Below are 60,948 nucleotides of genomic sequence, written 5' to 3'. Positions count from 1 at the left end.
GTGTTTTATCTAACGTATTTTATTAGTCTTCGCCATTTTGTAGCCAATATTTTGTATGGAAGCTTAAAGTGCCACCGAGATGTTGAGATAATTATCTTTGGAAGTCGACATCATGATAGCAAAAGATCAGATGACAAGATCCTGGATCTCATCATGTCCACTTCTTTCAGAAGAGATGATCAGATGACATGATCCCAGATCTCATCATGTCGACATCTTTTAGAAGAGATGATCAGATGACAAGATCCTGGATCTCGTCATGTTGACATCTTGTAGAAGAGATGATGAGATGACAAGATCTAGGATCTCGTCATGTCGAAAAAAAACGCTATAAAGGCGTAGGTCCAGAGTTGTACTTTTACGGGGTGTTGATTTTTGGCGCGATACAGCTGTTATTGTCTTCAATCAATGCGCTGTAAATGTAGTTTTTTTTATGTATCACTTCATATAAAACGAATTTCGTATTTTCTCTTCCCTTTTCTCCTCCTTTCTTTTTTAAGGAAACGCATTACATAATTAATAAATAAAAGAATATACATTTAAAATGCATAAAATTTGTATGATTATTCTTTTTACTTGAATGAAGTAATTTCATTCTCTCCGTTTTTCTTCCCCCCCGAGCATAATATTTCCTTTCTTTCATTCTTTTTTTTTCTTGATTTAGGGATAAGTAATCTGCAGGTGCGGATCCAGAATTTCGGTGCCGGGTAAAAATGGCAGAGGTAAAAATGGCAAAGGTAAAAATGGCAGAGGTAAAAATGGCAAATTGTAAAAATGGCAGAGGTAAAAATGGCAGAGGTAAAAATGGCAAAGGTAAAAATGGCAGAGGTAAAAATGGCAGAGGTAAAAATGGCAGAGGTAAAAATGGCAGAGGTAATAATGGCAGAGGCAAAAATGACAGAGGTAATGATCATGACATGTTAGATCTGCAAGGAAAAAAATATAGCCTTTCCAGTTAATATCAGTCATAATAATTATTGACCTTGAATGGACTCCTATCGACAAAATGAGTATTATGAACTGATGAGATATTATTTGGATTTTTTTCATCATATAAGGTCTATACTTTATCGTTGATTTGATTAAACTCAAACATTTTCATGCCAAAATGTTTTCAATTATAGTGAGTGAAAGGATTTATCTTGGCCAGTTCATATAGTAGAACAGCATTTCATCACACATAGTATAGCAAACGAATTGTAATGTAAACACCAATGTGCGCTACCATTAACACACTGATATAGACGAGTTCTGGATTTCTTTGAACCACTTGCAGAACTTTGATAAAAGAAAAATAACAAAAACGTTCTGTAATAAAACTAATTTTTCATATTTCAACAGCATTATGGATCCGAATAGATATTGATATGATAAGTATATCATGTATATAGTTTAATGTAAATTATTAAATAATAGCAACTAGCGCTCATTTTTCCAGAGTATACCTCATTGCACAGGACAATGGACAGCTAGTCCAAGTGGATATCAGGTTCCTTAACTAGTTTCTATGGTAACGGGTACCGCATGAATTTTTAAATGTGTAGCGAATCAGAGATTTGAATTTATATAGGAGTTTCTTATAGGTACCATTCTATCGACCTGTTTTGAAGGGGAAATTCACCCTGACAAATGGTTCAGTGTAAAAATAGCAGAAAAAATATATTTGTGAAGGTTTGCGGAAAAACCATCAAAGATTAAGAAAGTTATTAGAAGTTTAAGTTTTTGATCTGTAACGTCGTATATTAGTAGCTACATGTACCCCGTATTTTATGCACCAAAATGTCTACTTTTAAATTTTTTTAATCGGTGGTTCATGATTGCAAAAAACATCTTTCAAGAGCGGATGTGAAATTATTTGTATGTTAATTTTTTTTAGAAAATGACATTTCATTGATATTTTTTATTACACCATATATGGGAAAAACTGCTCGCAGATGACGTCTCCAATCCATTAACATGTATAATTCTAGTAGCTTTATAAAATCTTTGATGGATTCCCCATTTTTACCTCTGCCATTTTTACCTTTGCCATTTTTACCTCTGCCATTTTTACCTCTGCCATTTTTACCTCTGCCATTTTTACCTCTGCCATTTTTACCTCTGCCATTTTACCTCTGCCATTTTTACCTCTGCCATTTTTACCTTTGCCATTTTTACTTCTGCCATTTTTACCTCTGCCATTTTTACCTCTGCCATTTTTACCTTTGCCATTTTTACCTCTGCCATTTTTACCTCTGCCATTTTTACACCGAGCCAGAGTTTCGTGGGGGGGGATTTGAAGTCACAAGAGCAAATTTTGATGGAGTACATAGTAGCATAGTAGAGCTGCCTAGAACAACGCGTAAAGAATACCCACATGTGCTGATCTAGCTTTTGCTAAGACGGGGGGGGGGGGGGGGTGAAAAAAAATCCACAACAATCATTCTTATTTATTTCCTGGCCGGCAGATCGGAAATGTTGTTTTTGTGTAATGGGAAGTCATAGCACATCTTACGTTTTTCTTGGCTACAAGCAAGATACCTAATAAATAAACGCCTAATAATTTGAACGCAAAACAATGAAATATTCTTGAAGCCCCGTTTGTCATCAATCAATTTTTTTTATATGAAGAGCTCACTTGCAAAAGGGGTTAGGTCAATTTTTCATCAAATTTGATTTTTATGCCTAAATGTATAGATTTTTAGTAGCTCTATAAGATCATGGACCTGATACCAGAGAAAGTTGAAATTCCTATTAAAACTTGAGCTAAAATGGCAAAGAAAATTTTTTTTTTTTTAAAGGGGTTAGGTCCATTTCAGTTTAGTTGCAAAAGGGGCTAGGTCCACACAGATTTTTTGAAAAGAATATCTTGAAAAATATGAAGACAGGTAGATATCTCTTATACCCAATTTTATGTTCTCATGTTAAAGTATCATGAAAATTCAGTTTCGCATAAGAAAATTGCGTTATGGGAGAATTAAAAAAATGATTTTTCTTGGAGTGGACCTAACCCCTTTTGCAAGTAAACTCTTCTGAAGAACTCAATTGTCAAAAGGGGTTAGATCCATTTTTCATAAATTTAATTGTTTCTTTTATCTCTAAACCTCTAAATTTTTAGTGACTCCGATAATACCAAAGACAATTTGAAATTCAAATAAAAACGTGAATGAAAGTGGCAGAGAAAAATCACTTTTTTAATTAAAAGAGATGTCATTCATTTCAGTTTACTTGCAAAAGTGGTTAGGTCCACAAGGATAAATTTTTAAAAAATATATAGAAAAAATTGAAGACAGGTAAATTTATTTTATACCCAATTTTATGTTCACACGATAGGGTAGTACATCATGACAATATAGTTTATCATAAGAATATTGCAATAAACTGATAAATGAAAATAAAAAACACGTTTTTTCCCGGAATGGTCCAAAGTGGACCTAACCCCTTTTGCAACTAAACTATTCATATACTGACCTGAAAAGGAGGCATTTAAAACATTTTGTAATAAAGAAAACGACATTTTTCAAGCAAAATCTAATGCGAGGTGAAATTTTTGATATTCCAACATAAAACTGAAAATTCTAACCACATTTTGTAACCATGATCATGATTTCAAACTAAGCAATTGAGGCGTGCGCGAAGCGCGAGCAGAAATCCCTGAAAACTGGACATTTTCACCACTTTTTCGTTGCCTGAGAAGCATAGTGACGTTAACTAATTTCACAAGCGCAAAACAATTTCGAGAAAAATCGCACTTAAAGGTTTTTGGACAACGTTTGAAGATGGATTTCGCAAAATTTAATCGTGATTAATTTCCTTTAATTTTTCACACACGAAAAGTTAAAGATGCCTTTAAACTCATATCAAGGAATTACAAGAAAATATGAGCATTTCCATATCATACAGTCGATGGAAAAGTTAGCGCCTTCATGCTTCTTGAATCTTTGTGGCTCGGTAGGCGCGCGTGGGGGCGTAAACTACTTACATATGCTTTTCGTCAACTATTCCCTTCATGAGAAATTAAAGAGCGGAAACCCATACAGCGCATGCGCATTTTGAATTGAGTGTTGTATTCCACATGATGAAATGATTATGATTGTTCCATTCTCCCTTTATTATTTTTTTCAGAACCTTTTTACAGGTCAATTGTATTTTTCTGCTTTCTTTCTAATCTTCATCTCCCTCTTTTAATCTTTCTTTCTTAATTTCTTGTTGTTATTCTTCATTATTTCTTACATGTCTGTCTTCTTTTCTCTCTCTCTAATTACTGGTAAACGCTTTTTTTTCTTTTACTTTTTCTCCATTCTTCCCTTCTTAATGTGGCTTCGTCATTTTCCCATTTATATAATTCCCTCTCAAACTTGTTTTGCTTTCATTTTCATTCTCCGATTTATAACCTTATTCATATTTTCTATATGTATTCTTGTTATACTCTCTTTCATTTTCCTCCTCTTTCCTTTTTTTGCTCTCTTTCATACTTAATATATTCTCCCTCTCTCTCTCGTTATAGTCAGTTTCTTGCACTTTTTACATTCCTTTTTTTATTTCAACATCGTTTCTCCTACGTTCCCCCATTTATGAAACATTTCTTCAAAATAATCTTTCTATTTTTATTGATAACATCTCTTATATGATGCACATATTTCAATGAAATCATTTTTCAAAAGGAACTATCTATAATTTGAAGTATGTGGCCATTTGGTCTCTTTTTGTCCCAACGCTATCAAATGCACTTGAACCAATTTACAAAATTCAAACGTTTTGCAGTACAATAACGGCTTGGAAACCTCATACTTCAAACATTTTGTCAATATGTTGAGCAGGTTGAATATCATCTTTTGATCATGTCCTGATTTTCTTCAACGAAAAATGGAACGAAATTCAATCACTTACTCATAGTTTAAGATGTTTGGTAACTTCTCCTTTTTTAACCGCCTTTCATTTCACGTGGAATAAAGAAGGCACCATAAGGATCTTTCTTCTGTACAAATCTATACACGCCAAGGTCTCATGCAGCGCCGCGCCGGTATGAACATGATAGAGGTGAACAAAAGTGCCACCGAGATGTTGAGATAATTATCTTGGGAAGTCGACATCATGATAGCAAAAGATCAGATGACAAGATCCCGGATCTCGTCATGTCGACATCTTGTAGAAGAGATGATCTGATGACAAGATCCCGGATCTCGTCATGTCGACATCTTGTAGAAGAGATGATCAGATGACAAGATCCCGGATCTCGTCATGTCGACTTCTTGTAGAAGAGATGATCAGATGACAAGACCCCGGATCTCGTCATGTCGACATCTTGTAGAAGAGATGATCAGATGACAAGATCCCGGTTGTCGTCATGTCGACATCTTGTAGAAGAGATGATCAGATGACAAGACGCCGGATCTCGTCATGTCGACATCTTTAGAAGAGATGATCAGATGACAAGATCTCGGATCTCGTCATATACAGTTTATGGATGCGCCATTTTCTTGCGGATGTCACCTTACAAGTCCAGGTCGGGGAGGAAATACTGCGGCCTATATTTATTTATTCTACTTTTCCTTTCCCAGGCAAGGCTAGATTTTTACTGTAGACATTCTTGTTCCTTCCCTCTTTTTACTCTAATTCTGTTTGCTTTGTAATTTGATCTTTGTTGAAATACCGAATAGAATAATAATACCAACCTGAAATGAATTAAATTTAACCGAATCAAACAGAATATTGATTTATTTGAATATTCATTTTTGGCATGCATTCACTCTAAAAAATATAAATGTACTCAATATTGAGCAGAAAATGAACAAGTATATTTGCTGCTTAATTTTTTCTCATTATTGGGTAAAATGCAAGTTCAAAGGGTGAATTTCAACATTGCATAAAATGTACATAGTAATTAGTATCATTTTAACCAGAAAGCATGTTCCCATTTTACCCAATATTGGGTAAAATGTTTTAAGAGTGTTTTAAAGACTAATAACTCAAATGCCTGCAAAATTTAATATGTATAAAAACTTAAAGAATATGTTTTATTGGTAGTGAGAAATACCTAGATTTTAGGTTCATATGTTTTTTTTAATTACCATATTAATCTTTCAATCTGTGTCACTCTGTTGTAACTTTTGATATTTTTAAAGTGTTTCCTTATGGACTGTCAAACGTCGTTCTGTATTCTATCATGATAATTTCGCATATTGCTCATACCTGCCTCCCATGCGAGTATGGCTTTTCCTTGGCAAGCCCATACGTTCTTTTTCATTATACTAGCCACAGTGACTTTAGTTTGCCTCAGATCCTTTATATTTTAATTAATATGCGTTACAACGCCTGGCATAGTGCTTTGCGATATTTGATTTGCTATGTGTTATCCATCAGGTAGGTATGCTAAAAAAAAATCTTGTCATTTTTTTCCAGACCAAAATCGCTTTTATTTTGATGTGAAAACCTCCTTTTTTGCTTGTCTAATTTTTCATCAAAACCAGCACCCCATATATTAAAAATCGTTTCCAATGCCCTGGCTATCATGGTCTATTTGGAGTAGGATAATTGGTCAACCTGCAATATATTGCGATGCTGAAAATAATCATGATAATGATCTGTGTCTCCTCAACATACAGTCATTTTGTGATTCATCACCAAATACATATAGGCATTGAATTACTCGATCTCCTTTTAACGATGGATGATGTGTACTCAACTTGATCATACTCTATTTTCACAGATGATGTACACCTAAAATTATAACAATAAAACATGACAAAATACTCGAAATCATTGATATGGATATTAAAATACCTCCACTTTCTCTAATTTCCTTCACTGGAACATATGATAATGCATAAATACCCAAAATTAACATAGTACATACCATTTCTTTGAAGAAGAAACCCCAAGGAGAAATCTTCGAATTTCAGACTCACATTTAGCTGGATTTCAAAGATTTTAAAAACGACTGAGATGAAGCCCCGTGCGAGTGGTGTGCATCATGATGAATGTGTCGATCTGACCAGGGAGTTGGGCTTCCCTCGTGTGGTACTTAATTTCTTGATCTGACAAGAAAGATACGGAGCGAGTGAAATATCAACTGCTTTTTATAATGACTGCTTGTCTCCTTGAATTGACTGAAAAGGATGACGCCAAGCGACCAATGAAGATGCTCACACGATATACATCAGAGGATGGTGTCTTCATGTAGTGGAGACAGGAAGGGAGAGAGAATCATGATAGATAGAGAGAGAGAGAGGGGGGGGGGGCGACATTCATGTAGGAAATGTCACGGGGCAGGGGCCAGGGGGCGTCCCCCCATGATTATTAAAGAAGAGAAATGTGCGTCCCACTAAAAACGAAACCAAGATTTAGCGATGATTTGTCAAAAGAAAATCACATGCCAAAAAATAAAATATCTGCTCTTTTATTCTATACCTTAATCACATAAAATGGTCAAGAAGAATTTGTGTTCCCTCGAAACAGTGGTTATTTTCCATAATTCCATATATTATACGTGTTTTTAACCGGGTTCCACAGAAGCTATCGCACAAAATGCACGGCTGAAAACGGGGTGTCAAGTGAGTTTGAACGCTCGATGGCCTGTAAAACCTCTTCATTTTTTATGAAATTATAGAAATTAAAGCCTTATTTCTAATAACCCGAACTTTGTTACTTTTCGACCATTTTCTGTAATTTAGATATCAAATTAAAGAGCAGATATTGAAATTTTTGAAAATGTGGTTTTCGTTTTTGAAACCCAGATACAGCCCGCCAAGTTACTTTTTGGTATCCCCTCTTCAAATTGTTTTGCTCACTCATGCGTGAATGAGAAATCATCTCAGTAATTTCAAATGAAAGAGGAGATTCTTAGCTTTATAATGGTAGGTCATTTGTCTATTGTATTTGTGCCTAGGTTATGATAATATATATATATATATATACATATATATATATATATATATATATATACATATATTATATATACAAGAAAACAAACAAATAACTAAGAAATATATATTGTATATTTCTTATTTATTCATTTCCTTATTTAATACTGCATGGTAGGCCTGTTCAGTTATGCAAAACTGCTTTCCAAAGGCGCCATGCACTTTAACGAATAACTACATCATAGCAATTCAATGTATGTAACATAAATTATAATTAGGTAAAACAGAATACATTATTATTGATTAAATCAGCAAATTTCAGCATCATGGAATCATAACATCAAGTTATTCAGTGTAATTACATGTATTACAGACAGAATTTTAATAATTTACAGTGTTTTTTAATGCATGGTGAGTGTGCATTTTTGTATATCACAAGGGAGCGAATTAAATAAGACGGCATCAACGTCATATTCAGAAGATTTTCTTTTATAATCCGTCCTTGGGCAGGGTATTTGAAGGGGACATTGTTCAGAATATCGTGTTTTATAAGTTACATTGCGTTTGCAGATAAGTGGTTCTAAATAGGCTGGTGCTAAATTGTTTTGTATTTTGATTTGCCATTTGAGTGTAGACAACAATTCATATTGGGGAGTAAGATAGTCCTTTTTCAAAATTATTCGGGAATACTTATTTTGCAGTTTTTGTATCTTATTTTTTGCACAGCTTGATTCCCCCAGGATGTACAACAATCAATGTAAGGTAAATCATGGCAAAATATAAGAATCCTCCAGACGGAAGGAGTTGTTTGACTCTATTTATATGGCAGCCTATCGTACGAGATATTTTAACAATCTAATGATACTATCTATCTATCTATTATATAAGGTCTATTAAACAGGGAGAGTGAACATAAGCACGCGGGTACCTAGAAATCCAATATGTCGTCCAAAATGGCTGCCATAGCCTAATTCACAATTTATATAGGCCTATTACCTATTCACTGGTGGTTGTAAGGGTCGAGTAGTAAATTGGGGCAAGTTACGAGGAGCTTCAGCGATCCATTATGTCCAAAAATCCAGGATGGCTTTCAAAATCCAACCTAAAATGTTAAGAATACCTCCCCTCTTCGATATATATATATATGTCGAAGAGGGGAGGTATTCTTAACCAAAGATGAAAGGCCTCAATAAATGATGCAAGCGCGAAGCGCGAGCTGAAAACTTTTGATTTTCCAACCTAAATACTGGACATTCATAGCACTTTAAAAAGAATATGAACAGGATATGAATCTAAACAATTAATGCGAGCACGAAGCGTGAGCTTAAATTTTTTGATTTTCCAACCTAAAAAATCGAAATTCTCAGCACTTGATAATGAACGGAATAGGAATCTAAACAATAAATGCGAGCGCGAAGCGCGACCTGATTTTTTTTATTTTCCAACCTAAAAACTGGACATTCTTCGCATGGATATTCATAGCACCTTAAAAAGAATATGAACAGGATATGAATCTAATCGATTAATGCGAGCGCGAAGCGCGAGCAAAAATATTTTGATTTTCCAACCTAAATAATTGACATTAGATTAGTACTTTAAAAAAATTATGAACAGGATAGGAATCTAAACAATTAATGCGAGCACGAAGCAAGACGTGAAAGTTTTTGATTTTCTACCCTAAATACTAGACATTCTTAGTACTTAAAACAAAGTTATGAATATGATAGGAATCTAAATAATTAATGCGGGCGCGAAGCGTGAGCTGAAAGTTTATATTTTCCAACCTAAAAACTGGACAATCGTAACATTTTTCAAATCAAGAACAGGATATATATAAATTTTACTAAACAATATTAGATTTGAGCGCGAAGTGTGTGCTTAAGATTTAAATTCAAGGACAGTGTAGCTATCTAACTAAATTGTAATTAATGTGAGTGCGAAGCGTGTCCTGATATTTTTTATTTTCCGACCAAAAAGTCATATTCTTTTCACCTTAGAGCAATAAACAGGATAATAATAATAATAATCCGCTTTTTATATAGCGCTTAATCGGAACGACGTGTCTAAGCGCTTCACAGATATATTATTACCCCGGTCATCGGATTCAATTAGTCATTCCCGCACACAATGTGTGTACATCATCCACTCCCTGGGGAGTATTCCAGTCAGTCGCCGGTGAGGCGCACACAGTACTGGACAAGCTACAATGACTTCCACATCCTACCGGGTACCCATTTAGCACCTGGGTCGAGAGTGGCAAAGTGATTAACGCCTTGCCAAAGGACGCCAGACCGCGGTGGGATTCGAACACACGACCCTTATTTTACAAGGCGAGAGTCAGAACCACTACACCACGGCTCCTCCACCAGGATAGTATCTGACTCAATGCATATTACTGATGAGAGCGGGAAATGATTTGATTCTTTGTTTAGATCTAAAAACTGGATCTTTCAAGCACTTTAGAAATAATGAACAAGCAGTCAAAAAGAAATGCGAGCGCAAAGCGCGATGTATTTTTTTTAGATTTAAACCTACGAATTATAAAAAGATGGATATCTTTCTAAATAAAATGATTTGGTTTTATATATTTCGAGCTAAAAAGTGAAAAAAAATTAAGCACGTTTTGAAATAAAGAGATGGTTGTGTATTAACGCAAAGCGCGAGCGATTTTTTTTATTTTTATACTATGACCTGAACGTTTTTTTTCCAGTTATTCCCCTCCCCTTCTATCATTTAATTTTCTTCCTCTTCCGATCTTTCTTCTTATTTGTCTCCTCACCTTCCTATTATGCGCCGCCAATAGGGAGCGGGCCACCGCTTCGCCCCCTTGATCTACCAATGATGACCCCTCACACGGCAGGAATTTTGTGTAAAAACTGAATGGAATATAAAAGTCTCGTTAATATAGTATCTAAAAACAAATTTTGGGGGACTAAACAGTTAAAATTCACTGCGAAGGATTAATCATAACTCACGAAAACAATTCTTTTTATTGAGTATGCGAACAATGAAAATATTCTTATATTCCAAGTAAATTTGGAATAAAGGGAAAATGAATTGGTTTAATAAAGGTATGGTTTTACGGGGTATGGAACATTCCCGGGGGAACATTCTCGTCTACTATCTATGGAATATTATGTCCTCCCTTTCTAAAATGGTAGGGGGACGCGCCCCCCAGTGATTTACGCCCATGGTCAAGTAGTACGTTGGGACTGCATGTTACAAGGACAGTCAGAGGTCCAAAATCCAAGATGGTTTGCCAAAATGGAGTCTCAAATGTCTGTCGTTAAGTTAAAACCGACACAGTTTGTTTCATATCCGCCTGGGGTATATGATTTTGGTATTTTAATCCATGGTTTAAAGGGTCAAGTAATGACAAGTTGCACGGGCAATCAGTGGTCCACCATGTCCAAAAATTAAAAATGGTTTCCAAAAAATGGAGTATGGTTGTTGTTACCTAAAAAACTTACATAGATTCTGCCTGGGGTGACTTTATAGACGACAGGTATCACTTTAGGACTTTTTTTTTTATAAAAGTGGAGACAATGGCAGAGTGGAGATTCGAACTCACAACCTTTCGATTATGATCTAACCACTGGACCACACGAGCCATATTATTTGACCCTTGAAATCATGGGAACGATACAATATGTCTTAGAGGGCATATGTACTTTGCATCCATGTTTTAAGAAACAGCAACCATTTTTGAAGCCATCATGCATTTTTTGACAAACTGCTCCACTGACAAATCTTGAAACTTTTCCAATGTCCGGGGGGGGGGGGGGGGACACAAGTGGATACCATGCGCGACCCCCAAAACATGTAAAAAGTATTTTTTTTAAGATAGGGCACGTTACGTAACGTTATAAGGGTGTAAAAACACTAAAATACTGAAAAAAGGATATCTATTTCGCCTAGGAAAGCAATACGTGTTTAGGGTCAAATTTGCGGGGTATAAAAATTAAGATTAAAATATTTATAGAGGATGTACTTTTTGCAACAACACTTTGTGTTTTTATAGAGTCTGATGATCGCGCGATGGGCAGATGTAATAAGCCCAATTTAGGTAAAGGACCGACGTCCGTGATACAACAATAATTGAAATATCACTTTACTTGTTTAGGGGGTCAATTCAGTGAATACTTGCCAAGGGTATACCGATTTGATTCCATTTAAGGGTAGGGTTTCACACGCCAATACTTGTTATAAGGGGTGCATTTTCAGAATGTGGAAAATACGTGTTAAGGGTGCTTTTAATTTTCGAGATCCCATGGTCGCGCATGGTATCCACTCGCCAATGGAATTTTTTCCCTGAAACAATTTCTTTTCTTTTTGGTAGAGTGCTCATACAAATGCTTCGTTTTATAGTAATAAACTATTAAAGCAAGAAGATATTTACTTCTTACAGTTAGGCTCAATCATGTATGATTTTGAAAATCATACTCTCCCGAGTGTGTTGGCACAAATTTTTACTTAGAAAGAATAATGAGTTTCATAGTTATTACGAGACAGGCAACTGCACTTCACATTCCACGTGTCAGAACTACCTTTGCCTTGAACACATTAACTTGTACTGGTCCCAAGTATTGGAATTCACTTCCTATTAATGGAACTTCTTCTGTCAGTATTGGAATTCACTTCCTATTAAGTATTGGAATTCACTTCCTATTAAGTATTGGAATTCACTTCCTATTAATGTAACTTCTTCTGTCAGTATCTCTGTTTTTAACGCAAACTTAAATTACATTTATTGAGTAACTATGCTCAAAATATTTAATCATGCCTATGTTCCCCTCTTTCTTTCACAGGCTGGCCCTTAACAATAATTTCTGAACCAACTTGCACTCTTGTTTTGATTTGTTTCTTCTTTTGTGTTTCTTTTTCTCCAACATTCTTTCCCTATCCTTGAAACCGGCCTCTTCATTCACATGTTTTCTTTTTGCATGCCCCCCACACACACTTACTGTTTCCTTCTCCATCTTGTATATATTTCCTCTTTCCAGCTTTCAACTCTATCCTTTTTGTAGATATTTTTATTTTAACCTTAATGTAAATATACGTTAGCTTATTTTGTTTAGATGTCTTAAAGTAAGTAAACATTTAAGTATATATTATTTTCTCTTTGGGGACCTTGCGTTTACAAGCCCAGTTTCTTTAAGGTCTCCTCCTTTCTTTCATGACTTTAATATTAGTAACAGGTTATGAACTTTACTTTGTAACACTTAATTTGTTAATGACAAGATGTGTCATCTATACTGACTTATTTTTTTTCTTTAATAATCATGGTATTTTGTTATTATTTCCTTTGTAAAAATTTACCATGTTACTCAATTAATGTCCTGTTTGTACCAATGTATATATGTGAAGAAAGGAAATCGATAAACTTGAAACTTAAAACTTAGAGTCCCAAAATTATGTTTACCAGGTGGATATTCATCAATTTGGATTATTTTAAAGTTACAATGTCCTTTATTGACGCCATTTTGGTAGATAATCCTGGATTCTCTGACACAAAATAGGTTCATGCACTCACTGACTATCTTGTAAACATGTCCAGGGGAGCGTCATATCTGACATCTTTCAATGATTTTGATTGGCTGTGAGGCACTGTTCCTATGGTAACTGTCGGATAAAATGGGATTTGTCGGATAAAAAGTCTGACAAGTCCTCTCATGAAACACCCCCCTGATGCATTTTTGAACTAACACCCCGATCCCAACAGGCTCTTATTTATTTTTGCCTTTGATGCGCCTCACCCCATCAAGAACCCGTCAGGTCATGGATAGGTCATTTTTAAAACGGGAAGGCAATTAATGCAGTGAGCAAATACAAATGTGAGTTCAGGAGGATGCTACAATTAATTATTAGAGTTTAATTTCCTCCATTTCCTTTCTCTGATACCGGGCTCTGATAGCAATTTTGCAACAAGACTATGGTAACCGGCAACCCAAGACGACTATCCGCAGGCCGCAGTGATCATTATCTGACGCAAAACAGCTGACTGTGACGTAGGCAAGTAAACAAAGTCAGCAGTGCAGTTTTTTTTTTGCATGCTGTGCAATATCGACAATGGGAAATACGGACTCTGAATGTGGAACTAGACACACGTGCAAGTTGAATTAAAGATACCTTCATTTATTGATGTACAGAGAAGACAAAGGCTTTTTTGAAATAGTACTCTGGTAAGAATGAGAGTATTTGTAATATGATTGTGTATGTGTTTGTAATGTATATAGGCACACAGGCATGTACGGTATGCATATTTTTATGTGCATGTGTGAGAATCTTTTGTCGACAAAATGAGTCAAGTGGCTATTGGCATTGCCACTTGGAGCCCGGGAGTAGGCCTAGGCTATAATATATAGCGCTTGCAATTAAAATGCATCGATCTATATCTGTGCGAGTGGAGATAATTTATCACGATTCTGTGAATACAGCTCATTCGAATTTTAGTGCAGTTACAGTTAGGAATTAGACAGCTGGCAGCCGCCTGTTTCGAGGAGTTTTTAAACCTTTTTTTAAAAAATTTCTCCTCGTACACAGACGGCTCGCTAGTCATGCTAGTGAAGCCAACAGAGTTAAGCATGTTCAGCTGAACAACCAACAATACTAGAGCCTGAAGCTTTTGGTCTAGTTAAGTTAGGATTAGGAATAGGAGCTAAATCCCAGGCCTGGTAGGTCTAGATCTATTTATCATGTTTATAGTGTTAATACCGTAGTTTAATTTTTGAAACTAATACTAATATTCACTAATAGTAAGACTAAGTACATGAAGTAAGGACAGGAATTATCATCATCATGAGACATGACCTGGAGGGGGGGGGTTGGCACTCGGAATGCATAATGGGTATGTTCCATGGACGTGGAGGGCCCCCATTTTTGCACTCAAATTTCCATTCCAAGGTATAGCATTTTTGTCTTATTGAGAAAACGAACAAAGAAAGCCGCTCCAAAGCATAGCATTTTTTTCTTATCGAGAAATCCACCGCTCCAAAGCATAGCATTTTTTTCTTATCGAGAAATCCACCACTCCAAGGCTTCGCATACTAAGTAAGTATTTTTCGTTACACCGTTTCGGTCGCATTGATTCATCTGCTACAATGAGCTGCACTTTTGGAGAAAAGTGGCTGCAGAGCGCTGTCCGACCATCGCCTCTGCGCGAGCACACCCGGCAGAGGCCACGCTAGCTGCATCATGCACGCATGTCCGTTCCATAGAGATGCATACGAACTCACACACTGGCGATCCGTTCCAACTTCCAAGGACCCCTGTTTTCACAAACATTTGTAGTTCCGAAGCCCGTTCTGAGGACCCTCCTTTTTACAATACGGTAAGCCTGCTCCAAGGCCCCCATTTTTTGTCTCGCTTGCGGCACACCCCTACCATTTTTTTGGTGACATCTTTATATATCATGATATCATAATCACCATCATGATCATCATCATCACCACCATCATCACATCAGCATCATCAACATCATAATGACGGATCTAGATATTTATATCATTATCATGCATTCATTGTTAAAGGTCAAGTCCACCTCAGAAAATTCTTGATTTGAATCAATAGAGAAAAATCAGACAAGCACAATGCTGAAAATTTCATCAAAATCGGATGTAAAATAAAAAATTTACGACATTTCAAAGTTTCGCTTATTTTCAACAAAATAGTTATATGAACGAGCCAGTTGAGAGAGTCGATGATGTCACTCACTATTTCTTTTTTTTATTGTTTGAATTATACAATATTTCCATTTTTACGAATTTCATGATTGGGACCTCCTTGCCTGAAGCACAAAATGTTAAAATAATGGAATTCCACGTGTTCAGGGAGGAATGAAACTTCATTTCACATGACAATGACGAGAAAATAAAATTATTTCATATTTCATATAATAAAATACAAAAGAAATAGTGAGTGAGTGATGTCATCAACTCTCTCATTTGGATGTAACTGGCTCGTTCACATAACTATTTTGTTGAAAATAAGCGAAGCTTTAAAATGCCATAACTTTCTTATTTTAAATCCTATTTTGATGAAATTTTCAATGTTTGTTGAATTTTTATCTTTTTATTCAAATCAAGTTTTTGTTGGGGTGGACTTTTCCTTTAATGTCATCAACGACATCATCATCTTCATTATTGTTTTATTATTATTTACTAGACTTCTAAGAGTCTATTATTTATTAAAATATTGATTATTTGATTGTCTTTCATGTATGTATTTAATGAACAGGTGCAGGTATTTAGATCTACTCATAAACTGAAGGTCGGAATCAATCAAGCCATGGACAATCTGGAGCGAGGTAGTGCGGCTATTGATTGGTGTGAGAATAATTACGCCATAGTTCCTGGTATTGCAGAATTTTATAACACTGTAAGTATTGTACCATATAGTATTCTTACTCAGACTCACATTAAAATTCCTATAAAAGCTAAAGCACTAATTGGGCTCAATAGACCAAATCTATTGTTCGGAGGCCAGAACTTGTAGAAAGATTTTTGTTTCACCTGCGAAGCAAAGTGAGACTATAGGCGCCGCTTTTCCGACGGCGGCGGCGGCGTCAACATCAAATCTTAACCTGAGGTTAAGTTTTTGAAATGACGTCATAACTTATAAAGTATATGGACCTAGTTAATAAAACTTGGCCATAAGGTTAATCAAGTATTACTGAACATCCTATCAGAGTTTCATGTCACATGACCAAGGTCAAAGGTCATTTAGGGTCAATGAACGTAGACCATGTTGGAGGAATCAACATCGAAATCTTAACCTGAGGTTAAGTTTTTGAAATGTCATCATAAGTTAGAAAATATATGGACCTAGTTCATGAAACTTGGACATAAGGTTAATCAAGTATCACTGAACATCCTACATGAGTTTCACGTCACATGACCAAGGTCAAAGGTCATTTAGGGTCAATGAACTTTGGCCGAATCGGGGATATCTGTTGAATTCCCATCATAACTTTGAAAGTTTATGGATCTGATTCATGAAACTTGGACATAATAGTAATCAAGCATCACTGAAAATTTTGTGCAAGTTTCAGGTCTCATGATTAAGGTCAAAGGTCATTTAGGGTCAATGAACTTTGGCCGAATCGGGGGTATCTGTTGAATTACCATCATAACTTTAAAAGTTTATTGGTCTAGTTCATTAAACTTGGACATTAGAGTAATCAAGTATCACTGAACATCATGTACGCGTTTCACGTCACATGACCAAGGTCAAAGGTCAATGAACTTTGGCCGAATTGGGTGTTTCTGTTGAATTACCATCATAACTTTGAAAGTTTATGGATCTGATTCATGAAACTTGTACATAAGAGTAATCAAGTATCACTGAACATCCTGTTCGAGTTTCAGGTCACATGATCAAGGTCAAAGGTCATGTAAGGTCAATGAACTTTGGCCATGTTGGGGTTTTTTGTTGAATAACCATCATATCTCTGTAAGTTTATTGGTCTAGTTCATAAAAAGTGGACATAAGAGTAACCATGTATCACTGAACATCTTGTGCGAGTTAGAGTAGTATTCTAAGTCAGCACTGCTGCTATATTGAACCGCGTGATGCAGGTGAGACGGCCAGAGGCATTCCACTTGTTTATTGAATGCATCTGAAATCAATCGAAAGTCCTGAATATGTGCATATGTTCGGCACAAAACCAAGTTGCATTTGATTGCAATTATTTCTGTAACACAGTCCCCTTGCCCTGGTACTGGTGTGAGTGTAAAAGTGAGGCAAGCAAGCTGGGATACTCTGTCCTTTGTCTGTTGCAAGTAATAGTTGCTTCAAACATGCTCAGTTTTTGTATTTTCAACAATTTCTATTTGGTTTTCTTTTTCGGATAAATTGGAAGGTCGTGGGAGGGGGGGTTAAACCAAATTGACAGGTACATGAGATATTTCCCGACTGAATGTATCAAATTTGATTCTTTGCCAATTTCAAATTAATCATTGAATTGGCTGTTGTCATTAATGTGTGCAATTTGAAAGAATTCACTGATCAAAGATCCTATTTCCAATGGCTCTCCTTTTTTCTCCTTAATCTCATTAAGTAGTACACGTAGAACTACTTTATTATAGAAATTTTTATCCTTTCTGAAAAGAAGAAAATAGCCTTTGTTGCTATAGCTGTCGCTTCAGTATGATACATTCAAAGAATTTTAACTGTGAGTACTTCAGATTAAAAACATCTGTATGTTAGATATACTTAGCATATGTAGATGATAACCTACATGTATACCAGATGCTTGCATGACATCTGATACTAGGATAGGGGTATATTAAGGACTTAAAAAAGTATATGTGTGAAGGATGTCTAAATTGTATTGAATTGCGAAATTTGAGCTTATTCAAAGGACAATTTCTGATTGCAGGAAAGATGAAAATAGTAAATTTAAGCTTTGAAGTTCTTTTTCAAATCAATGCAATTGTCTATTTCAATCATGTCATTTTCAAATAATCAATGTGATAAATATTTTAGAAAACTATACTACGAATGATTACTTTTCTCTGTGGTCCACAGATCATATAAAAGAATACTCCGTCATGAAAATAAAGTATAAAAATGCTTGGGCAAAATAATGGTAATTACCTTTGATCATGACCCTTTAATGTTTAATTATGTATGAAAAGCACTGAATGAGAGGAATTTAAAAAATGACACTTTACTACTTCTTCCTTGGCTCAAAGTTTGGTATTTTTTCCAAGATTTTTTATATTTTGCTCCATACATTCTAATGCTTACACCTCGTGTCATTTTAAGTGCATTTTGGGAATCCTCAGTTAATTTCATTTCAGAAAATGTATACTCTTATGTAATGTACAATGGGTGAAGTATGTCAAAGTTACCGAGATTTAAATGAAAAAAGAACGCAATTTTCATGTGGCGAACACATGCCACACAAAACCAGCCAAACTCAAAACACATGGCCTTGTGCATGAATTATAAACAGCTATGAGAAGGCCCCTCGGACGCATTTAAGAGGGTGCAAATCCTGCTGATCTTCTCTTGTAGCCTTGAAAAAAACCTTCAAAGGCCATTTGTATAAAATTCATCATGTATCCTCTCTCTGATTCTGTTTTAATAATAATAACGGTATATATAGCAAGGGTAGTCACTTAAGTTCAGAAAACTGTTCTACCAGCAGGCCCTGCTATTATTATTACCCAGCTAAGCTAGGCTACCTTTTTAGGTGCACACAGCGTTTTGAGGAACTATTCCTGCTGGTACCCATTTACCTCACCTGGGTCGAGTGCAGCACCATGTGGATGAATTCCTTGCTGAAGGAAATTACACCACGGCTGGGATTTGAACCCACGACCCTCTGTTTCGAAGTCCCGAGACCAATCCACTGGGCCACGACTCTCCATTTTTTCAATCCTCCCTTCCCTCTCCAGGTCAGCAACATCCTGTTCTTCATCATCCCTCCCCTCCTGCTCTACCTCTTCCGACAATACGCGGTGTGGTACAACTGGCACGTCAACATCATGTGGATCCTTCTGATGGTGGTCGGGATCTTCTCGTGCTACTTCCACGCAACTCTCAGCATGTTTGGACAGCTCCTGGACGAGGTGGCCATCATCTGGGTGGTCCTTTGCGGCGTGGCCCTCTGGTATCCACGGCGGTACTACCCAGCTAAGATCCATGGTAGCAGGTAGGTTGACTAGCATGAAAATTTACCTCGATACACACGGTGGCCCTTTTTCTGGAGTCAGTTCGATTCAAACTCTCGGACTAAAGTTGAGGTATTACTATGTAATATAGCTAATTGTGACATAAAGTTCTAACAGTAGTGGTTCAATACCAGCTCATTCGAGTCTCAAATCATTCTTAACTCTATGAAGGATTGATAAAGTTGTATTCATCATTAAAAGTGTTGATTATTTCCCTCCTAAAAGTATTAAAAGGGAGGGAAATAATCAACAAACGGATTAAGAGGAGGAAGCAGGGCTTGTATTCCTTGTAAACATTTGGCCAATGGTAGAGAGGGAAAAGAGTACTAGGAAAAAGTTGGCATATAAAGTGAAACGTAGATGAATTATGCACCATATACATTATATTTTGTATGTGCAAATACAACATCACATGTATAAACTGGAATTAAGTATTACACAGAGCTGCAAAGTATTTGACTTTCCATAGTTTTAGCACAGGGTTAGACCATGGTCTAAATTTAACCTGACTTCAGAATACGGGCTAATAGGTCAGCCAAAATAAGTTTTGAGATGAATCTTTTTTCATTATGAAATCCATGCTCATCAGTATTAATCACTGAGCTAAAAAAGAAGCCAGAATGCATATACACATAGTATGTGAAAGCCCCAATATGTTCTGTATAATAGAAAGCCTGAATAAGCATAAATTAGGAAGTATCAGGGCCTAAAATCTGGAGAAAAAGGCTGAAGACTAACATCTTTAATTAGACGTAGCAGACCCTGATCCTCAAAATGATGTATGACCATTAGGTTGATTTTAGGATTACACTACCAGTCACAATTCTTCCAATCACTATTACCTGTCAAAACCAGAGAACAATAGAGTCGGTCCAGCGAATCTATTCTCTCGTGTTTGTGATTCATAGAATTGTGACTGGTCGTGTATATCCATTGAACAAATAGAGAACCAAGTTTGGAGTTTCATATTCTTTCAAGCATGAGGAATTTATTTTGATACTGACTGTACTAGACCAATTGTAGCCTGAAAATTGTCTAATGAAAAATGCAGGTATCTTGGCTAAGGTTTGATTTTATGATTTCATGTTTGGACAGTAAGCCACTCTTCTTGCTGGATGAACCAATTTATTTTTGAAGCCTACATGTATATCTGTTCTGACTCATGCTGTACAGCCTTCCCACAAGACTTTATCGTGGGTTTTGAGGTGGTTGGTCACAAATAGTCTCATGATGAGAACTTTTTTAGTTCTACAAGCAAGTTTGATATCCTTGCTATTGCTTGCTCCGAAAGCAGTAGCAGTAGTTTGTGTATACAGAGCAACTTTATTTCTCATATTTAATTTCAATTTCCATTTGAATCTTTATTTCCAATTTCAAACATACATTTTGCATTAAAAAATGTATGAAATAGTAACAGTAGCATATACATCTAGAGCATAAGAAAAAAAAAATAGACTGAGCAGCATTAAAATTAGAAAAAGGAGAGCAGGATTTAAAGTCAGGGTTGAGGCCTATTTTTGCCCACCTCAACGGTAATAAAGTACATTGATTATTTTGCTGTGATCATAAATTCATATGATTGTATTAAACTTTAATATTCACATTATTTAAATACTTAATTGTGTATTAAAATGAAATAAACACGGGTGTTCTATTATTTTCTCTTGTCTGCTTACCAAATGATTCATAGGGCTCTATGTCTATGATGATACAGTGAGTCTGTCTGAAGACTACCTACAGAGATAAAAAATTCTTTATGAGCAGATGATGACCTTTATGGGTAGGTTCTTCCAAACACATGTTTCAATAGAGACTTGTACATGTATATCTAAGGACACTTTACATTTGTTGTCATTATAGACAGAAGTTCTCCTCTACTACAGGTTATTGATAGAAAAATAATGACAGACAGTACTATTTATGTTTTCCCTCTGTATAGGAAGAAATTCAAGCAGATTATGTTGGTATTCACTGTTGCCAGTACCGGCCTTGCCATGGTCAGGCCGGCAGTCAACTCTTTCGTCATGATGTCGTTTATCGGACCCTGTATATGCATGATGATCTTAGAATTACGGAGGTAAGACGTCGTTTGTTTTTATCACTTATGTTCTTACTGATTCCTTTTGATATCCTACAGGCCAAAAGAAGTTTACAAAGAAGTTTATATACGTGTGTGCTAACTTCCTCCAAATGTGATACCAAATTTGCCATGCTCCGAGGATGCCAAAAGTTGTATTGTAGTACTCCCTTTGAAGAGAAGTACCCCCAATCTGGGATTCTGCCCCCATTTTTAAGTGAGAATTCGAGAATTCGAGGTAATGCCCTCATTTTCTGCTTGCCTTCAAGATTATTTTTATGAACCCTATGGCCCATATTCTGAAGTCGGGTTTAACTTAAACTTGCTACATAAATCACTAACAGTACATACATATATAACATTTCAGCTCATTTAGCTCTTAAATAATTCGTAATTGTCTAGGAAGTATAAGTAGATAATTGTCTTTACCATCGATGAATCAGGAAAGAGCACAGTAAACATTAGAAACGTACAACTTATAAAAATTTTGACACTTTTGGCTTCCCATTATTTTAGCACAGAGTTAGACCATGGCCTGAGTTTAATAAACCCGACTTCAGAATACAGGCCTATATGTCACTTTGTCTTATCCTCTCTCTTTAAATCTTTACCCTCTCATCATCTATCTTGCTCTTGTCATTTCATTGCTGGTATTTCTACTGGTCACAAGATTCTCTATTCTCCTTTCCTTCCTCTTTCTAGAATATCTACCACCTCCTCTTCCCCTCCCCTTTCTGTGTGAATGTGTTACTTGTCTCACCTCTCAAATTCACTTCTACATGTACCTTTTTCTCAGGGCACAGTGTCCACGTGTCGTCAAGCTGGGCAAGACCTGTGCGTTCCTGTGGGTAGTATCGGTCACCTGCTGGCTCAGCGATCGATTCCTCTGCGACTTCTGGCAGTCGCTCTCTCTCCCGTACCTTCACTGCGCCTGGCACATCATGGTCTTCATCTCGGCGTACACAGGCTGCGTCCTCTTCGCTTACTTCGACGCGATGAACGAGTGTCCGGAGATGGGTCCTGTTCTAAGGTATTGGCCCAAGGACTCGTGGGTGAATGCAGGAATCCCTTACGTAACCCTTCAGTGTGCTGGTAACAAACCAGGATGGGACTAAAAGTCTTTATGAAGTGTTATAAGCTACTGGAAATCCTCGCATCTGATTGGCTGAGAGCAGCAGATTTGTCAGTGAAAATCACTCACAAATGTCTTCATGAAATGCTCCCCCTTTCCCCTCTGCAGAACGGATCAACTTGAACTCAATCAAAATATTTCAGACCTGGGGCCCATAACACAAAACTAACAATGATCGTAGAACATTTCTCTACAATTGATTGCATTGACTACAATGTACAATCAATCTGAAAATCAAGCGTGCGATCAATCGCTAGACCCTTGTGTGAACGGAACCTTGGGCCTGTAACATAAAGCTTGGCAATCTATCATAGAAACAAAATTATGATTGATTGCATAAAAGATAATGCACATTCAGTTGTGAAAACCAATCATTTGGTCGGCTGGGACCATGGTCTGATTAGCTCTGCAAAGAAATCGGTGGATCTACCATGTTGTGGTCAGCCAACCTTAATCAGGGTTGCTCAGCTAATCCACACAAATATTTTTAATGTGTCAAAAATATTTGTATTCTAGGAGGAAGCAAGAGCATCATGGAAAGACCTGCTCAAGATGAAATTTGACCAGCCACCCCAAAAGCAACAATAAGCCACCCAAAATAAAAATTGAGTTATATATATATCGTCGCACGAACTGTCCTCTCTGCGCACTTCGATGAGAAAATTAAGCGCACTGTATCTATTCCACGAACCGTCCTCTCTGTTACGTTGCCCACTGTGGCGTAAATAATTAACTTCAAGAAAATATAAAGATACGAGATGAAACTTTGGAACCTGAACTTTTTAACGAAGACACTGGTAAATAATTTGCTCTCCTAGTAGGTGCACTTATTGCTGGTTTAAAAAAAACTTTTCTTTAAATGCGTTTTCTGCAAAAGTAACTTTCACATAGAAGTGCGCAGAGAGGACAGTTCGTGGTGCGTGCGACGATATCTTGTCAAAGTTGATCAACAATAACCCACCCAATACTCCATTGAATGCAGAAGAAATTCAGTGAGAGAAAACAAGGTTTGATGTTTGGGGGTTCACTCAAGCATGAAATGAGGACACTGTGTAATGTTGGTGAAACTTCCAAGCAGTCCACAAATATCAATGGTGTCAAAGGAAATCTTGTAATATGTTGCCTTTTCTTCAACTTTACAACTTCAAATTTTGACAGTATAAAGGATAAGAATTACTCTTTCAAATAGACAATTTTCAAAGTTTTGCTTTTGAATACCAAATTATTATTTTGTCTATCGGAGTAGAAGAAATAATCAGTTGTCTCACGATGATCAAACGTTATTCGAATGCAACATCTCGTCCACAATCTGCTAGAATTCGTCAGGCAATGAGCATAGACGCTGCTGCGCACGTGTAATATAGCGTCGGCGAGGGGCCAGTGCGCCCGGCTGAACGTTATTGTTTAGCTCCACTCAGGCGTGAGCCTCGCTGTGATTGGCTATTTACAGAGAAACTTTGATTTTGACTTATTGTTGCTTTTTTGGGGTAGCTGGTCACAATTGACCCTGATTAAAACACTGAGCAAGATTTATCAGAGCCTTGTTACACAAAGCTTTGAGATTAATTGTGGGATCGATTTCTAAGATGGATTGCATCGATTATTGTGTATGGTCAGTCATAAAAATCATCCCCACGATCAATTTGCTAAGTTTTATGTTACAGGGCCCAGGGATCTACAACAAAAAGCTATTAAGCAATTTATCAAAGAACAAATTATTATGATAGACTGCACCGACCGCAATGCACAATCTATTCCAGAAAGTAAGCCATGGGATCAATTGCTTGGCTTTATGTAACAGGGTCCCAGGTGTGAATATGATTTATCAGGTCCAATGGAGTGGTGAGCTTTATAGCTGCTGGAACCTACCATTATCTCCTCATTCACTTATTGAACATTTCCTTTCTTATGCACTTGTTCTTTCTATTCCATGTTCACACGTTGTTTCTCTAGTGTGTGTATCTGAAATTACTCCTTTACTTTGTGCACAGGTGGCACCTAGTAGTGTGTGTGTGTTAATCTAAAAATATGACAAATGTCTCGAGGCTGACATTAACTTCTTCAGAAATTTTTAAAACCTTTATTTGGGTGTAGTTTTCATGCTGTATTTATTAATAAAATGATTTCTTAATGGAAGCTTACATATTTTCATAGGAATTACTGTATTTCTTGAAAAGAGTACTGAAAAAAGTGTATTATGTTTTTCATTTTGTCTTCCCTGTCAAGATAAGACATTAATTTCTTATATTTGATATGAATTCAAACCTATAAACTTCCAATAATGATGTGCATCAGTTACAATTCAGGATCTGTCTTGTTTAAAACTCTCAGGCACGTATTCTGAACTTGGGTTTAATGTACGACCTCTGGTTTGTAGTTGGGGTTTTATTATGGAAAGCCAATGGTGAAACAAATTTCTTAATAGTAGAGGTTCAATTCATCCCACATGTGATGCTCAATTACTCTTTAGGAGTAACTGAAGTAAACAGGAACCATTTAATGTAAACAGATTGTCATTTTAGCGTCCAATAATTTTGAGCACAGAGTTAGACCATGGCCTAGGTTAAACTGGACTCTAATAAGGATGCAGGCCTCAAATTCTGCACCACATTCACTCGATCAATCTTTCCATAATTTTCTTGCTACTATGCTTTCGCTCTCTCTTTCTTTCCCTCTTTACCTATCCCCATCTCCCCAAGATCTCTCTCTCCGTTTTATTCTGTATTGGTGAGTGGAAAAGAGAAAAATAGCAGTGCAACACATATGCTGCCATACTTAAACAACTCTGGGAAATTCTTAAGACTAGTAGAGATATTTGGCAGTAATGTTAAATTGTGTGCTGGAAAATGCTACGTGTAGCTTTAATAGCAATTTGTTACTGTATTAGATTTTTCTTTTGCTTTGGCTGATTTACTTGAATGAATTTTATTTTTAGTTTAATTTTTCAATGTTCTTTTACATGGTTGTCTAGAACTCAATGGTTAAACAGGAAAGGAGTGTGCTTATAGGGTATTATAAGAGCTGCTAAACGAACATCAAAGTGAAATGACTTGAATCTTGCCAGAATAGACAAAATTAATGTTCTTCAAATCACCATTTCCTTTTTCCCATGGTAATTTTACAGAATGTTCATTAAAAGTTTGAGATATTTGTGCATGCTTGTTTAAGTTTGAAATACACTGTATCATTTATTTCTTTATGAGCTTATTTCTTTATTGGTGGGATGTGTTAGATGAAAATATTAATATCTCATTCTTGAAAGGCTTTAAAACTGTATGGGTGCTGGGAGAAGTTTTGTAGATAGCTAAACTGGAAAGATAAAATGATTTTGTTGCTTTAGATTGCCAAAAATATGATTTTTGTGTTTGTTCTTTGATGAATTTCTATGCCAAATACATCCCATTTAGATTTTTTTACCTCGAAAGGAACTTCAAAAGCCAAATGGATGTTTTTATTTTAGTTGAAATTAAAAAAATGTGAATGAACTTTCAAGATGATAAATGTGTGACTTTTAAAGAGTTCACTTTGAATCATTTCCTATTGTTTTACATTTTATAGTAGCAAATTTCAAGTTACATTGTAATTGTGAAATGTACAGTAATTAAAATACAAGGCCAGTCAAATATTATGAATTATTCAATTCCATTTGGGTAATATGAATGTTATTATTAATTGTACTCAATTCATTAATCAAAATCTTTATTTTCCTTCTAATGTTATTGCGCACTGCAACAAATTTATCAATCTTGTTTTAATTTGACTAGAAAATAGCTTTGCTTTTGCAGGTTTGCCTATTTCAAGGGAGTTATTTTATGTTTGTTTAATTTTTGATTTACCCATCTTCAATTCAGTATTCGATGCTCCCATTCAAGTAAATCATGAAGGGATAGTTAAGATTAAGATTTTAGTAAGCGACCTTTGTGAATATCTGATTTTGCCCTGTTTGATTGATCTGATTTTCATTTTGTTTTCAATTGCAATTTAGATGACTTTTAGTAAATTAAAAGTAAAAATTATTATATTAAGATTATCATTATTATTATGACTAGTGTATTTATAATCATCACCATCATCATCACCATCACCATCATCATCATCATCATCATCATCCTCACCATCATCATCCTCATCATCATCATCGAATAAAATATAATGCTTTATAAAATATAATGCTATATAAAATATATTGCTATATAATAATTGTATAACTTTGTAGCTGAAAATGATAATGCTTGCCAAGTCATGCACATTATTTTTATGTTTGAAATCAGTAATTCAACAGAGAGGAATTCTTTATTTTTTAACAGTAATCAGTTTATGTTACCAAATGTTGAAAAAAGGTTATGTAGTGCAAAGATTCTATTTTAATATTGTCGATAGTCTGCAGCTAAAGCTGTAACTTTCTGACTGATCAGGTATCATTTCCATCCTGGGTGGAAAGAAGAAAAAAATAGATTATGGTCATTGCAGAAACTAAAGCTTTGTGCTTGAATGGGATTTTAATGGAATCCAAGGTTTTGCAATCATAGGTTGTAGATGTCTTCTACAGTAAGAGAGAATATCTTAATATAGCAGATATTTTCTCAAATTTCAAAATCACATTAATGCTGCATTATTCATGTGAATGAAAGCAAACACTTCTGATTATAAGATGATGAGATACAAACAGAAGATTCCACTCCTCTGTTTTGACAGTGTTTTCTTGAAATAACAATTAAAATTCATTACAAACTTTTTACTCTATTTTGGCCAGACCGTACTTTGGTTTGTGATGACATTGGATTTGTGAAGATTAAGGAGAAAAATATTAATTTTACAGTTCTTTGTAAAATGAGACCCACCCCCCATAGAAGAAAAAAAATAAATGGGAAAAAAAAGGAAAAAGAGAAATGCTGCTTGTGAGAGAGTACTACAATTGACCTCCTAGGATCATGATGGGGGCTCCATTCTTCAAACAATTTTTCAAATTTAAGTACTGAAAATTTTATGTTTGATGCATTTTAGAATAACATCCCAGGAATAACTTTTCTGGGGAGTTATCAGTAAATTTCTGACATTTGTGTACCATCCTCTTCACAGATGGTTGTGCGAGATGGTAGAATGTACCCAGGCAAACAATGGTCCTCCATTTTCACTGATTTTTTTTCAACAGTTTACAATATCTAAATCAGGCCCTTTATAGTCAAATCTCTCAGGACAAAAGTGATAGAAATCTGTTTGACTTGGGCAAAAATCGACTTAGAAGAGGCAAAGAACACATGCTTTGCATAATATGGTGCGAATATTGCTTTGACAGAAAATTATTTTACATTTATATTCGGGTTGACTAATTCAGACTTGACTATTCAAAAAAATCATGTTTAATAGTAAAGTATACTTGCAATAGATTTGTGGGCTTATAAAATTGTATAAAGAATGAAGACAGAGGCAGTATAGAATTAATGCTTTTTTTCTGTAAGACACTTCAGGTGATGCTAAGGATGCAAAGTGTAATGTAAGTCAATAAATTAAATTATTAGCGTAATTTCACGTGTGTAAAGTATTCCTTGTGTTTGGTGTGAATATACAAACATATTTTATAATGGACCTGTTCCACAAATGAGCCAGTTGGGTTTTATTTAATAATTAGGAGTTAGGGATGTTTCACTGTATTAAAAAATGGCATTTCAAGTGGTAGTAATGTGACTGGGAAGAAGGTGATGACGATGATGGTGATGATAGTGGTGGCGAGGATGATGATAGTGATGATGATGGTTATCATGGTGATGATCATAATGATCATAAAGATGATGATGATGATTCCTTACTGATGGTGCTGATGATGCTTGTGATGATAATGATAAATGATGAAGATTAAAATCATCTGGTACTCAATGAAGTGGATATAGCACCTGGAAGAGAGTGGATAATAAGTAGGTGACAACATGGGCCATTCATAAATCATTTTTTTCACCAAGCTTGATATTCCCCCCTTAAGGACCAAGTACTTTACAAGCAAAGTCTTGTCATTGGTACTAGACATAATGGTGTGAATTCAAGTAAATGTGACGACCTGGGACATCTTAAACATTTTGACATTAATCTCCAAGATAGTCTGTACTAGAAGTTTAGAAATGTGCATCATTGAAAACATTTAATAAGAGGTGCAAAACAGCTGTACTAAAAAAAAATCTTGTCATTCAATATCTTTAAATTTTGAATTTAATAAAATATTCCATGAACATTTAAATAATAAAATGCATCAACGTTTTTGGAACAATCGAGCACAACAAAATTCAACAGATGCTCTTACAGTTCATTATCAATAATTCAACATTTTTGAAATATTTTCTACCAATAATTCAATATCATAATTGCTAACAGAGGTTAAGCATTGACAGCTGAGCTGACCCTGCTTATATATGGAACTGATTTATTTTTCTGGACCTGATACATTGCATAAAGTCAGTTTGAGATTATTATGAGGCTATATTGCCTCTTTTGGATGAGTTTGATAATACTCTTTCAACTGAGTTTTCATAGAGAATAGCAGAACAAAGTTGACCATAAATCAAAGATTCAGTACACCATCAATACAACAATGTGCAAATAAAATCATTTTTAAATGGATATTGGAGGGATATACACGAAGTGAAAGTAAAAGGATAGATGGAAGTGATTGCACTGCCTAATAAGCAATTATTTTCTTTACCAGACCTACTTTGCTGTGCTGTTTATTGTACAATGTTCGTGCAGCACGTCAAAGCAGTTTACAATAGGCTTGAATACATTTTCCTTTAATACTTTAACTCATGTAACATGTGAATACATATCTTTCTATTTTCATATGACTTGTGTAGTTCAATGAAAGAAACAGATTCACAATGAGAATGTGTCCGAAAATGTACTGTAACAGAGAATATCATGTGTGATAACTACTCAATAACGAATGGAAACTGTTTCTAATTCAGATTGATTTTAGGTAATAAAGAAAGGGTTCACAATATTTTTTCTATAAAAAAGCTCCAACAGATGAAAACAAGAGTGTTGCTACTTTAGGCGAGCACATAATATGCGGCCAGGGCTGCCAACTCTCACGCAATCTGCGTGAGTCTCACGCATTTCACCCGATTCTCACACTCTCACGCTGATCATAGGAATTCTCACGCTGAACCCCGAAAATAGAGAGAAAAAAAGTTTATTAGCCTATATCGGATATTCAATAACATTATAACCCGGCCAGGCGAAAGTTTCAAAGTTTTTAACCACACAAGCGCAAAGCTAATATACCATCAATGCAAATTGGTTTCGGTTTGCCGCGCAAAGACAAGCAAGATACTGAGTTGCGATTGGCTTACTGTATTCCGCGTGTGAGTGCGGGTGGCGTCGAAATTTTACTATGAAGCGGGGGTTTTGTGCGCACGAGGCACAACGAGCGATCGAGTGTCAATGCAATGCCAGCAGCCATGCCATGCGATAGCCCGCCGGCCCGGCCGGCACGGCGCTGAGATGCCGCGCCGGCGCGCGCCCGCGCAACTCAGTATACTTCTACTTCAGATTTCAGCCGGTAGGTAAGTTGTCTCTTGTCTTGTCTTGAAAATATGTTTTGATCAGATCCTTTATATGCCATTATTATGATAGTAAGAATGACTTTGGAAGGATGCTTGTATAAATTGATATAGTGCTATGAACTATGTTGTGTGTATTCTATTGAGAACGAAATTTTGATTAAATTTTTCTCTAAAACGAGTGTGATTGAGGGTGACACTGACTGTCTCTGTACCACTACACGAGCGCCGCGCGACCTAACTTAGATCGACGGTGGAGAGCAACCTCCAGTTACAACAAAGCCCATTAGAATAATTTAACTGGATGAGAGGTAGGGAAATGGCTTTGCTAATTGACACCCAGTATGGACAGCCATCATAATGACCACTTGTTCTAGTATCGTCTTGGGGAGCAGCAGATAATCACAGGTTGAGGTTTCACTGCTATTATAAAGAGAGTTGATATGGAATAATGCACTTAAAAATGTGGATTTTTTTTCAAGGTAAGTGAACTTCATTAAAAATAATCAATTAACCTATTTGAATCCTGCCTTATGTATTTATGGAATCAGAGTTAAAAGTATGTGCCAGATTGCACCATTTAAATTGCAAAATTGTAAAAGCTCCCTACCGTGGAAGGGGGGACACCCCCCTTCCACACCATCCCCCCCTCGGGCGCTCCGCGCCCTCGGGCTTGCTCGCTTCGCTCCCTCGCAATGTCTCACTCCAAACTCTTCTCAAAGGTTGGCAGCACTGTATGCCTGTCTGTAAATGGAGTTATTGGTCAAGCAAGAAAAGTAGAAGGTGGTGACTTCACCTTTGACCTTTTGGCCTCGAAATTGATAGAATTGCTAGGATCTATGCTAGTATCATACACACCAAATTATATGAGCCTAGGTTAAGTCAAACTGAAGTTATCACGTTTACAGGGAAACGTTAACGGACGAATGGACAGACGGACGGACACCGAGCGTGATACCATAATATGTCCCGTCCTAGGATGGGGTATTAAAAAGTTAGTCTACAATGCTGGATAAAAAATACAAAAAAACCCTTTGTCAATAATACTGTCAGAGTGATTGGCATGTAGCCAGAATTTTTTTTTCCAGATATTCTTGGCCATAGTAAGCATTTCAACTGGATTGTTTTTCATGAGGCAATTTGTAATTTAGTTTCATCAACAAAGTCTCTCTCAGCAAATCAGAAGCAATGATTTCAGTAGCTTATAATAACTGTGAAAATCCCTGACATATTGCTACATGAAATTTTCCACAATACATAGAACCAATCTTTAACAAATCATAAAGCAATGCAGCCCACTGTGATCATATCAATATGACAATACTTACTTCATCATTATGAAATCTACAAGATTCTGCTTAGCCTTTCACACAAAAATTAACTCTCAAGAATTCAAAGTAGTCTCATCTCATCTTGTTCGATGTCGCATTTCTTGCTTCCATCAATATGAAATCTACTAGATTCTGCTGGGGATTTCATCTTTTATATGAAATCTAAGAATGCTCGTTCATGTCGTATAAACTGTTGAATCTCGAGAATTCAAAGCAAAGCTTATCTTGATCGATGCCACAATTCTTGCTTCAATCAATATGGAATCTAAAACATTCTGCTTAGCATTTCACAGAGAATTAACCATCAAGAATCCCAAGAGTTCAAAGTAAGCTTATCTCATTCTGTAGCATGTCAAACCTCTTGCATTGATATATAATCTAGAAAATTGCTTGTTCATGTTGTATAAACTGCAGAATCTCAAGAATTCAGAGTAAAGCTTATCTCGATTGATTCAATTCTTGCTTCAATCAATATGAAATCTACAAGATTCTGAATATATCCTTTCATATTGAATTATTAAAACTCTCAGAAATCTCAACAATTACAATCTCATCTCGTCTCGATTAATGTCACGTGTCCCACTGCTCAGCTTCTGAGACGTCTACAGGAGAATCAAGGATCTTGGAAATCTCTTGTGAGAGAAGGTCGTGAATGGCCATGCCATCATGAACATAGACCCATCTTTTGTTGACATAGTCATACCTCTTCGGTCCGCTGGGGAGAGAGTGGTGAAAAATAATAAGTGTGGAAAATTTCCAAAAAAGCTTCTATACTTTTGTACAGTCTAAGACATAGAAAAAATGCTGAAAATAAGCAGAAAATCTCACACAAAGAAAACTTACGTCAGCTAAAACCTCTAAACTCTCACACCCTTGTACAAATAAAATGATATGGTATGGCAATGGTATACTTCAAGTCCAAGATGAGTTGGTGGGTATGTGTGCTTTACAACTATTGTTATTGTTGTTTCTATTATCATTATAATCATTTTTATTATTTATTATTATTATAATAATAATTATTATTAATGACATTGTCATTATTATTATCATTATTATAATCATTATCATTATTAGAATTATCATCATCATCCTAAAAACTATAACACACACTCAATAATAAGGGAAAAAAGTTGGCTCGCTCTAGCATTTTAAATGTTCTGTGCAACTGATTAAATGTTGAATTCTTAATAGAGACCATACCTTGTTGGTGATGAAAGCCAAATTTGTTTGTTGGGAGTTTGTTTGTTGATTACGTAAGTGCCATGCTCCTGACCGAAGGCAACCGTCAATACACCAGACTATGAAAACGAATATCAAATAATTTGAAGATTTTTTATCCAAGACATTTTCAGATTTGCTCTTGTACGTTTAAGATTACATTTGATTGATGACATGCATTTGTTTGTGAAGTCATTAAGCGAAGATAATCGTTGAGTTAAACAAGCATTATAAAAGTGCCTTACAACTAAAAGAATTGAATTGAAAATCTTATGAAATCATTATAGTGGTAAATACATATCACAATATCCAATGAATTATAACCAATACTTTTATTAATAATAAATGTACAATAAATAATAAGTAATGAAAAATATATGACAAATCTTAATAATAGACAATTCCATAAAATAATCAACATTTTTGTATGTCTGACCACTCTTTTTTACATTTCATTTTATTTATTTATTTAAAACGGTTTATTTCAACAAGGGTTTCTATAGCAGCTGAAAAGCCAAATTGCATTACACTTTACAATCATTTACATAACAATACAATCAATATCAAAACACATAGAAAGGTTGTTTATCATGTTGGGGGTGCATGTATCAAATAATGGCATTTATCCCCATCATGATAAACCAAAATTAAAATTGAAAATACATGCGGCCAAATAACATAAAAACAATGAATTCTGTCAAACCAGAAATAAGCATGGAAGAGATGGTAATAAAGAAAAGATAAAAGAGAGAAAGAGAGAGAGAGAGGGAAAGAGAAAAAGTGTGTGCGTGTGAGAGAGTGTAACAATAAGAATTTCTACTATCATAAATCCTGGTAGATTTAAATGATTCAATAAAAGGTGTACATCATTTTAGTTAACTGGCCGCAAGAGGTGAAGCATTAACAATCCATAAATACACTTATAACATCACGATGTATTTTACTTACTCAAGTAATGATAACTTGAAAACATTACACAATTCTTGTGACATAGAAAACAGAGACAAAAAAAAATCCAGGTCCTAAAGGCAGGCAGGGTCAAACGTATTATATTTTATGCAATTGTCCCTGAAAGACATTTTGTGACAAACATTATTATATCACTCTAGTTGAAACAGAACTTACACTGTACATGACATCAAATTCTGATGGGCAATTCTCAGAATCTCCAAGAATTTCAAAGAATTCTGAAAGATGATCCAATGTCTGATCAGCTATCTTCTCATATTCAAGGTCACTTAACACCCTGCAAGAACAAAAAGACATTGAGGATATCAAGTTCAATATTTACGTTTGGTGTAAGTGATGGTGTTAATATTTGTATTCAAATGTTAACCAGGCTGCAAACCAAGCACAAACACTAGATGTGGTTTATAGAATCAATTTAAATCACTACTCAGTGACACTACTTCAAGATATACACTGTGGTTGGTGTAAAAAATCAGCTATGCATCAGCTCTCAACACCAAACTCTACACAATGAGATCAACATGTACAGTTGACGAAAGCAAGCAAGTAAAACAATAAATAAAGCAAATTACCTCCTGGAAAACCTCCAATTTATTCAAATTAAAACTTTTTGTTAGGGCGACTTCCCTTTCATTCAAGATATATATCATTCAATTAAATATATAGATCTATGAAATAAGATATCACATTCATAGAATGGAACAATTTAGTTGTAGAATGAAGTAATATTGCTTTACAAATATCATACGGTAGACCTACCGTATACTCACTGAAGAAAATATATATATTGAGATAAATTAGTGTGTACTTACGCCTTCTCATTGCCTCCACTTGAATTTCTGACACAAATTATATATTTATCTGCTGATGATTTGGTGAGATGTGATGGGATTGTTGCAGTCTTTGGTTTCCCTAAGGCCCTCGGCAAGATGGAGTTGACAGCACTTGTTCCTTGCTGGACTGATGCTTTTGATAAATGTGCCTAAAACAAAATAGAGATAACAAAATAAGAATTGACACCATATAACAACCCTGATTCAAACTCTGTGGGAGGGATTCATGAGCCACACTGACAAGGATACCTTGTCATATTCACTTTTTCTACAGTCATTTGATACCATTATGAGTCATATAGTCCAAATGGGCTCAACCCAATTGGTCTACTTTCCCATTTTGTCTCATACTTGATCGTCAGGAATTTGTTATTTCTCCCATGCACCTTTTCTCTTCGGACAGAAAATCAAATATATTACAAAATTATAAATAGCATATTTGGTCTATAAGTAGTTGGTCAAATTAGCATTTGGTCTGTGCACTAATACACTTGGTCTATAGTAGGCCTATGCCCAGTTGGTCAGATGTACACAAAAGTTAAATCCCTGCATATATAATAATGTTACTTGTCAGCACGTGAGTGACGAGGTGTGATTCATAATTTCTGCACTCCCTTGCAGACTCACGCTTTATGGCATGATGCCCTTTAGTCTGTGCAGCGCCCCTTGTCTGCTCATGTGTGCGTCTGCATGATTCTCATATAAGACCCACAATGACCACAAGGTTTATATCTGCATTAAACAGATATGTTCATTAAAATTCTTATTCAAACTGGTGAATCAATATTGAAGTTTAAGTATTTCATGCCATAGTCTTGAATTGCAGCCTTTCTCATCGAAATCCCTGAATCAAGTGTAAAGTGAGTGCATGGCATATGCAGACACTGGCAACAATGTTTTTTTCAATTAAAAAATGCCTGGCTGCAACTATTTTTTTCATAGAAAATCTCATATTTCTCTCAATTTTTTAATGAACTTTTGGCACAAATACCCTTAACAAATATGGAACAAAATAATTTTGTGGAATCCATGTTTAATCAGACATGGCAAAATCTTGAAGCTCAACAAGAAGTTGAGTTGTAATTTTGGAATAACTTGTTTACAAATTAATCTGGGAAAATCTACTCAGATACGTACTGGCTACCTTTCATTACATCAAAAGTAGATCTAGATCTATTTGAAAGTTTGAGCAAAAAGACCTTGCCAAAATTGTAAATCCTCCCAGGGTCCCATCTACCTGACAGCAATTTGCAATAGATCTTATAGACAGCTAAAATTGATGTGTAGGCAGGGATGTTTAGGTTGCAACATTAGATTGCAAGGAACTAGCATTTCTTGCATGTGATTTTCTTTTTGATTCTCATTTCAATGTTTTGATTGCACTTTTTTTTTCAATTCGCAATAAATGCACAGTCCACACATATGCACACATCATGCATTAAGCATCAGACTGTTTTTCAACATTTTCTGATTTATTTTTGTCCTACTCCTACACAAACAGATGATGGCGATTGGGCTCATAATGGTGTAGCAAACAACCGCCAAAAAAAATAAACTTAAAAGGGAAAAAACTGTGACTTCCTTCGGGCCTTTCGTGCAACTCCCACTTCCCTGGGCCTGGTTTATCCAAACTTAATACAAAAAGATATGGCCATAGAGTCCCTGTACAGATCGAGTTAGAACTTCGGTCTCAGTAATTGGTGAGTGGAGACGATGGAGTTCAGTGGAACGACCAATATACCAGAGTCCAGAGACCCCAAAAAAACTTAACTTTGTCTAGGCCTAATCCCTGTCTGCCTGTCCCGGACAGAAAATAAAGCAACAATGTAACAGTAAACAGTAGGGTGGACAAATTAAAATCCTAGAATTTTCATTTTAACGTCTTCACATTTATATTTACAATGACACGAAAGTGAGAAAACAAAATCAAAGCAAACATACCATTTGTCATTACCAACTCCTTTAACAGTTTTGGCCTTTTTAATTGCCTTTGGCTTTGCCTTGTAGGTATGTGACAAAAAAAATGAAAATCCTCAAATCTCAATGAATTTGGTATCATTTGAAAGCCCTTAAAAAGACCTTTCAAATGATACCAAGAACTCAAATTTTCATCAAGAAATTATAAAGTTATTCCAGTTTAAATCGTGCATATTTATCCAAATTTGTGGTCATTGTCTTAATGTAAAGTCAATGGAGTGCATAACCGATTTTTGTGACCATTTTGTGACCATTTTGAACCCAAGTCTTCAACGGGCTCTAACTTCTTTGTTTTTGAGCCCTTTGAAGTAATTTAGGTATCAATGGAAAGGTGAAAGAAAACTCAATTGATGTGTAATCATTTCACTTGGTAATTTTTCTTCTTATTGTGTGTAAAATAATTTCTTTTAATTAATTCTAATTAATTATGCAAATTACAATTACTCGCCTCTTTTTTTTGCCAAATGAAGGTGATAATGAGAGATAATTTGTATATAATTTAGTTGGCATCAAAACAGCATCATGTAGATAATTTCCTAAATGAATTTGTTTAAAGTATTGTTTTTGTAATTTCTAATGTATTTCTTTGTTTTTCTGATATAAATTACAATTGGCTCTTTTTCAACTTTAGTATTGTGTACATGTATGTATGGGGTCTTTTTTTTACAAATGAAAAATATCATTCCTTTTGTTCATGTACTTTGTATGGTATAAAAATACAAGTGTGCTTTTCTGATGTATTTGATTGTTTCACCAATTCTTTATGTATTTTATTGTTTCAACAATTTGTTTATAGATGGATAATGTAGCTTTCATTTTGGAGACCGTGGGCATTCGATTACAATTTTTTTTAGGAAGGATGAGCAGCAGAGTCTGAGGGTGTAAAGATGTAGCATTGCATGTAATTCAAGTATCAAGAAGGAAACATAAAAATTAAGCTTTAATATATGCATTTCTTAGATATGTATGATTACAACAAAGGCCATGTTCGAGCACTCCTTTTTTAATGAAAAATAAGTTCATATTCTAGCGTGAAATCACTGCACATAAATAAAGCTCTGAACAGCAACAAAAACAGGCATCAAAGCTCCAACACTCAAAACAAGAGAACAAAAGTGACACAAAAAATTATACAAATCCCATCCCCATTTTAACTTATGAACACAACCCTCCCCCCTGCACCCTTCTTGAAAAAAAAATAATAATTATAATAGAAAAAAAATGAATAACATAGAAAAAAAAATAGACAATAGAGCCATGTGGAAGTGAAATATTTCCTCTGAGAGTGAAAAATTAAACAACAAATTTTTTGCATTTTAATCATGGGCGGAAATTGGCCCCAAAGGTAGGGGGACGCTGGCATCGGCGGCGAAAGCCAACAATTTTAGGGGGGACCACCAAATTATTTTGATAATAAAAAAAATACACCAAAGGTTATCAACCAAAAATTATAGGGGGACGCAGAAAACTAAATTTGACAAGCAAAAAAAAAAAAGAAAAGAAAAAAAAAAGGTTATAAAAAAAAAATTGAGGTGGGGGGGATCGTCCCCCACCTCAAATTAAGGGCGGGGGGGGGGTACACTTCCCCCAGCTTTCGCCGCCTATGGATGCTGGCAACTCTGACAAGTTAAAAAAAAAAAGTTTATCCCCAAACTGTTGTAAGGTCATTTTAACCCCAAAAAGTTTGACCAAAAAAGAAAGAAAAAAAAATGTATTATTGTTACATGTCCCCCTATTATTTTGGGTAGGGGGACGTGTCCCCCTGGGATTTCCACCCATGAATTTAATTTTAGAAAAGTCAACATTGATATTCCACTGTCAAAAGCAAATCCAGTTTCCAAATGAAACGATAATCAACCACCTAGACTCTTGACTTGAGTCACATAACCTTGGGATGATAAAATCTTTCTGTGATAAATGTATGTATTAAAATCAATATCAGAATAATTATCTACGGTATAATGACAGAGATTTCCCAAAAAAGGCACAACATAACCATCAAGTAAGCAATTTACGATCTAGTTCAATCCAGCATGAACGACTCACTATCGACCGCTCCCATCACCCTGCCAACCGCAGGCGCATCGGGCAGCTCGACTGCCGAGAGACCGGCTGTGACAAGGGTAGCATCGCCCTGCCAACCGCAGGCGCATCGGGCAGCTCGACTGCCGAGAGACCGGCTGTGACAAGGGTAGCTGGCATCTCTTATATCTGGACTGCGCAACGTCAGAATCGCGTAAGTTTGGATTTTTTGATAATTCAAATATATTTCCAGTCAAATTGTATACCTAATCAGATTCTTGTTTTACTTACCATAAAAAAATTTCGAACATTTACGCGTCCAAAAATTTGATGAACTTTCAAGCTCCGATATCCACACTTTACAGGCGAGTATCCACATTGAAACTTATATGTATGGTAGTGGATCGTATTACCGAACACTTTTCATGAATTTGATCATATCAAACACATTATTCCAATAAAATTCACCAAACTTTCACCATAAATACACAAATACCTACAAAATATAAACATGCAGAAATTTTGCCGAAATTGTTTTTCATTTTTACGACATCAGCTTCCAATCAGACCCCTCTTCGCAAGTGAAATATTTTGGTCACTTGAAAAGGTATCGTATTACCGAACGTGTGTTTTCTATGGGAAAAGTTGGGAAAACAACAAAGTCACTGATGAGCTAGCTATTTTGACCATATTTTATTGTTTTGAGGATATAAAGACTTCGAAATTGTGTTTTTGATAATTTTTCATCATTTTTCTATTTAAGTTCCCTTTGGAAGGAAGTTGCAAAGGTTTGAGCGTATTTGATTATTTTCTGACGCATATGATGCGCGCGTTCGGTAATACAAGGCCGGTCGGTAATACAATCACTCACTATACAGAAAGAGCACATCTTCAGCTGTCTGTTAAAAGGCACGAGATTGCACCTACTATGTGCGCATGCGCATTAAACCCCATTTTCAATGAGCCGCCCAGACAGAGGCGATACCACTCGCAGCAAAACCCGCGCGAAAACCGTGCCACCAAAACCAGCGCTCGCGATGCCCCGTATTCGCACATATGCCTTGGCTTTGGGACATACAAATGACAGACATAGATCTAGATCTACATGCATATGCATACTGAAGGTGCGGCCGTGCGGGGGCACTTCCATTGACAATGGGATATTATGCGTGTCATTTATTAAGGGCAAGAATTCTTACCCAAATCCTTGTACTTAAAATGTTATTGTTAAGATGCAGTGACAACTGACACAGTGCACAGACGTGTTGGGCCTTTTGGGGATCAACTAACACAAAATCGAATAGGTAGGACATAAGTAACTCATACGCACCTGATTCAGTGTATTTCTTGCAACTCTACGATAGATAAGCTGGCGGAGTGACAAAGAAGACATTTGAAATTGTCTCATTATTGGAAACATACTTGCTGTTTCGGATGATAACAGCTCTTTCGGTGAAAAATACACAAGTTACTTCTCAAAATTACGAGTTTCAGAAATCATCTTTCAATTTTATTGACGCCCTCACTCGACTAAGTGAGGAAAAGTATGATGTGAGAAACTATTTTGGGCGATTCAACAATAAATGAGCTGAGAAATCTCTTTCCTCCCTTGGTCTTAATGTTGATTTTAAATGCCACTTAACGGATCATTTCATGGTGCACAATGTAAGTTTTACAATGTATTATAAAGAGAAAGACAATGTTATGGATTAAGTACTTTTTTTTAGCTGAGACGTAGACCTGTCTCGAGTTGTTGATGTCTGTCTGGACTGTATTGTAGTGTGTTAGTGTTATTTCATAATTTGTCACTGGTTTGTGTGAGACTGAATCTGACTGTCTGAGTGATCTGATTTTGAGTTTGACTTTTTTTGCTTTCTGCATTCAGGTTTGAGTGCGTTGCCATTGTCATGATTATGTGGGACATGGACATGATGGTTGAATGAGTGTGAGCATGACAAAGAAGCAAATCAAATAAAAAAGCTTGACGCCGCGCCTTGACTTGAGTGACAGAGAGAGAGAGCTTCATCATGACTTAATTGACATTGCATGCTATGCATTGCCGTTGCATTGCCATTGGCATGATTGGCACTGCCATTGTTTTTTCCGTTTTGCCAGTCCATCCACTCGATCAAGCCAAGCCCGCTTGGGTCAAGGAAGGGGGGGGGGGTGTGGTACATGTATGATGGGGTGTCCAAACTTCGCGCACTTTTCAAAAATATTCATCAGGCTTAATTTTGTCCACAAATTATTGATAATTTATACAAAACCAATTCAAGAAATAGTTACCACATTGACGGCAAGATCGTAAAATATAAAATCATGGACGAAAATGTAAAGTAGGTCACCGGGTTTCGCCGGTATCGCGATCTCAAAATTCTATTCCGATCGGCGAATGCGGGCTGTGCTGGAAAACCGTTCAGAAAAAGTGTGACCTAACTTCGCGCACCAAAGCTTTTGTGGAGATTTAAACTAAGACTCAAGCTCAAAAAGTGAAATATTTATATCAGATTGATGGCAAAATGCTATGGAATCGGTTAGTACCACATTTAACTCACATTTTTTATGATTTCTGCTTGTAAAATGGTGATATCGTGATGCTTGTTGCTTTCTTCAAAACGGGCGCTAACGGTGAAAATTTTGCCGATCTTTTGCCAATATTTTCATGAATACTGGACTAATCCTAAAGAAACTTTCAGCGAAGGGTAATTTTAGGTCGCTTTTCACATTGATGATGTCAGATTTTAAGGATATTGGCTAGTTTTGGAGATAATGACCGTCCGCGAAGTTTGGACACGCGCGAAGTTTGGACTCACTGCCATACATGATGTATTTGGACTTGGAAAGAGTAACTTGTTTGGGCCTTGGGGTTTACTTTTGGCCCCAAAATCTTGAGCTACTGAAATCATGCCCTATTTGCGCAGATCTATGATATGAGATTAATATTGGGGCAGGAGCTTGAGAACTTAAACAAGAATCGAGGTTGCACTCACATTTAAAATCATGAAAATGGGGGTGCTTGGGAATTGGAATTTATGTCACATTATAATGGGGTGACAGGCATAATTTGTGCACATTTAAAAAAATTATGAAGTTGAATTTTCTATCAAAAATTTCTCACAGTTCACACACAATCAAAATCATAAATACCAGACGGATGGCAAGATCTGAAATTCAAATTCGCTTGACAGAACAGAACTATAAAGTAGGTCAAGGGTTTCGCTGGTATCTGGATCTCAAAATTACATGGCGATCGACTAGTGTGTACTGGGCTTAAAAAGTGTCATAAAAAAGTGTGCCCTTAATTTGCGCACAATCTTTCTGCAAAGCTTTAGAAACGAAATCAAGCAGACAAGAGTAAGATAATTATATCAGATGGAGGTTAAAATGCCATAAATTCGGGTGGTATCACATTTTTTTCTCACTTAGTCTTATTGGGAGACCTCTGCTTTCAAACTGGCAATTTCTTGATGCTTGTCGAGAAGATCAGATTTTTCGGACGCAATTTAAGGTAACAGAATTTGCTGATGTTTTGCCAATGTTTTTACAAATTGAGACCTTACCTTCAAGGTAATTACTATACTGAGTAATTTTGGGTCGCCTTTTCTGTTGGTGATATCAGTTTTTTAAGATATTAATTAGATATTGAGATATTCGACTGAGAGCAAAATTAGGTAATGCACAAATTAAGGTTACACAACCATAAATGACAAATGCATTGAAAAGCGAGCCAACAAGCATACAAATTTTGTGCACATTCGTGATAATGCTAGTGTGAGGTTGAAAATAATACAGTTTATGGGGAAATGAATGTTCAACTGAATATGGGAATAACACAAGCTCAATCACACATGAAACAGAAGCAAACAGAGAGGAGAAGATGGAACTTAACTATGAAGACACAGGAACAAAATAGAACTTAAATTGATGAAGACTGGTAATGCACTGCTTTATTTGCTAGGATTCCTTGCCTCAGTAAAACTCAGAATTACATTACAATATTAGCATATATTCAAAAATTACACAAAACCAACCAATGAAAATAAAGAGAAAGGAGAAGCCAACTGAAAGTGGAAAAGTCTAATTCATAAAAATAACCAATAGAGATAGAGGGTGGAGATGAATAAGATTGAGATGATTACATAATGAAAAGAATCAGATGTGGGAATGTATGAATGAACACATCTCAATAGGAAAGAAATGACAGGAGAAGCAGGTTGAAAGTCAAATGTAAATGGATGACAACAGAAAATCAAGAATGTAAACAAAGCTGAACTGTAAATAACTAAACTATTAAAGGAAACCATATGTCAAAATAACAGTCCTACACTGGCTTAGCCTATCTGTGTACTGTGACTGTGAAGGACCTGGAACAGTGTACCAGCTGCAGTAGTAGATGCCTTGATCACCCTTGACACAGTTTTGGCAAGGGTCAGCAAGTTAGCAGCATCACCAGCAATGTCTTTTTTATTTTAAAAGGAAAAAAAATTGATGTTCCAACTGTAAAAACCAAACTTGTACCAACCCGAAGGAAATGGACTACCTGTATGGTAGAAGGCTTCGTGTTATGAAACTACCTTCAGTCAGGTACAGACTACAATGAGGTGACATACATGTACAAACCTATAATTAATTAATGGCACTGATAATGTGAATGGAGATCATCAGCTACCACTCAAGCAACGTGTGGCCATCCACAGAGATGCCAAGTTAAAAAACCAGCTATGCGTGAGATTTTCTGTGAATCTGAGTGAGATCACAGATATTGTGTACAATGTATATGGGGATAGGCTGTGATAGTTGCGTGAGACAGAGAATTGAGGGGATGAACAAGAGTCCAAAATGCTTGAGTCTCACGCATAATGCGTGAGACTTGGTAGCTCTTCATCCATACAACCTGTTTATGGAAAGAAGTAGACTGAATGTAAGACAGTGTCGGAGTGGTCAATGACTGGAATTTTTTGCCATCTGAAGTAGTATCAATGGTCAATAGCTTCTAGACAAACTAGACAAGTTTTGGTCTTTGTTGCATTATGTCCACCCATGGGAACAGTGACCTTTTCACTGCATTATAATACACAGACACAGTGAGAAATATGATACCCTAGATTGGAAGATTACAAGATTGACCTGGAAACCTTTTTGCAGAAACAAGTAACAACTGCATTTTTCCAGTAGATAAGTATAAAGGTATAAAGCACAGTAGGACATCATAGACAAGGTCAAGTCAACTTTTTCTTTATCTTTGCCATTGTGAGCATCAACAGAAAGACAAAACAATTGTGAACAGGAACTTTTAATTTTTAGTTTTTACTCAGGTCCTGTGTTTATGACAAAGCTTCTATTAATGTTTGCATTTCCCAAACAATTCGCAAAAAAAAAATATCAGGATTTACAGGCCACTGTATATTATGGGTTTACCCTGGTCTAATGGTTCTGACACTCATCATCATCTGTTGGTGTTTTCATTGTTACTAGCATGTACGGTACATTCCTCATTATCCTGGCCATTTTGGCTGGCAAAAGCACTCCATCTTTGAACTGAATAACTGAATAGTTCAAAGTCCAGGAATATACTACGGTACCCTGATTTTCTATTTTTTGTTTCATTCTTTCATCTAGATTGCAGGCAACATGGCTTATGGTTCGCAGACTCTCCACAGGGCCTACTCTGGTAAGTGGGAATTCACTCATTTCAAATGACAACTTAGACAAATAATCATTTGAGAAACTGATTGTGAACAGTGTAAACAATGGGGGATGAAACCAAATTGTCAGTATACAATTACATGCATTTCTATTTTTAAGAAGTAAATATGTTGATTTTCTTCTGTAGTGTCCAGTGTGGAGGGGATAGAGTTGCGACTGAGTGATAGGTTCAAGCCTACAAAGAAAGTCGTGCTGCCTCTTCAGTATCAGCACAAGGAACCAAGGCCTCAGAAACCAGAAGAGGAGGTAAGTCAATCTTAAGTTCATTTTATTTTATTATGTGTGTTTGTTCAGAAAGTACATGCAGGTAAAAAAACAAGTCTCGTGATTCATGAGAGAATTAGTGGACTTCTTATACATAGATTTACTACTCTATCTCACATATCTTTGTAGGGCATTCAAACACAAAGTTACAGAAAAAAAACACAGTATGTCCAGGGGCCTGTAATACAAAGCTTTGCAATCATCGTAGGACATTTTTTAACGATTGATTGCATTGAATAGAATGTGCATTTTATCGTGAAAATCAAGCATTCGATCAATCGCTTACCTTTGTGTTACAGGACTCATATCCAGTTCATTGACATTTTGCGAACTAAAGCTATCCCAAATAACTCGGGATAAAAAAAATCTTCATAACATTGAAATAGTTGAAAATGCTAAGTTTAATGGTTAAAGATAAATATAATTTACACCAAAGGTTTACAAAAAATGCCATTGTCATTTATTCAGTGCCTTGTTAATTGGTCTGGATGATCCTCTAATTGGACCTACAGATTTTCTGTGCCCAGTTTTATTGTTTCCTTTTGGAAATTGTACAATTGTACACCATAGAGTAGTCTTGATATCAGAATTTCAGGCCTGCCATCTTTTCCTGATTGTTTGTAATAGCCCTATGACCAATTTTCTGATTCTTAGACATTTGTTGTCTATTGTCACAGTATGACTTCCAGACAGAGAACACCTTTCTAGAATGGCTTGATGGTGTGAGAAGAACTGAATCTGAAAGGGAGGAAAAAAGGAAGCAACAACAACTTGGAGCTGATGCTGCTGAAGCAGCGCTGCAACGAGAAGAGACGGTACCGGATGGACCACACACAACGAGCAATGCGTTTCCTATGCAAACTAACTTGTCACAGCCTCCTCTGCGGCCTCCGGTGGCAGCAACCCTTAGCAATGAGATCCTCCAACCAGTGCCTCTCGCAAACAGTATTTCCAAACCAGTCAATAACCAGAATGCCAGGACAGATAACTGGGATGATTTTGAGGGTAGGTCGCTTGATCCGTTTGAGCTGACTGAGCTGGAAACGATAAATGATATGGAGGAGTTGCGCAGTGTCCTGGCCAACTCCGCACCTGTGGCTGCACCTGCTGTCCAGAACAACCAACTTCAGACGTCCAGTCCTCCACCATTGGATGTAGACATGGAGGAGGCTGTGTCTTCGTTAACTGATGCTGCTGACTTACCTGCATCAGAGGAGAGCAATCAAGTACAGTTTGAGACAAATTTCAAGCAAGCTTCATTTAAACCAAACCCTAAGGACAGTAAATCTGAGCTACCCGCTTACCAACCCACAGATCAATCTAACCCTCCCCTCCCCAACAGGACTATACCTAGTACTTCAGCATTGCCAGCCCTGCCACCATTGAGGAATGTATCCTTTGCATCACACAGTCCCCTTCCTCCTATCGGCCCCTCGAGGGAGAACTCTGAATCCAGTCTAAGTTCTGGAGTTGTTGGACCCCTTCCCCATGATCAAGGTAGAATGTCACCTCCTCCTAGCTACTCATCTCTTACACCCACAGCAGTATCAGGGAGTTCTCCTGTCAATGCAGCTATCGATCGTCCTCCAAACTACCCCATGGTGAGTCATTAACCTTCATGTGTACCGACTTAACAAACATATTTTTTTCTATTCTTTTGAAAAATCATTGGAGGGGGGAGGTTGCCCCCTATGTAGTGCTGCTCCTACAGTACATTGTAAAAAACAAACATTTTTTTCTATTCTTTTGAAAAGTCATTGAACATAGGGGGAGGTTGCCCCCTATGCAGTGCTGCTACTACAGTAGTACATTGCGTAGAGTTTTGAAAAACACAGAGACATACATGTCATTGCTCTTTTTAGGAAGAAATAATCATTACTGTATGTGCTCATGACTGTTGCATAGTGTTTTGGTTGTGACTGTATAGTATACTGTATACATGTTTGAGTTTGTTGTGTGTACTTCATAAATTATTATCTATCTCTCATCTCTTTAATTTTCTTATTAAATCTTTGATATCATACTTCAGTTGCTTTCTTTATTTTGGCAAAAAGAACATTTTCTCATTCAAATTTACCATTATTCTATTTGTGTTTGAAAATTATAATTTTTTTGATTGTTTGCAAATTACTGTACATTGTAGTTTACTTGGCTGAGATTTCAACCAACTTTGCACTGTAACAAGCAATTGTACCTGTGCTCTTGTTCATATACTGTTTAATTTTGCACTTCCACCTTTTCCATTCAACTTTTTTTTATCATTCCTAACACCAGCAAACCCCTCTGTGTGTGAGTCATAAAAAGGGATAACCTTGCATGAGATATGATATGGGCAACCATAATAATCAGAATCTACATGTCGGCCATGGCAGGTTATTCAGGGATAGCCAAATTTGATTAACATTTTTGGTTACAAGAGAAAAGTTCTCAATTACAGTCCTATGTAAAGATCTACTGGACAAGAGACATATATGCATAGCAGATTTTAAAGCAAATGTGCTGCAAATTGTGATGCAATACCAAAGAAATTATTCTTGGTCTTTAGGCACAAAGTCAAAGCAATTTTTTTAAATACCAGATTATAATGTTAAACAGTTCAAGTCAAATTTGTCTGTGAGTCAAAAAATGTGTATGGTCCCAATTCTCAAGGGATTTGAATACTAAGTTACGCAGGTACCTGTATTTTGTGAGACTTTCTTTTTTATTATTGTTTAATTGGACAGACCTACAATTTATCTAACATACAATATAAAACAAATCAATTAAACAAACACTTAAATCACATGTACAATAAGACAAAAATAACTGTTTTTTTTTTTGGGGGGGGGTTGAGATTGGCCGTATAATGCAATCAAAGTAGAAATCTCTTAAATGAAGGGTAAAGATCTTCTCACAACTTGACAATACTGTATAATAATACACAATCTGATTTATAGATATTCATCAAAACTGAAACCTTGTGTCACCCTACACTACAGATCAAATGCAGTGTATGTATCCTGTCCCCCGCCCTCTGACATTAAATCCATTGGCACACTATTCTTGACATGAGTAAAATACAGTGTTCATACACTGTTCATACACGCTTCATACACGTACATGTACATTCATTGTACATGGTTTGGATGCACAAGTGTAGTACTTTGAATATCAGCCAATAGGGTCTTTTTTAACATAAGGCCCGTTTCATTGATATTTTAAGGGAAATGTTATAAAGGGACTTCCTGTTTTCACCCTGTAATTAGAATAGCAGATGTAACAAGAGCATGTTCTGTAGTAACAATACAATGAGCATGAAATTACTATCTCACTACATGTATACATGTATAAATGTGTAGGCAGGGTCGGGAATACAAGTTTTATTTTTAGAGGCTACGGTATTTTTCTTTTCCACATTCGGGCAATCGCAGAATTTTGGGAGCTTATTTTTTTCATTTGAAGGGCTGCTTGTTAGGGGTAAAAATAATTATGCAATAAAAGCAAATATCATTCTTTTGCCACATGTACATGTACATGGCTTTATTCAGGAAATAAGTTTTTTGGCATCATATTGCAATTTGCTCCACAGTACTCATACAGTGCATTTTTACAGCGGTCTCAAATCTACATGTATGTACATATTTGGATAAGGTCATTTGGAATGAATATACATGATACTACATGTAATTAATACAAATACACCGTATGAATCTTTCCACAAACTTCCTCATCTATATGTACTACTATTTCATAGCATGCATGGTACATTGCATAAACATATGGGTTATATTTAGATTGTGTTTTGTCTACACTTAATAATTCAATGTGTGCATGTGTATTACTAATTCTAACATTTTCAAACACCTTTTCTGTTTTTCTATTTTTCATTGCACTGTTTCTAAAATTTTGATAAAACTTGTGATTGCAGTGGTGTTTTCTATCTTTTTTATTTTCTTCTAGGATGAACTAGAAGCTAATTTCTCTCCAGTGGTGAGTTCTGTGTAACTGACTTCTTTTTGTAGTAGAGATAAGACAATATTAATTAAGCAAATAGTTAAAGGTCAAGTCCACCTCAGAAAAATGTTGATTTGAATCAATAGAGAATAATCAGACAAGCACAATGCTGAAAATTTCATCAAAATTGGATGTAAAATAAGAAAGTTATGACATTTCAAAGTTTCGCTTATTTCTAACAAAATAGTTATTTGAACGAGCCAGTTACATGTACATCCAATGAGAGAGTCGATGATGTCACTCACTCACTATTTCTTTTGTTTTTTATTGTTTGAATTATACAATATTTCAATTTTTACGAATTTGACGATTAGGACCTCCTTGCCTGAAGCACAAAATGTTGAAATAATGGAAATCCACATGTTCAGGGATGAATGAAACTTCATGTCACATGACAATGATGAGAAAATAAAAATATTTCATATTTCTTATAATAAAATACAAAAGAAATAGTGAGTGAGTGATGTCATCTGTTCCTCATTTGCATACCGACCGAGATGTGCATATAATTATAACTGTTTTGTGAAATGAAGCGAAACTTAAAAATGCCATAACTTTCTTATTTTACATCCGATTTTGATGAAATTTTCAGTGTTGATGCTTGTTGAATTTTTTCTCTTTTTATTGAAATCAAGTTTTTGTTGGGGTGGACTTGTCCTTTAAAACTGCGTATCATAATTTAATTAGAATTGTTCACATTTTACATGTTGCCGTAATCCTGTGGTTATCCTTTTATCATGACCTCGCCTACTCTTTCATCACATGGTGTTTTCTTTTTGCATTTTTTAACCCTTTGCGCTGATGTTGCAATCTTGCACATTCCTACAAATAAATTCAACAATCGTAATAATTAGTTTTCTGCCCTACCCAGCCTTCAAATTAGTAAGGCAATAGTTCTTCGATAACATGTACATAATAATAATAATCAACTTGTTTAAGGGGAGCAATGTATGGAATTCCTTAATTAAAGAAATTAACATGGACACAATTGCCATCATTTTTCAAAAAAAATAAATTCAGTGTGCAAAGAGTAGTGTAAATGTTACAGTACACGTACATGTACATGTATCTTTTCTTTTTAAAAGGTGAAAAAAACAACAAAAAAACTTGAATAAATCATGTACGTGCAAGTTTATGTGCTCAGCTTTCTACTGATTTTTCTAGTCTACATCTTTATGTATAGTGTTTTTAAAATAGCAAAACTTTCTAATCTATAGATATTTTTACATTATCTCTCATCTTATTTACCCTGTTTATTACTAAAAGTGATATGTTGTTTAGACCTTTGGCATGTTCAAGTTTCATCTCCATGATGATATTTTCATTGTCACCCCCCCCCCATTTTGCTATTCCAAATCCCCCCTGGATATCCCTGTATATGTATTTGCATGCTGTGTTATTCATACATTAGGGACAGTGTAAAATATCTCTTCTTTGATACTAGAGTGTAGCATTGTTTGTACAATACATGTACATGTTGATGTTTTTATTGTAATTAAACTTAATAACTCGATGTAACATAAATTAACCTTTATTAAACTGACCTTCATATCTTATACTGCCTTTAAGCTCATCTTGATTGTTTCATTTATATGATAGAGTACAAAAGTGACATAAACTTGAACTTAACTTTATAACTGAGCTCTAACTTCAATTTAACTTATAACTTCATGTACCTGATATTAAACATTTAGGCCAACATGTACATTGTAAGTGACAATTAAAATTCAATGTTACGTTGAATTACAGTAACTTTTATACATGTACATGCAATAAACAGTCTCTCTTTCTCTCCATGGATATATGTATAGACATACATACATGTACATACTTCTCAATGCCCTAAGGGCGAAATTTGTTAAAAATCAATTTTCCACAGATTTTTAATACTTTTCTTTGTTTGAATCTACATGTACATGTATGCAGAGGTGGATCCCAGATTGACCAGGGAGAGGGGCAGTGGTGAACAAAACAAAATTGGGTGTAGGCCCACCCCTGGTAGTCTTTTGTTCAAACCCTTCACTCAAAGTGTACACAGACTACAATGAATTGTGGACAGAAGGCCTTCTGTATTGATTGAAACAGCAAGTTTTATGCGCTAGTCTTGTGTGAATACCCACTCTTGTTGATCATAGTTTCAGTCAGGGTTTGTGCCGGTAGACTACCCCATGACCCAATCTGCCTGAATGTACATGTACCTGTTTCTGTTGTTTATTAAACTGAACTTATTTTATCAATTTTGTGCATGCAGAATCTGAGTCGTTACTCCCCATTGCCACCTGCGTCGTCACAACATGTCAGCACCATCAACACGGAGCCTCAAGACCCGACGTACGAAGCGATGAGCGTTGAGGAGAAGAACTTTGTGAACACTATAGTCAGCATGGGTTTCCCCAAGGGAAGGACGGCTAGAGCTGTAAAGAACATCGGCAGTGATGATAGACAGGTAGGTGTGTCAAAGATTAGTGTAGGAAAGCATTGATCATGGAGTGGTTCTAAGGGGTTGTCAGAACTGGGAAGAGTTTCATTGACATTTTACTTGTCAGAAAAGTTGTCAGATCTGACACCTTCTGAGATTTTGATTGGCTGTGAAGCACAGTCACTATGGTAACTGTCAGATAGGTGTAGGTGTGCGGATGATTATAAAAGGAGAATAAGGCCCTTGAAATCTGTTGAATTGACCCCCTCCCTCGAAAAGTCAATGAAAAAGGAACTTTTTTGTAATTGTTATCATTGTAATCATACTTTATATAGTAATAAAGATATGAGTATCTGTTCATATTGTACCCAATAATATCTTGGTTCTTTCCAAAGTCATGTACTTTGATAAAATGTTCTCCCTTTATGATTTCATTTTTCCAGGTTGTGGATCTTCTATGTGCAGTTGATTCTCTGTGTGGTCAAGGGTTTCCAGAATCCAAAGTAGAGGTTGCTCTTAGTTTGCAGGACAACAACCAAGATAAGGTATGTACTGAATGGAAGCCATGGTGCTATCATACCTAGATGTCAATAGCCAGAGTATGCTGGCATACTGTACATGTGGCCAGATGTTTTCTCCATGTCTTGATATGAAACATACCATTATTGATATTATGGAGGTAATGTCATGGAGGTGATATCAAGAAGTACAATTTGTTGACAACAGAAATAGTAAATCCGAAGTTTTAGAAACGGTTTTGTCCCCGTGAGGGTGCGGGGGACTCACCTCACTCGCAGTAATTGCCCTCATTCCCCTTCACTTTACCTGATGCATCCTCAACCCAGCCCTCCTCTCTTCCACTTGCTTCTTCCATGTCTTCTCTGGCCATCCCCTCCTCCTTGAACCATCACCTCTAACTCAACATGAAATAAAATAATTTTTTCATTTATGTTGTTAAACACAAGGAAATTGTTGATATCAAGTTTTGGGATAAAGGAAACGGCTTGTCCTACAGCCTCCGTTGAATGGCTTACTCTGGCTGAAATGTTCAGGTGTAGGTGTGAAAGCCCCTAGTTGTATAACAGTCATTCAGGTAGAGACGTAGTAGAGGTGCTTTTGATTGGTGGATAAGTCTCTGAACTTTGAACCACATTATCCTGGGTTCATATCCTACCTCAGCACTTGCATCTTTTGACAATTTATTAAACCGCCGCTCTCCTCCCAGGCATAGTAGTAAATGGGTACCTTGAAGGAAAGAATTTCTTGAATTCTTGTGCTCCCAAATCAAGAAAGTCATCCTAAAGTGGTGGTAATAATGCAAGGTCCATTTTTTAATGTGTTGAGTACTATGTTGTCATAGTAATATGACAGGGTATTGATTACACGCATTGATATTTCTATTTATGAATATGAGACATGCACTCCGTTCATTAGATGACAAGTTGAAAACTGCTAATATACCTGTATTAAAGCAGGTTGGTGTTTCATAAAGCTGTTCGTAAGTTAAGAGCGACTTTAAGGACGACTGGTGATTCTTTCTTACGCGCTAAACCATCACCTATGGTGTATACCATTTACCAAAAGAAAGGATCACCAGTCGTTCTTAAAGTCGTTCTTATCTTACGAACAGCTTTATGAAACACCCACCAGCTCACATAAGCTACCAAAATTGTGGCATTTGATTGGCTCAGAACAATTTGTCACAGCATATGAAGCTTGATTAGTGGTTTGCATCATTGATGTTTTTCTTCTGTACTTGCTGCAGGCACAGGCCTTCTTGAAGCTATGGCAAAGGTTTGAGGAACTCGGCTTCCAGTCGGAGGACATCAAGAGGGAACTCATCCTCCATGGCAATGACGAGGAGAAGGTTCTTGATACCCTGACTCGATGACATCTATCACCATCATCGTCGTCATGATGCATGAAATCATACTGCTCGCTATACGGCCTCGTGGGCATTTCAAGTACTTTACGCACAACAGACTCTCAGGTGCTAACTCAGCTACATAGGGAGCTATCATGTAGCACCAGAATGGGTCACCGGTCGTGCGTAAAGTCATGTAAATTACAAACATCCTTATGAAACACCCACCGGGTATACAGCCAGCAGTGTGCATTTAGCCAGCATTTATTGCACTGTCACTGCATTGCATTACGCTGCACTTTTCCGGTCAGGAATCAGCTGCATTTAACCTTGCACGGCAAGTAAATAATAATAAAAAAAAAATATTAAACAACCAAAACAACAATATTAACAGCAACAATAATGTAGGGTAGTTTCAGTGAGCACCTATCCATCTTGTAAGATTACCCCAGCTAGTCTATCAATTCCGGTGCTTGCATTGCCTTTTTGAGCAATGCTTCTACAGTATACAGCCGTCAGACTACATATACCCAGCATTCATTGCTATGGCAGTAATTTTTACAGTGATTGATTGCGCATAGCGATAATCTAGCGGCCAGACATGCAATCACCATTTACGATTATAGCACTACTAATCACCATCAGCGATAATGTCTGTATGGGATGATAGTCACACATTCTATCAATCTGTACAAGGAATTAATTGACAGAGCGTGTGTGAGGCAGTATACATTGCCAAATAATGAACGATGTGCGAGAAGAGCAAATGGATATATTGCCTGAGGTCCGCAGGACCGATTGTAGTATATCCATTTGGCGAGTCGAGCACAGAGTTCCTTATTTAGGTCCTCTATGCACAAGAATGCATTTTTTGTTTTATACACCTCCCCATGTTACTGAGTTCCCCCCGAATGTTATATTTGATCTAAATGCTAGATAATTCCAGACCTCGCACTTTCCTGCACTCTGATGTTTGGTTTGACGTCAGAGTGCAGGATAGTACATTTGGTACGACGTCAGAGTGCAGGATAGTGCATTTTGGATGCCATAGTGCAATTCGCTGAATATCATGTGATCCGATTTGGACCAATCAGATTACAGAACATTATTGGGAGTTGTATAATATGTGCAGCCTTGTAGAAACAGGTCTGTTCTGTTCCTCAAGTGCATGAATTACTGGATCCCTGATTCAGTCTATTTGACAGATGTAATTCAGTTCCACATTGTCGATTGTCAATCACTTTTACAAATGAAGGTAGAATGAATCTATTCATCTCTACTTAATTATTATAAAGCGGAGAACAGTTTCACGTCCGATCCAGGACGCTTCTTCAGCTCGTCTGAAATTTTTCAAATGAATTTATCCTGGCTTTTCACACAACATATGGACATTCTTCAGCTTTTCATTATTAACATGTTCGTAATATGGTAAACCGTGTCACTTATACTCACAATATTATGCATAATCGGGGAATAAATTTCCAGGTATCGCATCGCAATTTTCTCCATATTTTTGAAAGACTGCTATGTATAAAGTCTTTTGTATGGGATATTTTTACATAGGACTGTATTTGAGAGCTTTTCTCTTATGACCAAAAATATTCTTCAAATTTGTGAAGCAAAATTATTCTATTACACTGTAATGGTTCCTTATACAATAGTATACAAATATTCAGTGTTGATGAGTGCGATCGTTCTGAACATTGTATGAGTGTGCAAGTTGAAACAGTCTATTCAATGATGCGAAGCGGAGTTGAATAGACTTTTTCAACTTACAACGAATGTAATATTCGGAACGTCGCACAAATTCAACATTGAATATTTGTTTTATACAACACCGATAGCTTACAGTTTAGACTAGATCTAAATAGGCTAGATCTATAGGTCTAGTCTATGACTAACGCGCGTTAGGTCGTATTTTGCTTACAATGTTCTCTTTTGAACGTTGAGTAGATTTACTCCAGTAATCCCAGGAGAGTGAAGTACTTTCAACATAGATCCATAAAGTCCTAGATCCCTGAAGTCCAATTTGTGAACGAATTCCGTAAAATCCAGAAGGTAAGCAGCTGTACCCTGGGAATAATAAGCTTCGCAATGTACGTACGCGCATTGTGTTCAGCTTAGCAACGTGTATGCGCAGTGCTACGTATATCGGTCAGAGATACGAAAACGTGATTATGTATATGCGCGTATACCGCTAATTCACTTAACGTGTATGGGGCATGTCCCTGGGTTCAGTGTGCCCAGGGATCTTGCATAGCACGAGCGTGCAATCGTCGACTGTAGCACGGCTAGCATATCTTAACGTGCTATAGCTGATTTCTCTGAATATCATCTGACACGCTTTCATCCAATCAGCTGTCAAGGATCTATCCATGTGTTGTATGATATTGAATATAGTATAAGTTGATTGAAACTTTTTTTTTATCCTTGATTAAAGCAACTGTACGGTAGTACTTTTCTTAGAACAGTGGAACTGGTATTCTTCATGTATATACTATGCGATCACACCAGTCATAACTACGTCTGGTAAGTAAAACGTTTATCCGAACACTTGCAATGCACTGCATACGCCTTTCAATATAAAATCATACATATACATGTAACTCCTAAAATTTCCTGCGTCCATATCAGGAGAGTTTCAAGCAATATTGACATCACAGTATGGTTTTTTTCAAGCGCCTTTAAAAAAATTCTTTGAGAATTTCTGTTCACAAAGAAAAAAAAGGAATGAAAAACATTTTTTTTCGTGTTGTGAATAGTGTAGACACGTTGTGGCTCAAATGCTGGTACATGTACCCTGTCCTCTTGAAAGGAAGTTTCAAACTGTTTGAAATGAATGTGCGAGGAATATTGTGTATGTACCTTCTTTTGTGGTTTCAAAAGACGGGCACTGGCGTAAATCCTTGCGTCACACCTATCGTTCCATTCCCCCCCTGGACAGTAGGTGTGACGCAAGGATTTACATGGGGGGGGGGTATAGCAGAATATTTCATAGTATACAAATAGTGAATAGGCAGCGATTGTATATGATTTTGCTGTATGTGTAAGAAAAAGGCATTCAACAAGGTGGTGCTGAGTTGAATAGATGCGAAACCCTGTACTGTACTATTCTCGTTGTATAACGCCTTGGTAGTGAGTGAAAATATAAATGCAAAGTGGTGAAGATTCATGATTGTTTTTTGTGCTGTATTCTTTGAAATTGAGGTAAATCCCGGAGTAGCATGCCTAGCTAGCAGTGCTTCGAGCACAAACCTACAGCAGCAGTGTGCGTTTAACCAGTAGGCCTATGCGTTTTGCAATTGCATATATCTGCAATAGAGCAAAGAACAGAATCATACTTGTATTGTGATGTCACCTATTATGCATTGGTACACTTTGGATGGCACATGTATGTGTGGAATGGTATAAATGTTATACAAACAGCCTCCCATTTGCTCTCATACAACAAGCTCAGTAGGCATCATGCAATGCAAGCATGGTGAATAGACAGAAACAAAATGATATAACGAGTACCACCAACAATAAAACAGTATGATCAGAACGCAGGGTTATGAAAACCAAAATATATTAATGACAATATAATACATTTTCATGGAAATTATGAACTTACATGCACATCCATGATTTGATAGGGAAAATATATGTGATTTTTTCTGCTAGATGTTTATAAGCAAGCGTTTTTGTCTACATTGACATTTGATGGATTTGGTGAAAGTGTTAGTATGAAATTGCTGAGTGAAAGTACTATTTTATACACGTACCAGGATGGTACGTGTATATGTGTGGATATTAAAATGCTGTATTTAAACGTTATGAAGATGGTTTCACAGCATGAATGATACCTTAAGCTTGATTCTTGGAGACTTTTATTTTTGGTGGAGTCATGTTTTACACCCCTATTTTTTGTAAGAAAGAAGGTACATGTGTATTTCTTCTTACAGTGATATTCTTACAGATTGGCTTTCAGGGTAGCACACGGTTTCATGATTTTTATCCACATTAAATTGTTACATGGGTAGTAAATACATGGCATGAACATTTTTTACATCCTGGACATATGAGCTATTGTTGATTTATTGTCTTGTCAGTTGTCGGTCAGTGATACATGTTTATTTAATTCATTGCACGTGGGATATTATTACTATGAGTTATAAACATTATTCATACTTTTCTGCCCTGTTATGTATATATGGGATATCAAAGAAAACTGTGGCATTAATAAAATAGAATCACTTTATTAAAATGTAAGTAATATCAGCTGATGTAAAGTACTATTTGAAATATATTACAGCTATCAGAAGAAAGGGCGAGGGGAGTTAAAGGTTATTTTCATATATGAATAGAATTGAAAACTTCATTTACTTGATATTTATCTTTCTTTTTCAAAAGCTGGCTGAGATTGCTAGAAAAGTTTGTGTTTTCATGCGGAGCATTTTCATGAGAGGACTTGTCAGACGTTTCATTGGACAAGTGCTGTTTTGACCGACAGTTACGGTGCCTCTCAGCCAATCAAAAACAAGAAAAATTTCAGATCTGGCAACTTGTCGGACGAAAATGTTAATAAAACACTCCTCCTCAGATCTAAAGGATGTGTATCTCATATTTTTTTAAGACAATGGTGTGAGTCTCTAGTAGAACTAGTCATTAATGCCAGTTAAGGCCTGGACACACTGCCTGAGCGTTGTCAGAACGGTCATGGAGCGGAAGTGAGAGAGGGTCGAATTTGCTCACAAAATTCGGGAAAAAAATCGAAAACAAAATAAAAACAATCAAAATTGAAAATGGTGAACGGTAGCGCGCGGTGATGATTTTTTCTCTCCGCTCCACGACCGCTCCAACAACACTCGGGCAGTGTGACCATGCCTTTATATTGGCAAATTTTCATGTTTTTAATAGCAGAAATATATGACTGGTCATGTTATAGATTCCAGCCAATCATTTGATAAGGATCCATATCGAGCCTGATCCATATCACCGTTTTGTAATGTAGAATATCATACCAATTACTAATAAACTTTACCTGATTTATTACTAGTCAATTGTGTTAACCAAGAAATATTTGTGTGAGCAGTGATAATAATAATGATAATATACATACATACATAACAGGTACTTATATAGCGCTCTACCAAAATTATGATCAAAGCGCTTTACAATAAATAAGTTATAATAATTACATTAAACACTTAAAATATATCTACGGGACTGGTGCCTTATCTTAATGCCCTGTTCACCCGCAGATTAAGGAACTTGCCCAGAAGGCAATCCGGCAGGTACATAACTCACAAGGGCTCTAAAAACACCAGGCCTAAGCTAAACCCTAACAAAGAAACAACTTAGGAAAGAGAACTAAACATGAATATTTAAACCTATAGTTACACAAAATCATGTAAGGAGAAAAAAATCAATGAGCAAATAAATGTGTTTTAAGCAGAGATGTAACATTTACATAGCGCATGCAGTTTTAAGCACTGTAATCGTATATGATTGTATAGGGATTATTTATATCATTATTATGATTATTTGTGGAATCTGCACCTATTGATTTGAAAACCTTCTGGATATTAGTTTCCATTTTTGTAATCGAATAGTTAAGGAATGATGAAGTTAAACAAACCCTTGAATCTTGAATGTATGACCAAGCATAAGTAATAGGTTGTATTGTATTGCAGTAAATTATGTGTTATGTATATTAAATGTAAATGTTTTATAAGTTAAGATTTTGGTTATTCTATTTGAAAGCATCTTTACTCTTTTCTTTGCTAACCCACCCCTTCTCCCCAAAAAGAATAGAACAATGCATTACATATACTCTGTTTCCTTGACCACATAATTTGTCATAAATGTTCCCCTTTTCTTGTTACGAACTATGGCAACACTACTTACCAAAATCTAATTATTTTTGCCATAGTGAAAAAGTATGTTCAGGAGTATATAATCATCCTTGTATTTTTTGTTATTTCTGCCCTTTGTATTTCATTTCCTTTTATTATTCACTCAATAGGAATGTTAGGTTGGTGGGAAAATTTGTATTTTTTTGCCATAGGTGTTTCATATTAAAATGAGCATTTACCCGTTTCCAATTACAACTTGATATAACGCTTCATTCGGAATGCTACATAGTTAGGGCATTGCTTATGGTTTTTACTTTTTTCTCCATTCTGATTGAATTCTATTGAATTTCATGCTTATTGCAATATATTTTCTGTAGAAATTTGTACCATTCATGCTGTAAATTATTTGAAAGATTTATATATCGTAATTGTGTAATATTACATGGCTTTAATACTAAATCCATTAAAACACGAAAAAAAATCTATAGCGGTCATACAGAGTTTGTTTTTCGTGTCGGTGTATGAACTATATTTGCAATTCAAGCTTTACAATATTTGATAATTCTCTACTCAAATCAAGCAAATTTGTGAAAGAGGTGATAAGAGAGAAGGGAAGGAAAGAGAGAGAGGGGGAGTTAGAAGGGGGGGGGGGGGAGCGGAGGGAGAGCGAGAGGGGGAGAGAAGGGGCAAAATTATAAAGGGCAAAGGGAGATAAAAAAAATAAGAGAGCATTAGAGAGTGCACAGAGAGAGAGAGAGGTTGAAGGACCTTTCATAGACCTCGATCATGTTGTTGACATACGGCATGATAATCATAATAAACTTTAATCAACTTCAATTATTGAATACCCGGAAGGGAAATATTTGTTTATGGCAAACTATTTGGCCTCTTCCTCTTCATGGTACAATTATACTTTAACATTGTCTTTCTACTCATGGCAATGACCTCCCCACATCCACAGTCACACAAACATATAACGATATTGGGTGATTTAAAATTCAGTGTTGACCTTTGGTGTTGGTGTTATATGTCAATTGTTACATGAGTATAACACCAAACAAAATGAAATTTGTCCTGAATAGTCACCCACTAGGTGTTGAACCGTTAAAGGGATGGTCCAGGCTAGAAATATGTATATCTCAATAAATAGAGTAAAATTCACAGAGTAAAATGCTGAAAATTTGATCAAAATCGGATAACAAATAACAAAGTTATTGAATTTTAAAGATCTGCATTATTTCGATGAAACAGTTCTAGGCATGCCTTTATGAATATTCATTAGGTGGACTAATGATGTCATATCTCCACTTGTTCTTTTGTATTTTATTATATGAAATCAGGTTTATTCTACCAAGAACTAAAACAATTGGATTGACAACTGATTAAGTGCATTAGTTATTGCTGCAACTTATTTCAATATATTGGAGGCACATCATTTACAAATGTATGAAAAATGAAACATTTATGATTTCATGTAATAACACAAGAAAGAGGGAAGTGGGATATGACATCATCAGCCCACCTAATGAATAATCATGAAGATGTGCATAACTGTTTCCACAAAATATTTATGATTTTTTTAAACTTCAATAACTTCGTTATTTGTTATTTGGTTTTGATGAAATTTTCAGTATTTTGCTTTTTGAATTTTACTCTATTTCTGTTTCTGTTTTTGTTTGTGGTAACTCCCGTAGGAACTCGGCAGGCAGCATTTTGCTGGTAAACGCCAAGCTGGTATATAACCAATTACCTATGAAACATTTTACGTCTAGATTAATCAGTAATAGTGGCTGACGTTATATAGACGACAGATATCACTCTCGAGCCTTTTTATCAAAGTGGAAACAATGGCAGAGTTGGGATTCGAACTCACAACCTTGCGATTATGAGTCCAATGCTCTAACCACTGGACCACACGACCCGTAAAGTGAACATTTTCAACCCAGACCATCCCTCCAATGTGATCTGTATCATTATTTTTTTTGTGAACTTAGAATGGGTTTTGGAGCTCAAATACAATCCAAATTTCGTTTCCAACACTAACACCAACGCCAACACCGACTTGAAATATCTCATTTTGCAATGGTCATACTATCGGTTGGATTGGATTAGGTTTGGTTTGTGTAACTGTACTGTATAGTAATACGTATCATTCACTTATCCCAACCGATACCAGATCGGTAAAAATACCCATTATTTTAAGGTTACAAATTGGTGCAGATGTTCGAGGTTCGAGC

At 36.1% G+C, this 60,948-nt stretch overlaps 3 protein-coding genes across 5 annotated transcripts; 2 read left to right on the top strand and 1 right to left on the bottom strand.

The window, feature by feature from the left end:
• The first annotated feature begins 13,836 nt into the window (after positions 1-13,836).
• LOC121415906 (alkaline ceramidase 2-like) lies at positions 13,837-23,443 on the top strand. Of its 2 annotated transcripts, none has more exons than XM_041609285.1 (5): positions 13,837-14,023; positions 16,070-16,217; positions 19,244-19,500; positions 21,459-21,596; positions 22,393-23,443. In XM_041609285.1, exons 1-5 carry the CDS (start codon positions 13,983-13,985, stop codon positions 22,709-22,711), a joined length of 903 nt encoding a protein of 300 aa, XP_041465219.1. In that variant the 5' UTR covers positions 13,837-13,982; the 3' UTR covers positions 22,712-23,443. The 2 variants fall into 2 exon arrangements, with proteins under 2 accessions (XP_041465219.1, XP_041465220.1); XM_041609286.1 differs by having other exon boundaries at positions 13,839-14,023; positions 16,077-16,217.
• Positions 23,444-31,163: 7,720 nt separating this feature from the next.
• Positions 31,164-40,147, bottom strand: LOC121415904 (frataxin, mitochondrial-like). The gene is made up of 5 exons (XM_041609283.1): positions 39,959-40,147; positions 34,609-34,778; positions 33,953-34,073; positions 32,810-32,907; positions 31,164-32,321 (listed from the first exon to the last, which is right to left on the bottom strand). The coding sequence occupies exons 1-5, from the start codon at positions 40,046-40,048 to the stop codon at positions 32,177-32,179; spliced, it is 624 nt and encodes a 207-aa protein (XP_041465217.1). The 5' UTR covers positions 40,049-40,147; the 3' UTR covers positions 31,164-32,176.
• Positions 40,148-40,177: 30 nt separating this feature from the next.
• On the top strand, positions 40,178-53,601 carry LOC121415903 (ubiquitin-associated protein 1-like). Of its 2 annotated transcripts, XM_041609281.1 has the most exons (8): positions 40,178-40,293; positions 44,248-44,299; positions 44,462-44,580; positions 45,276-46,199; positions 48,538-48,567; positions 50,843-51,037; positions 51,454-51,555; positions 52,776-53,601. In XM_041609281.1, the coding sequence occupies exons 1-8, from the start codon at positions 40,282-40,284 to the stop codon at positions 52,899-52,901; spliced, it is 1,560 nt and encodes a 519-aa protein (XP_041465215.1). In that variant the 5' UTR covers positions 40,178-40,281; the 3' UTR covers positions 52,902-53,601. The 2 variants fall into 2 exon arrangements, with proteins under 2 accessions (XP_041465215.1, XP_041465216.1); XM_041609282.1 differs by lacking the exon at positions 48,538-48,567.
• The last annotated feature ends 7,347 nt before the right edge of the window (positions 53,602-60,948 follow it).

The sequence above is a fragment of the Lytechinus variegatus genome, chromosome 5, assembly GCF_018143015.1.
Source record: "Lytechinus variegatus isolate NC3 chromosome 5, Lvar_3.0, whole genome shotgun sequence".
NCBI classification, from domain to species: Eukaryota; Metazoa; Echinodermata; class Echinoidea; order Temnopleuroida; family Toxopneustidae; genus Lytechinus; species Lytechinus variegatus.
The sequence above is the reverse complement of the archived record's forward strand: the minus strand, read 5'-3'. Positions and strand labels throughout refer to the sequence as shown.

Excerpts from the sequence above, each read along its gene's own strand:
- LOC121415906 (XM_041609285.1), top strand. The coding sequence starts at position 13,983 with ATGTACAGAGAAGACAAAGGCTTTTTTGAAATAGTACTCTG. Across the intron at positions 16,218-19,243 it reads TTGCAGAATTTTATAACACT|GTCAGCAACATCCTGTTCTT; the intron begins GTAAGTATTGTA and ends TTCCCTCTCCAG. Across the intron at positions 21,597-22,392 it reads ATGATCTTAGAATTACGGAG|GGCACAGTGTCCACGTGTCG; the intron begins GTAAGACGTCGT and ends CCTTTTTCTCAG.
- LOC121415904 (XM_041609283.1), bottom strand. The coding sequence starts at position 40,048 with ATGTTTCCAATAATGAGACAATTTCAAATGTCTTCTTTGTCACTCCGC. Across the intron at positions 34,074-34,608 it reads AGTGGAGGCAATGAGAAGGC|GGTGTTAAGTGACCTTGAAT; the intron begins GTAAGTACACAC and ends TTGTTCTTGCAG. Across the intron at positions 32,908-33,952 it reads AATTTGATGTCATGTACAGT|TCTGGTGTATTGACGGTTGC; the intron begins GTAAGTTCTGTT and ends TCGTTTTCATAG.
- LOC121415903 (XM_041609281.1), top strand. Across the intron at positions 46,200-48,537 it reads GTCCTCCAAACTACCCCATG|GATGAACTAGAAGCTAATTT; the intron begins GTGAGTCATTAA and ends ATTTTCTTCTAG. Across the intron at positions 48,568-50,842 it reads AAGCTAATTTCTCTCCAGTG|AATCTGAGTCGTTACTCCCC; the intron begins GTGAGTTCTGTG and ends TTGTGCATGCAG.